Source organism: Acomys minous, assembly GCF_964271855.1.
Source record: "Acomys minous genome assembly, chromosome: 11".
NCBI classification, from domain to species: Eukaryota; Metazoa; Chordata; class Mammalia; order Rodentia; family Muridae; genus Acomys; species Acomys minous.
In genome coordinates this window covers 77,132,967-77,205,055 of record NC_140492.1, presented here as the reverse complement: position 1 = coordinate 77,205,055, position 72,089 = coordinate 77,132,967, and the positions used below count along the sequence as shown (strand labels likewise).

General features: G+C 44.0%; 1 protein-coding gene and 2 long non-coding RNA genes across 3 annotated transcripts; 1 reads left to right on the top strand and 2 right to left on the bottom strand.

Annotated features, from left to right (window-relative positions):
- Positions 1-11,085: 11,085 nt before the first annotated feature.
- LOC311608025 lies at positions 11,086-12,551 on the bottom strand. Its single transcript, XR_014782829.1, has 3 exons — positions 12,224-12,551; positions 11,643-11,687; positions 11,086-11,514 (listed from the first exon to the last, which is right to left on the bottom strand). It is a non-coding gene; the product is annotated as an uncharacterized lncRNA (long non-coding RNA).
- A 19,376-nt stretch (positions 12,552-31,927) lies between these two features.
- Positions 31,928-35,732, bottom strand: LOC311608314. The gene is made up of 3 exons (XR_014782907.1): positions 35,463-35,732; positions 32,989-33,084; positions 31,928-32,215 (listed from the first exon to the last, which is right to left on the bottom strand). It is a non-coding gene; the product is annotated as an uncharacterized lncRNA (long non-coding RNA).
- Positions 35,733-37,892: 2,160 nt separating this feature from the next.
- LOC311608313 (protein arginine N-methyltransferase 9-like) lies at positions 37,893-69,191 on the top strand. The gene is given in 13 exon segments (XM_084800714.1): positions 37,893-38,181; positions 41,270-41,329; positions 41,333-41,418; positions 44,121-44,357; positions 45,616-45,783; positions 48,797-48,899; positions 50,547-50,653; positions 52,741-52,933; positions 53,996-54,178; positions 57,352-58,070; positions 62,998-63,151; positions 67,064-67,186; positions 67,459-69,191. Coding segments are annotated over 13 exon segments (2,541 nt in total). The 5' UTR covers positions 37,893-37,989; the 3' UTR covers positions 67,675-69,191.
- Positions 69,192-72,089: the final 2,898 nt, after the last annotated feature.

The window sequence follows — 72,089 nt, the reverse complement described above, 5'->3', positions numbered from 1 at the left end:
AAGTGGTGAGAGGACAGGGACAGAGAAGTTGGGCAGTTTCAACCCGCCAGCAGCTCAGCTGGAATGTGACTGCAGTGCTCCAGGCTCTTTTAACCAAGTGGAGTGATACAGTTACATCAACAGCCTAGGTGTCTGCATTCAGGGAATACTGTGATTACTCCAGTGAGAATCCCTCAGAAGTGAGATGGCTCCTGATCACAGTAACATTTGCAGTGTAGGCTTGGCTTTTTCACTCCAGAAAGTAAAAGGAAGGTCTTGGGAAGGTTTCCACACACCCAGCTGGATGTCCCATGGCTGAGCCTGGCCATGGAATCCTCTGTGCCCCACCTCTGTCCTGAGACCCTGGCCCCTGTCCAAAGAAACCTGGCCAACAGGCCCATTGAGTGGGTCTTGAATTTTCTATTACCTAAAGTTTCATAGCCTGAAGTAGCATGACACCTTCAAGAACACTGTCCAAACATGGTAACTTGTCCAGGCCTTCAGGAGGGCCAGGAACAAAACAACTCTCTCTCTCTCTCTCTCTCTCTCTCTCTCTCTCTCTCTCTCTCTCTCTCTCTCTCTCTCAACAACTCTCTCTCTCTCTCTCTCTCTCTCTCTCTCTCTCTCTCTCTGTTTGTCTCTATCTCTCTCTCTTTCTCTGTTTGTCTGTCTGTCTCTGTCTCTGTCTCTGTCCCTGTCTTTCTCTCTGTGTGTTTCTCTCCCTCTAACTATTCTAGGAACATATTTAATATTTCTATATTTTCTGCATGGGTAGTGGTCTAAGCATTTCATTAAGAAAGAACATAAGGCCCAGAATCATTCAGCCCTTCCTATCCCTGCTATAGACTTCTGTTGTCTTTTCCTGCCTGGTGTTCCTCTTAGACAGTAGTTTTCTCCCTCCCTCCCTCCATCCCTCCCTCTCTCTCTCTCTCTCTCTCTCTCTCTCTCTCTCTCTCTCTCTCTCTCTCTCTCTCTCTCTTATGAGTTCAAGTAGCATTGATTGCTCCTTTCCCAGTTCAACCTCTCCTCGGGAACATACATGAGACTCTGAGCTGAACAGTCAGCATTCTGTCTAAGACCCCTGCATTAATATGGCATAGCATCCTTCCTTCCTCCATGCCTCACATGAGAATTGTGTGTCATTAGCTGGAGGAAAGCCTTGTCCTCTTGTCCAAGGGAAGAGACGATTCTATGATATCTGTGGTGGTTTGAAAAGGTATGACCCTATAAATTCATGTGTTTGAATGTTTGGCCCATAAGGAGAGGCACTACTGGGAGATATGGCCTTGCTAGAGTTGGTGTGGCCTTATTGGAGGATGTGTGTTACTGTGGGCACCAGCTTTGAGGTCTCCTATGCTCAAACTATACCCAGTAGATCACACAATCTCAGATCTCTCTTCAGCACCACTTTGGCCTGCTCCCTGCCATGTCTCCCTCCATAATGATACTGGACCAAACTTCTAAACTGTAAACCAGTACAATTATATGTTTGCCTTCATATGAGTTGCTGTGTTCATGGCATTTCATCACAGCAATAGAATGGTATAAGTGAGGAGGGAAGACGCCCACCCCCTGCTTGTGGGAGGCACCATGATGCAATGGGCTGGGGTCCGACTGAGTAAAAAGGAGAGGGGGCTCTGAGCATTAGTTCTCAGCTGTAGACACAATGTGACCAACTGCTTCAGTCCATGCTGCCCTGCCCTCTTGCCATGATGGAACATACTAGCAAATTGTGAACCAAAATAAACACTTTCTTTCTTAAGTCACTTTAATACATGACCACTTTCCCATGGTTGCAACAAATCTGAGGGTTACCTTGTACTAGTGAGTGGAGGTTCGGGACACAGGGACACTTCTACTGATCTGCATCACTTTTTATTAGTCCAATTGGGGAAAGAAAGCATCGGCCACTGCAGCTCCCCGTGTGTCAGGTCGCATCACCCTAACTTTGGATCTGGCTCTGGGTTAGCTAACTCCCAGGACTCCTTTGGGTATATAGGATAAACCTGGTGCTTCATAACATTCTGGCACTACAGGAAACCTATGGAATCACCCACAGTTATTTGTTACTTACTTGGTAGTTGGTTTGAATAGGGATGACCCCCATAGACTCATGTGTTTGAACTCTTGGTCCATAGGGAATGGTGCTGTTAGTAGGTGTGGCCTTGTTGGAGTGGGTGTGGCCTTGTTGCAGGAAGTACATCACTGACAGGGTGGGCTTTGAGGTCTCAGATATCCAAGGTACACTCAAAGTTTGGCAGTCTTTTCTTGCTGCCTGCAGATCAAGATGTAGAATTCTCAGCTCCTTCTCCAGCACCATGTTGGTGTGTTTCCTACCATGGCAGTAATGGACTAAACCTCTGAAACTGTAAGACAGCCTCAGTTAAATATTTTCTTTTATAAGAGTTGTAGTTGTGGTGTCTCTTCACAGCAATCGAACACTGACTGAGACCCTTGGCACTCTTGAATTGCTTCACTGCTCCTGAGCCTCCAGTCCCACCATTCTCAGGTCTACAAAGATTAAGAGGAGTTCAATCTCACAAGCCATGCCAGAAAAGACCAGACGGAATCCTTGCAGACATGAGTCTTTTCTCTTTCCTGGATTCAAGCCAAGAAAGTAAAGACAGATTTCCTCTGCTTTGTAATCCCCAACTCTATGTGAGATTTTTGTCATTGAACACTCCCCTTGCTGCACTTTAGGAAGGCACAGGTGCTGGCCTTTTCCACCAGAATTTTTTGTTGTCTAGTCTCCCAACTAACTCCTCCACTTCTCTTTGGATGCTCTTGAAAGGCAGTGGGGAGGCATCAGTCTAGAGCAGCAGAACAGGCCTTCTTCTCTAGGGTCTATTGCAAACACTCTAGGCCCATCTGTTCTCCTGATGCCCTGACTTGAAAGCCTGAAAAACAAAAAGCAAAAAATCTAACACTTGCCAGGAGGTGGTGGCACACACCTTTAGTCTCAGCACTCTCAAGGCAGAGGCAGGCAGATCTCTGTGAGTTCAAGGCCAGCCTGGTCTACAGAGTGAGCTCTAGGGCAGCCTGGACTACACAGAGAAACCCTGTCTCAAACCAAAACAAAAAACAAACAAATAAACAAACAAAAAACCCAAACCAACCAACCAAACAAAAAACCCAAAAACAAAAGTGCTAATATTTGACTCTTTCATGTTCTTTGCTTCAGCTTCTTCCCTTCCCTAAGGCAATAGCGTTGACTCTTTGGAAGAAGGGTCATAAGTTAGAGGAGGCATGGAAACCACATAACCACAGCCAGTCCACATGTGTGTTTCTCTGTCTTCCCTCCCACCTACCCTAGTGCTTGCTAAGACTAGCCACAACCATAACATGTATAGAAGGAATCCGATCACATGGGTCAGGGAAGCGGCAGCTGGATGGTGGGGCCAGCTCCAGTCTGACCTTAGAATTTTTGATCTCTTCAGCACTCCTACTCTTTCCTTGTAAGTGTGTTTTAGGGACTGGTATAACACCAACCCTCATCCACTGGAGTAGGTCATCGTGAAGCAAGTGTCCCTTCTCTCTAGTCTCCTGCTGCTTTGCCTCTTTCCTCTCTACCTGTTGACTTTCCTCATTCTCCTATCTTCTGCTTCCAAAAGGAGTCAAAGGGCAGTATTCCAGAGTTTTTGCAGGAGACACTTGTTAGCCTCATTTTTAGAGGGACTGTTTACAAACACCTATGGCCTCAACATCCTCTGCAGTTAACACCTCCTGTTGATTCAGTAGTGCTCAGGCAAACCAGTTGTTCTGTTATTATAGACTAATTTGTTCTTAAAAATATATTTCCTTCACTGAGAACTGTTTAAATACTATAAAAATTTAAATGGGAGTTGGAGAGATGGCTCAGCTGTTAAGAGCATTTGTTTCTAGCATCCACACCCACATGATGTTTCACAACCACCTGCAACTCCAGTTCCAGAGGTTCTGATGCCCTCTTCTGGTCTTTGTGAGTATTGCATGCACATGCACACATAAAACAAAAATAATTATTTAAAAATAAACAAATATAAATATAGTACTTAATATATGGCCTCAAAGTCCAGGTCTTAACACAGCATATACAACCTGTGATGATAGGAGAGAGGTCTGGGCATGAAAGGGTGTTAGAAAAGCATAGAAGAGGACTCAATTTTAACAGTTTTAACATGAAAACCTCTGAGGCCTATGAATTTATCTTGGAGCAGAGGAGGGTAGGGCTGAGTGGGAGAAGAAGACATAATGTTGGGGTGTCTTCTAGCGGGGAGTCTTTACTAATGTTAGGTCACCAGGGAATGAAGCTGAAATGGCAGCCATGGGATGGAGAGAGATGCTCGCCAAGGAGTCCTGCCTCCCTAGCTGAGAGTGCAGGGGCACTGAGCCAGGATTCGCTCTGCCCTTCTAATGCCCCCTCTTCAGGGCTGGGTAAGCCTCAAGAAAACACTCCACAGGAAAACCAGAGCCTTTTCTATAATGTAAACAGCTCCTGAAGCAGTAAGCTCCTCTAGACAGCACCCATTACATCTTTATGAGAGAGCGGGAACAACTGAAGCCAGAATGTGTGTTTAAAAACTGGATATTTAGTTTGTTATGTATAAAAATGGTGATTAAAGTCATTGGTTCAAATCAAACTGATAAGAACATTTATGATCTATATTTTTGTAGCACGTGTAGCATTTTGGTTATGTTTAAACTATTTGGGAGATGGCAGTATGGTAGGGCTCTGAATGCTGGCATCTGATACAGTGATATACACCCATAATATGAGGACTAGAGAGGCAGAAGCTGGAGATTGAAGAGTTATGGACTACACTTAACTACATGAGACCTTGTCTCAAAAATACAAAACAAGGGCTGGAGAGATGGCTCAGCAGTTAAGAGCACTCGCTGCTCTTTCAGAGGCCCCAGGTTTGAGTCTCAGCCTCAAAATGGTGGCTCACAAACATCTGTAACTCAAGTTCCTTTTCCTGGCTCCAAAGGCACCAAGTACACATGTGGTACACAGATATACATGCCAGTAAAACATCTACATGCATAAAATAAGTATATTAAACAAACCAAACCCCTACAAAGTAAATAATTAAAAACGTGCTATATGTTGAGTTCGGGCATAACTTAGTGACAGAATACTTGCTGGATTAGTGGGTGAGGAATCACTTTGTCTTCAGGCATCATTTCCTCCCCTGGACCAGTGGAATGTCTGTCTCAGAGCAAAATACAGGGAGCTTGGTGCATATAGCCCACTGTCACCATTTACTGCAGTAGTGACAAGCATGGTTATCCCAGAGTCTCCAACCTGAACTGAATCACAGTTAAGTCACAGCCTCCATAGCCCATAGTCCACTAGAACAATAAATGCCTCTAGGATTTGGCCAGTGTGATATTCTTTTTCTTAAACAGAAGTGATATGAGAGGGAGAGAGAGGAAGAGAGAGAGAGAGAGAGAGAGAGAGAGAGAGAGAGAGAGAGAGACAGAGAGAGAGAGAGAGAGACAGAGACAGAGAGAGAGAGAGAGACAGACAGAGAGACAGAGAGAGACAGAGAGACAGAGAGAGACAGAGAGACAGAGAGACAGAGAGACAGAGACAGAGAGAGAGACAGAGAGACAGAGACAGAGAGACAGAGATAGAGACAGAGACATAGAGACAGAGAAGAGAGAGACAGACAGACACAGACACAGAGAGACAGAGAAAGAACATATAAAAATATAAGCAACAGGGCTGGGGAGTTGGCTCAATGGGTGAAATGTCTGTCACACAAATGTGAGGACCTGAGTTCAGATCCCCAGACCCCACATAAGAGAAGCCAGGTGGAAGTGGTGGCAATGTCTGTAACTCTAGGGTTGGGGTGGAGTAGCGGGGCAAGAGGGCAGAGACAAGCAGATCCTTGGATCTCATTGGCCAGCAAGTCCAGGCAATCAGTAGGCACTGGGGTCAGTGAGAGACCCTGTCTCAAAAAATAAGGTGAAGAATATTAGAGAAAAATGTCCAGTGTCAATTTCTGGCATCCATAGACATGCACACACATCCTCACGCATACGAGCACTTGAGCAAATATTTATTTAATTTCAAATTACTGCAGTCTTTTATTAAAATCATTTAGTCAGAAAAAGTTATTAAAGCCAAACTGTCATAAGACAAGAGAAATACATTAACTAACTTTTAATTTCAGAGAAGATATTTCAGACACATTTGTGAAACATTTAACAATTATTGAAAAATATAGGGATTTTAAAGCAGAAGGAACAGTGGCTACAGATGAAAAATCATTTCTTCCCAATAAATAATAATAATGATTAAGAATATGGTCATGGTATCCCCTAACCAACTAAATTTGATTGTAAAACTATACTATCCATCCTTCAGTGTCCCTCAGAGACTTGAGAAGGAATAAAACTTAAATTTCTGAGTGAACCAGCAGTGCAGATTAGCAGCTTCCAAAACAAACAAAATGACTGAGACAGTTTACTGCCTAAACAGTCACCCAATACTCTCTATAATGATGGAGCCTCATGTTCAGCTTTCTGGCTCAATATCTCTGCTAGACTTATTCACAGGGCAGGGACTATTGAGGACTTGCTTACCTTGTCTTGCCTGCATCTAAGCTACCCAGTTTTAGGCAGAATTCTGTTTGTGGCAGGTATGAGGTCATTTTGCCCAGTTGCCGGTTCACCACGTTTGAAGCCGCCTCCATAGGGAGGTTCTTTGATGCTCATCATCTTCTTTGAGGTCAGCAGGGTGTTGTCAGGAATTAACTTGTCTTATTGTCAAAGAAATTTAGGATTATAAAAACAACTTTAAATGCCATATTCTGCGTGTCTCTGACACTTTTGAAGATCTTATTCAACTATTTTACCTCATCTATAGATAGAGTCATATCTATCTGTTAGACTTAGGATATATATTCTTATGCTAAAATCTGACAAGTATTTGACATGCCCATATTTTGTATCAATATACTAAATTGTATACCAATGACCATCTTACACCTATCTAAATGGTGAACATCAATAACTTGAATGACAATACATGCTGGGGAGGATGTGGAGGAAAAGGAACACTCCTCCACTGCTGGTGGGAGTGCAAACTTGTTCAACCACTCTGGAAAGGGAAAGGAATATGGTGCTTTCTCAGAAAATTGGAAATAGCTCTACCCCAAGAACCAGCTATACCACTCCTGGCCATATATCTGAAAGATGCCCTGTAAGGAGCCAGCCACGATCGTGCCAGCTGCACCCAATAATGGCGCTGGTCTGTGTGCTGTTACCTGTAAACAATTGCCAGTACGCATGCGTTTGCTAGAGCTATCTCTAGTCGCCCCTCCCGTCAGGGGGATTATGCTAATGGTAATTATGCTTGTGTAAGCTGTTGACCTATCTGCATTCATATGTTAACTAGGCATTCTGCCTGAATCTGTGAGGTGTTAACGCGCCGGTTTAGATGGTATTTAAGCTCAAGCTCTGGGGGAGTTTGGGGTCTTTCGCTTCAGCTTCAAGGATGCTCCCAATAAAACATGACTGAGAAGGATCCTGGTGTCGAGCATTTTTCCTGCTGGCAGGAGGTCGCATCAATGCCCCACTATACAACAAAGACATTTACACAACTGTGTTCATAGCAGCCTTATTCATAATAGCCAGGACCTGGAAACAACTGAGATGCCCCTCAACTGAAGAATGGATAAAGAAACTGTGATACATCAACACAATGGAATACTATTTAGCTATTAAAAACAAGGAAATCTTGAATTTTTCAGGCAAATGGATGGAATTAGAAATGATCATTTTAATTGAGATAACCCAGACCCAAAAAGACACACATGGTATATACTCACTTATATGTGGATTTTAACCCAACATAAACATCCTCAGAGAGACTCTACCCAGCAGGGAATAGGGACAGTTGCAGAGATTCAAAGCTGGACACTGGACAGAATCCCAGGAGTGTAGGGTGGCCCTGTCAGGCCACAGAGGAAGAGATCACATGTAGTACAGGGGACACTAGATAAACTAAGGTCAGATGTTAGAGGAGGAGGCCTCCCCTTTCTAAGGACTAGGGGAGGGAGAGGGGAGATGGGATCGAGAGTTGATGAGGGAGGGGGCTACAATTAGGATGTTGTTGTTTTAAGATTTACTTATTGATTATGTGTTCTGCCTGCATATACACTTACACACAGGAAGAGGGTACCACATCTCATTATGGTTGTGAGCCACCATGTGGTTGCTGGCAATTGAATCTTTGAGAGATCAGCCAATGCTCCTACCCTCTGAGCCATCTCTGTAGCCCCTAGCCAGTGGTCTTAATCTACTGGTTTTAGGGCTAAATGTACAGCAAACAAAAACCTTGGCTGACTGTAGTCCCCCACTGAACTTAGTTTTACATCCTTCCCCTACGCCATTCCATCGGAGCCCAATTCATTTCAGAGCTCCTTTTAGTGTGGGCTCTTAGAACTCAAGGCTGATAGGAAATCTCTTTCGGGGCAGAGATGGGGCTGTTTTTGGACCATCTTTATTTTACAATTTTGCACATAAAGAGTAGGCAGCCACACATATTTTTAAATTTCTTTTTTCTATTCTCTTTATTCCAACACAGCTCACATTCATGTCAAAGCATCATCATTGCTTTAAATCACAAAATGGTGAACAGTACTCACAGGGTCTGTGAGGTCACATAGATGCCTTTCACCAGCACACAAGTCTGGGGGACATGTATGCAGGGCAGAGAAACTCTCCAACAGCATTCAACTTATTTGGAAATTCTCTCTCTCTCTCTCTCTCTCTCTCTCTCTCTCTCTCTCTCTCTCTCTCTCTCTCTCTCTCTCTTCATACCAATTTGAGTGTTTTCTTGCTCCCAACTATGTTATGGTGTTAGTTGTCTGGGATGTTAAGGGCATCATTACCTGGCAAGATTTAATCCCACAGAGAGATGCCTCTAATGAGTGGACCTGTGCATGAGCTGAAGGGAAGCAAGCATTGGTTAATGGGCTTCTCTGCTGATGGTGTTTGTGGCTTAGGGAAGGCAGGTAGGTTCTGGATGAAGTCCTTAGATAAACAAATTAGCTAAACAAGCATCACTTGTCTACACAAGGGCCTCCAAATTATGAGTAAAATCCAATTGTCTTGGGATGGGCTGCTAGAGTTTTGACCACAAAGTCAACGAATCTTCTAGAAAGAAACTTTGCCCGTGTATAACACACACTCTCACTGGAAAGACTTTTGTCCCCAGCATTTCTCAGTTGGGCTTGACGTCACTATTTGTAATACTGAAAGCCTCCCATTAAAAGGTAGGGCATTTAGATTTCTAATTATGTGACCATCACACGGTACCTTAATATGGATGGATTGATGTGCTGTGGCTTCCCAAGGTGCTAATGGGAAGATGGTGAATCACTTTCAAAGGTCCCTTTTTTTTTTCTTTCAGGAGATGAATTAGGGGCTCTTGCTCCAATGCTTATTTCAAATACTCCAATATTTGTTTTAAAACTAGAGTTATTGGAAACATTTCTCTCTCTGGAAAAGCTAATGAAGTGTTTTTATGCTATAGTGGAGCTTAACTGTGTTTGATGGCACAGGGGATGGGGTGAGATGGGGTGGGATGGGGGTGCTCAGTAGCTTAAGCCTGAAAGCAGGGGAAGCAGAGAATGACACTCTGTGAGTCCCTCCTAGTAGCAAGCATGTGTCTGTCTCCTCACTTTTATGGGGCCTCCAAGACCTTAGTAGCCCCCAGACCTTAGCACAACTGACTCCATGATGGCAGTGCCATTCATGCTGTAAAATTCAGCACATAGATAGCACCACCTGCCAAAACAAAAACAAAGACTGAAACCATCAAAGTCCATAGTTCTGGGAAATTCCCTAATTTACTGACCTTGCTTTTTAATTTCCGTTGTTCTGCTTCTGGCTAACTGTTCTTGCTAACTAAGTATGTCAACCTAGATCACAGTTTTGTGCTTAACAGCTCATCCTAAGAAAGGCCCCGGGGTACAGTGAGGCCCTGATCACCCAGTTTAGTCATATGCTGGCTAATAAAGACTTTCTATTGGCTTAAACCCATGCCTGAGTATTCTTCTCTGGTGGATGTCCCACAACAGTCCCTTTATTTTCACTAGTTTTCTCTTACTAACCAGTCTTCTTGTTGAGAGAGACCCCTTCGAAGTCTAGCTTTCTATAAATGGTCATAACCATATTTGCGGGGATCAGCTCCTTTGAGTTATTTTGCATTACAAAAAAAAGATCAGTTTATTTTCTTTATGGTCTCAAAAGACTCAGTCCATACTGTTTTATCCCCCTGGGTGTGGGTGGAGCCTCATAGCAGTGCATAAGCAAGGGCCCTGTCATCTCATGATGGACAGGAAGTAGAGCAAGAGGAAGAAATCTTCAAAAGCACACCTCAGTGACTTACTTCCTTTCTCCAACTAGGCTTCATATCCTAGAGATTCTTCCCTATAGCACCACCAACTGTGGACCAAATGCTCGATACAGAACCCTGCTCAAACATAACACAGTCCCATGTCACTGAGTGCGAGACAGCTCTGCCTGCAAACAAGCAGGAGTCTTTGTTCCTTTTAGTCTCGTTTCCAATGAGACCTTAACCAGGCCTTCAGTTCCATGCCAGTCAGCTTAGTCTAGCCTGTGACACAACCCTCTCCCGAGGAGCACCAATCTTTAAAGTGCTTTCCAGATAATTTGGTCCACAGTTGGATCAGTTTTGGAAAAGAAAATGCAAATGATTAAGTAGCAAACGAATAATAAATGTGAACTTTCATCAGTAATTAAAGAACATCAAATTGAAGTCAAATTTAGATGGTTTTGTGTATGTGTGTGTGTGTTTATGAATTAATTTGGGAAACATTTTTTAATAACTGTAAGGCTGTTCCAATTACAATGCATTAGAGTGCTATGACAACACCATGCTTCTTTTTAAAAAAATAATTAATTTATTTATTAATTCATTCGTATTAAATCTCATTTGTTATCCCATCCCTTCTATCCTCCCATTCCTCCCTGCCTCCCACTTTCACCCTGTTCCCCTCCCCTATGACTGTGACTGTGGGGGACCTCCTCCCCCTGTATATGATCATAGGGTATAAAGTCTCTTCTTGGTAGCCTGCTATACTTCCCCTGAGTGCCACTGGGCCTCCCCATCAAGGGGACGAACACCATACTTCTTAAGCAATGAGTAGATTACACTATTTTACATAGAAAGGGGTCTCAGAGAAGGGGGCTTCTGGGTGGTTAATTCAAAGGCTCAACAGCTTCACTAGAGTTGTGTTCAAGTCGACATGGTTCAAGGTTATTCATGTAGACACAACAATGCCCATTGAAAGAATGGAAACTATTTCTTTTTTGGCTCTTTTCAAGAATTAAGACGAAAACCCCAGAAACCTTACAGATCTTCTAGGCAGCCAGGGCCCTGTGAGATGCTCACCTCACTCATGATTTTTTTTCCCAAAAGAGGCATGGACACTTGATCAAGACAGGTCTTGTCAACAGGAAAAAGAAGGTATAGAGCTCTTGGGTAGGCAGCCTATGGTGTCCACTCCTGCTGCCAAGCTGGAAAACAGTATACAAGTGGTTAGTGTGTGAACTTTAAAAGAATTTGTACAATGAGTTGAGATAATTAAAAGTGTCCAAACTCTTTGTTCCAGCAATCCCATGTCTAATAATGATGTTAAGTATACCTGAAAGTAGATGAATCTGTAGTCTCAAACAGGTGCATTCTTATACTAGAAAGACAGAAGGAAGGGAGAAAAGAAGTCGGGGGGAGAAAAGAAGGGAACTTTAGGCCCAATAATGTGGAAATATTACACAATTCCAGTATACCCATTTGATGGGGCTTTCCTCTTGCATTTAGAAATTATATTTACAAAGAGATTTTAAGAATATGGAAAATAGTAATATTATAATGTTAAATATAAATAGATCTATAAATAAATATAATTAGATGTAAAATTATAGATACATTTTATGATTCTGTGTAAAATACTAGTAGCAATTATCTGCTCCATCTATACAAGGCTAGAAACATGGGCTCTATCTTTCTCTTTTGGAAGTCTGAAGTGTGGTTACTCTTATACTTTGTTGTTCAGCTGACAAATGGCAGGGTAGGTACTTTAATGAAGGTCTCCCTTGCTGTATGAACAACAACCTCATATTTTGTAATGAATCTCTTTCACTTTCTCTTGATTTATTCACTCTGACCTGCATGAATAAACCTTGCTTAAGAAGTTTAAACACACACAGTTCTCTTGGTTTTTCTCACCTCTTCACTTTTGGCTAGCTCTTGACCTCTTTGCCCTCTTGACTCTTCTCTTCTCTTCTCTTCTCTTCTCTTCTCTCTTCTCTTCTCTTCTCTTCCTATCTCCTCTCCCTCCATTTGTCTCTTCTCAAGGACAAGTTCAGTCTGGACTCTTCCAAATCTCTGGCTCATATCTACAATAAAATTCTTCTCCTCAACCATAAAAAAGAAGAAATATAAACGCATGCATATTTGCTGAAGTAGAACTGAATACGGACATGAGAAACTGGGAGCCATGAAGGAGGCAGATAAATAAAGCAGGAGGAGACGGAGAGAGAGAAAGTGGGGTGACTTATTCACCAAGCCTTCTTGAACCCTCTCAGATTCCTTATAGCCAGAATGACTCACTGAGTTTCTTGTTCCAGAATATCAGCCTTCCCACCAAGGATGACCCATACCAATTCACCAACAGTGTCCTTTGGGCTCTAAATGATTCTCCAGATGCTAACTCCTACATCTGTACATTAATCAGAGAGTTCCTGCTGGGGATTGCCCAGGCAGGATTGGGCTGGCCCTTGCAGGATTGGGCTGGGGCATGAGTGCTCCCAGGCACTAAAAGAGAGCTTGACAAGTCTGTCAAAGGGGAGGATGAAGAGTCATTGTTGCTTCTTAGAACAATTCTTCCAAGCTAAAGACACATGTGAAACTATTAAGTAAAAAGTCTTAAATTAAGGACAAAAAGGGCCAGAAAGAGAATTCTTCGTCAATCTGATTTTATTCTTCAAGTCAAAGCCACCTCTGGGGGTGACCAACACTCAAAAGAAATTTGCACAATGTATCAATATACTTCAACATGTCCAAACCCTTTGTCCAAGCAACTCCATGTCTTAATAATGATGTTAAGTGTACCTAAAAGTAGATGAATTTCTATTCTCAAAGAGGTTCATTCTTAAACTAGAAAGAAAGGAAGGAAGGAAGGAAGGAAGGAAGGAAGAAGGAATGGAGAAAGACAGGGAGAGGGAGAACCCTATTAGCGAAAGGCAACATGCTACCGCAGGATTTATCAAATGCAGTGGTTCTCAACCTGTGGGTTATGACCCCTTTGGTTGGGTCATATGTCAAATATCCTGCATATCAGATATTTATATTAAGATTCATAAACTGTAGCAACATTACAGTTAAGAAGTAGCAACAAGGGGCTGGAGAGATGGCTCAGTGGTTAAGGTCACTGACTGCTCTTCCAGAGGTCCTGAGTTCAATTTCTACTAACCACATGGTGGCTCACAACCATCTGTAATGTGATATGGCGCCCTCTTCTGGCCTGCAGGAGTACATGCAGGCAGAGCATTGTATACATAATAATAAATAAATAAATAAATCTTTTTTTTTTAAAGAAAGGGTTAAAAAAAAAGAAATGGCAACAAAAGTGTTGTTATGGTTGGGTCATCACATGAGGAACTGTACCACAGGGTCACAGCATTAGGAAGGCTGAGAACACGGATAGAGCAGACCCTCAGACAGGCCTTTATACTGTGCTCTTGTGCCCATTCCACAGGCTTGTGAGTCCTTGCTGGCACCATGCCAGGGTTATAGAAAAATGGCATCCACAGCCTTCGTGGCTCCTTTCCTTGTACGGGAAATGCAAGAATAAAACAGCTATGCAAGAATAATGACCGTCACAGCTGATTCTGGAAAGCCCAGTAAAATAATAAATCAGCAATATCTTTGGCAGAACTCACTGGAGATGAAAGTCTGCCAAAGAGCAGTTTCTTCTGTACTGAGCAAATCTTGCTACTGCTTCTGCTTTTTGCTCTGTCTTGGTGAATGCTCTTCTGTTTAAAGGCTGGTTTAATCTTGCACTTCATATTTTCAGGTTTATCTTCTATGCCTGATATTTCATGTTTAGCAATATGTTAAGGAGGGGAAGAGAAGAAATTCTTGTGTAACAAATGTACAGCGTGGGCACACTATGTCTTTGCAGATCTCCCCAGGTGGCCTGACCAGGAAACATGCCACTGTAATATTTTACAAGAGAGCCTGTATTCTCAAAGCTCTTCCCAATCATCAACCCAGTGGCTCTGGGCTCCCCAGCCAAGAGCCAAACACAAGTCCTTCCTTCTGTCTTCATGGAAAAGAGATTTATAGGTAGAGAGATGCTCAGTGACAGAGGTGAGAGGCCAGGTTATGGGCTGGTTGAAACAAGAGGAACAAGAAAAACTGAAACAGATGGCCCGGGGAAGAGGCTAAAATGTCTGAGAAATATGTTGAAGGAGTACAGCTTTCATCAGACCCAAAGAAGCAAGTTGGGGACTAGAAACAGAATGGGTGCTCAAGACTAAGGGGACATTAAGGAAGAAGCAGGAGAGCTTAGGAAATGTAGGCACAAATCCAAAAGACTCAGGACAGGTTCTCCCAAGCTTTTGTCATATGCCAGTTACAAAGAGTTACAAAGGTGGGTTCAATTGTTTCATAAGCCTTGTGTCCCGAAAGGACACTTTTAAAAATAGACGTATTATTCAAATGACTTTAGATTCACAACAAAATAGAACAGAAAATACAAAGATTTCCCTACCTTTGACACCAGACCAGAGTAATATATTTTTTTACAGTAGATGATCACGCATTGGTATATTGCTACTACACCAAGTCTATCATCTCTGTTGGGTTTACTCCTGGTGGTATAAATTTACAGCCTATGGCACATACCCACCACTATAATGTGCAAAATCATTCCACTCCTTAAAATTCTTTTGTACTCTCTCTACTCAGTTCTCTTCCTTGACTCCCAGAAGCATGTTTGTGCTTTGACCACAAAATCCTATTGTTGAAATCATACATACATAGCTGTTGTATGATTTTCCCCCATGAGGACACATGAACAAACATGTGTTTTAGCCAGGATGCAGCCCTGATGATAGTTCAAAGAAATTGTTCCATTCAAGTCTATCTTGGTGAAACAATATGCTTATTGGAGCTGATTACTGGAGCATAGGGGTAACTCAGTGAGAAACGTACCTCAGTGGAGTTGCTGACCACGAAAGCTGCTGCATCACAGAGCTCCCTACCCCCACTTGCTGGCAGCTCCATTGAAGAGGCTCCTGTCTCCCAGTAATTGGTAACTAACTGCTTCTGTGTGCAGTTTGTTGTGTGTACACAAGCTTCCAGCTCATCCGGATAAATGCCAAGGAGTGGAGCAGCCAGGTTGTGTGATAATAAGAGGGTGAGCTTTGTAAAATCAAACAAATGCTCTTCCGAGCTTCTTTACCACTTTGCTTTCCCACGAGCCATGAATGGGAGGCCACATGTGTTCAGAAGTCAGAGCATGTGTGTTACTTTGTGCCCTATGCTCTTCTGTGAACATCTACATCTTTTATCAACACAGTTGACTGGGAAGAGATCTTACACCGCAAGTGAAGGCCTCAGCACAGACATTCTGGAGAGATCTGAACCTGGTTTCTCTCAGGCAGAAGCTGCCTTTGATTCTTCCTAAACTGGCCTGAAGTGAGTGGGTGGCAGTGGGCCTCGTTAGCAGATGGCTGTGAAGGGTCTGAGTTAATTATCCTGTCATCTCTTAGCTATATAAATTGTTAGTGACATCTTTGACATTTCCCTATTAGAAAAATATGTTACTATAAATGACTATCACTTCTGATGTATTGTTGGCTGTGAGGGGAATGGAATTGCCAAGTATGGAAAATGAGAGCCAGGCTATTTCTCAAAAGGGACAGGCCAGAGCAAGTCCTGCAGTATCTGTTCCTGTAAGGGAGATTGGAGGCAAAGGGGAATGTTCTGGAGAGAGCACATCTGAAGTCACAGTTCTTCCTAGGCTGTCCAAACGTGTGCTGGAAGACATCCAGGCCATTTACCCTCTGTAAAACTTTGGAAAGAAAAGGGCTGGATCTGGTGTCTTTTTGCAGCAGGAATGGGGACATTTTTGCATCTTTGAGACATAACTCTGATGATAGTTTCATGTTGGCCTCTTACTGGCTCCATAAAGCCACCTTCATTTGTAGCGAAGTGTTTTTTAAGATAATGTTTTGGTTTTGCAACAGTTTCAGCTTTAGGAAAGTCATTAAGATGATTCTGGAAGTTCCCATATACTCCATGCCCAGCTTCCGTCATCATTAACACCACACATTGTTAGTACAGTACATTTACCACAGCCAACGAGCCAATACTGAACACTCTAGTCCATTGCTCTATCCATATTTCCCTAGGTTTTGTCTAATGTGCTTTTTCCCATCGGAATTTCTTCTAAGATAAAATATATCTAATTACTGTGGCTGCAAGGAACATTTTAAATAGGAAAAGAACAGTATGGACTCATTTAGGGATTTTTACTTTATACTTCTCTGGGATTAAACATTTCAGTCACCCATAGAGGATATCACTTCTAAGATTGCCTTAGAAGACAACCCATAACCCTGAAACAATTTGGAGTGATTTCAGATCTTTCCATATTGCACATGATATCCTTCACTCGCAATGAAGGCCCAAGGCATAAATAAATCCAGGAGCAGAAAGCTTGAGAGCATCTCCCTTGCTGTATCAATACAACTTCAGTGCATTGAAGTGATGTCAGCGTAGCCTTCTGGCCCTGTTCATCCTCTGCCCTTCTCAAGCCTTGGGTTTATTTTAACTCATTGTTTTGGCATGAGGCTTTCTGTTTTCCAAATTCAGAAGATATGAAGGGTAGAAGTAAAACACTCCTCACCTGCGAGAAGTATGAAACTCTCCGTATCAGTTTCTCAAGTGTCGAATGAGTCTTCAGACCAAAATCAAATTGGGCTTTGAACACTCAAGGTCAACAAAGAGTATTGGCTAATCTGCAAAACATTGCTTCTGCTTATACATTGTCACAAGAAAAATATGGGCAGTCCCCAGTCTCGGGAGTGTTCATTTAGGAATGTTGATGTAGCTTACTTCAGAATTTATATTGGTTTGCTTTCTGTTGCTATGAGAAACACCATGACTGAAGGAACAAGGAGAGGAAGGTGTTTATTTCATCTTACAGCTTATAGTCGGTCATAAATGGAAATCAGGGCAAGAACTCAAGGCAGAAACCTGGAGGCAGGAACTAAAGCAGAGACCATGAAATAGTGCTGAACACTGGTTTGCTCACCCAAGTCTTGCTCAGTCGGCTTTCTTATACCATGTAGAACCACTTGTCCAGAGCTGTACCCACCCTTAGTGGGATGGGTCCTCACACATCAATCACTCATCATGAAAATGCCCCCACAGACTTGCTAACAGGCCAATTGGGTAGAAATATTTTCTCAACTGAGATTCCCTCTTCCCCAATGTCACCATCTTGTTTCAAACTAAAAATGTTAGGATTCTGCTTCAGTCTGCCTACCTGTGATGTCACTGCTTACCTGCCACGAGGGTATGACCTTGCCCTGGGCCATATAAAAGACACCCTCCATGTGATGCTCTCTCTCTACTTTTCTACCTCTCTCTCTCTCCCATCTTACTTTCTCTCTCTCTCTCTCTCTCTCTCTCTCTCTCTCTCTCTCTCTCTCTCTCTCTCTCTCTGGAGTACTGGAGTACCCCTTCCCCATTTACCTTCTCTCCCCATGCTCCTTTAATAAACTCTGTATAACATCTGTTGCCTGGCACCTTGTATTCTATTCTCTCATCTGTCTTAATCTTTAATTTTTATATATAACATTGGTGCTGAAACAGGGTACGAACTTCATAGGACCTTCCCATCTACTCTCCTACTTTCTGCTCTCTATACAACCAGCTGGGACCCTATTCCACACAAAAATTCTGCTACTTTGCTCTCTCCCGGGACCTGAAAATCAGGTATCTCTCTGCTGCTGTCCACATGGCCTCCCCCGACCAACGCTGGACTTCTTGGTAACATACCTATGGATCTCAAACACCACCCCTGGCCATTTCCTCCACCGGCCCTGGACTTCTAGGGTTACAGTGGGCATCTTTCCTCTGATTGGACACCAAGTCCCCTGGAATGTGCGCCTATCACCTCAGATAGTCTACTTTTATTCCTGGAGAGGCCCAGAGGGATGGTCCCTGCTGGTACCCTCTTGACTCTGTACCCCTGCCGGCCCCTGCCGGCTACTTTTGTTTCGCCAGCCACAATCTAGCTGGTCATGTTGTTCCACCGTGCTGCCACTGCTGCCGCTGTCCCCCACCCCGGCCAGGACAGGACAGAATGGGTCAGTGGGGACCCTGCAGCCGCTGCTTCAGCTGTGCTTCCCGGGTGGCAGAGCCACTACTCAGCCTTCTAAGGTACCTTGCTCCACCGCTTGCAGCCTGTTACCATTTAAAAATTTGCCAGCTGTTTTCCGCTCCGGCCACATGACTAGGCTAGTCGCCACCTTTGTTATGGGCGACCACGTGACTACCTTCTCTAAGGACAACTTGGTGGTTAGCTGCCATCTTTGTTAAGGGCAACCACTACATGATCTGGCCCCACCCAATTCCCATTGCAGGTAAACTGGCAATCCAGTAGATATGCTCAGCTGATCAACCAGCTTTGCTGTTTATTACACCTGCCTTTTGACAAAAAAATCGTGTGATTATTTGACTGTGTTTTAATTTATGTTTTTGATAATTCCTAGACAAGTAAATAAATGCTATTTCTCCTATCACCAGCTAACCTGGATTCAACTCCTGTTTACAATATTAGATTTTCAATCATTGCCTTAAACCATGTTTAGCTTAAAATTCTAAATATGATATTATTGGTCATACAAAATCTGTTCTATTCTCTTTTATGGATTGTGTTTTTGGACTGTACTTGTGTTATTAACATTCCAACTTAACAGAGATAAAATCTAAAGTTTTAGTCTGTCTATTTAGATATTAGATTAGATATTAATTAGATATTAGATTAGATATTAATATATATTAGATATATATTATATGTTGGCCATAGATACTTCCAAGAGAAGGTAAATAAAGAATAAAAACATGCACCCACAGCATGCTTGTGCATGAATGTTCATAGCAGCATTCTCTATAACACCCTAAAGTGAGTCAACCCAAATAACCACCCGTAGTTGAGAAAGTAAGCACAGTGCAAATTAAGCTACCATGAGAAAGAAGGCAGGACAACATGCCCTGCAGAACAATGAACTCTGAACTCATGATGCCAAGAGGGCAGTGACAAAGGCCACATGTGATATCATCCATTCATATGGCATGCCCAGAACAGAAAAACCCCCCAGAGACAGGGAGTGCATTCACAGTTGTGGAGAAGTGTGGACAGGGCCCTGATATAAAGAGCGCCTAGGCTGTGTTAGCATTGGCGGTCTCATCTCCACGCTAGTACAAGCCATAAAGGCGTGGTAGGAGTATGGTCTGGCTTGATTGTGATGTCTCTCTTAGCTTCGTGGAGGAGGAGAGTCCTGTAGGAAAGCCGTTAGAAAAGAAATGGCATAACCGAGCTCTCCAAGGTGACACTGAAGACACAGCTAGGTCTTACAGGGAGTTTCTGGGACTTGAGAATTGTCTGGACATTGGAAGTGAGGAAAGTGTCAAAAAAGAACCCAAGCTCTGGGCTGGAGGAATGGCTCAGTGGTTAAGGGCACTGCCTGCTCTTCCAAAGGTCCTGAGTTCAGTTCCCAGCAACCACATGGTGGCTCACAGCCATCTATAATGTTATCTGATGCCCTCTTCTGCAGATAAAGCACTCATATACAATAAATAAATCTTTAAAAAAAAAAAAACCCAAGTTCCCGGCAAAATTGTCAGGATAGGTGGATGGAAATGTTACTTACTGAAAAAAAAAACAAAACAGTGTGCCAGTGAGAGCAGTGGTACCTGGGGAGGACAGGGCCAGCGTCAGAACATGACTGTGACTCAGAGGCATCTGAGAAGATTGCAGCATGTGAGGACAATGACACGATCTAGAACAGAGTTGCTAGGCTTTGCTGGGTGCCTGGTTAGTTACAGACTCAACCTGCTCAGGTTCCAGCCGGGGTGAGAGAGGTTAACTAGGACGGAGCCCTTACCGCTGTGCTGATTCCAGTACAGACAGCGTATCCCAGGTTGAGGCCCAGAACTGCTGCCACCGTAAAGCCAAATGCAAGTGCTCCTGGACTGCACGCAGGGTTTCAGGCTGGGAGTCGGAACTAGACTCAGATAAACTAGCAGAAAATCCAAATGAAGAATGGTTTTAGCCAAAAGAATTTCTCTGTAAGGCAGCCGGGAAAGGTCCCCCTATCCTTCCCTCTCTAGTCCAAAAGACAACAGCCTTAACAGGATGCCATGATGCCTTGGGAAGTGTTGTTCCACCTTATACGACCTTACAGTGTAACATGGCTACCAAAGAGCCTCCGGAGGGAAAAAGGTGAAAAGACCAAAGGACCTCAGCCCCAGCCACCCCGGGCCAGCTTCTCAGCATTCCTGTACATATCATAAAAAAGGTTTTTCCTTTTTATGTCTCTGGCCAGAACTTAGTCATATAGACAACATATTTTGCTGCAATGGGGAAAAAATGTGGCTTTATCAGTTAGATGGCCACAGAAAGGTAAGGGAAGATAAATATTGAATAAAAACAACAGTCTCTAACACAGGCTGACACTTTTTTTGAGTGAGGTACTTAAGCGACAACCATGCCAAAAAGAAGCGATAGAGCAGGAAGAGATGAAGGTGTGATCACTGGATATCGGTCAATCTACCTGAGGCGGCTTCTCACAAGACGGACAACAGCAATGAAGAAAATGCCCAAGTGGCTTCTGGGTAAATCAGTGGAGCGCAGCACTGAAAACCTCAGGCCCTGAGACAGTGTTGACAGCCGACACTCAGGAGCCATTATGTGGCCAGAGGACAGGTTAACCCCCCCCCAACGTGTGCAGCACTGAATTATTATCAGCATTCAATAAAAAGGTGATGCTTGCACAGGATGTAAATATACTTAACTGCGCTGAACTGCATACCTACAAATCATTAGAGGTGGTACACTTTGTTACATTTATCTTATAAACATAAAGAAAAGTATAGTGAGGGGAGATTGAGGGACCCCCCCACCTCTCCTCCCTACACATAACTACTGTTAGCAATCCTCATTACATCTGTATTTCTTCACCAAATACTAATTAGAGTTTGTGACCTCAGCTTGAGAAAGACTGTGCTGAAAGCATAATGCTGGGCTAAGTGCTATTTCAAGGCACTCTTCCCCAGTCTCTGGACCTCCAGGATTGCAGAGGCAGCACCATGAAACATGCAGCGCTGCTGTTCTTGCTGCCAGAAGTGCCTGACGACCTAGGACTTGAGAGACACTGTGTGAGTTCTCAATGGCAACAGTGAGCCAAGCAAGCATGGCTCCCACCTTCATGGGCCAATAACCTTCAACATACAAAAAAGAGCAGTCAAGCAACCTCGAGTATAAGTGTAAGTGAAAGCCAGATGGTGGTGGCATACGCTTTGATCCCGGAACTCAGGAGGCAGAGGCAGGCAGATCTCCTGAGGTTGACGCCAGCCTGGTCTCCAGAGCAAGTCCCGGGACAATCAGGGCTACACAGAGAAACCCTGTCTCGAATTAAAAATTTTTTTAAAAATAAATAAATAAATAAATAAACAGAGCAAATGTTAAGTGAAACTCCGAGTAGAGCTGAGAGACTGAATATGGTGCTACGGAGGGGACTTTGTGCTATGCAGAGACATCAATGAGTATGTGACAGATCGGTCAGCCTCAGGAGGCCTGTAGGATTGCAGTTAGCGGGCAGAATTGCAGATGTTACGTGGAGACAAACACTCACACGGAGGAGTCAGCTTTGGAAAGGGCCTTGTGGCTGGAGCACTGTAGGCTGAGGAGGGACTCAAGAGCGAGTGGCACAAGGGGGCAGCACAGCCCATGTGCTTTGCATCAGGCTTGTTGCTTTCCAGCAGAAGTGGAGCGTGGGTTTCAAGCTGCCCTGATTGTTTCTAGCAATCTAGAGTGCTTTTTCCACAACTCCCAGACATCACAGCTTCAGAGAGCTTGGGACCCTGAAAACAATGAAGCCAGCACATACTAAGGACATGAAGCAGGCAAAGCACCATAGCACCGCAAAGTCCCTAGCTGGTTGGAAGTACCATCTGGTACACTTGAACCAGGAGGAACAAGCTGCCCCATGGGTAAACAGCACACTGCTGCTTGCTCTACCAGCCTGGTAGCCTGGCAGCCTGGCTAAAAAAGTGACCGCTCCTAAGGAAGCTGACGGGTGGGGTGGAGAAACGAGCTGGGTGAAGGGAAGCCAGACTTTCTCACCCCACCCACACTTAAATTCATATCCTCTGAAAAAAAAAATCTGGTACTCCCGACCTATTCAAATTTGAATATACAAGAACCTGGCCGAAGGAGATGTAGGTCAAGGCGCACACACTAGCACCTTCCCTCCCCAGGCGGAGGCCCCTGTCATTAGAATAGGTACGGCTTCTCCACCCATGCCGGGCTTTGAGAAAGACTAGGAAGGTAGGAGAGGGCACTCGCTAGGCAGGTCATAAAACTGTCTGAACAATAAATCAGCAACCATTCCCCCGATGCCCACAGACACCCCCCCTGCCCCAGGCGAATGCTGCCCTCTTTCCTGTGACACAGGAATGAACTAGCCTAAGAGGTGACCTTGGAGTTTGTTTGTCCAGATATTACTAACAGCAGGGATTTCTAACAATGGGCATATAACTAAGGTTATATGCATATGCTCGTCAGAAAGGAAAAAGAAGGCGTCTGCAAAGAATGCGTTCCCCAGCACCCAAAGTGTCGCTGGTATGACCTAGAGAGGTTTCCGAGCGAGACCTTCAAATGGGCAAATTACCACACCCTGGAAGTCAACCTCCAGCAATTGAAGGCATGTTCTGAGAGCCACTTGGCACTTCCGGGAAACAGAAAGCAGAAAAAGAATAAGCACTTGTACTCTCGGCCTTCGGTCACGCGAAGGAGGATTAACTTCAGATCTGCACTTTGTCCAGTGGAACAGTGTTTTTAGTGTGTATACTTAAGAGGAGAAACACATGAGGGAAGAGGAGGCAGAAAAGGGAGGAAAGACAGAAGGAGGTGGCTGCCACCACCTAACATTTGAAAAGCCCTAAACCAACCTGCACCCACCAACACTCACAAGGATCCAATGGAATTCCCACTCCTTGCTCTCAGCGGGGGATGCTGGCATTTGCTGTGCGCTCCACGTCATTTCCACTTCCCAACAGCAACCTGGTTTCCACCCGGTATCTATTTTCTCAGACGCCGTGCCCATGCGGACCCAGGAAAATTCCCGTGCCCGCCTCCAGCTGGAGATCTAAATAGCTCTCTGGAGACTCTTTTGCTGTGAGTCTTCCTCTGAGTTGTGCCACAGCCAGGCTCTGGGCGTGTGACCTAACCTGAGCGAACCAGCCCTGCATTCCCAAGACTTTGATTTCTGAACCTAATACAAGCCTGGCAGAGAGGCAAAGTTTGTGTACTCCAGCCAAGCGTGTTGAAAAAGAAAGCCCTAGCCAGGCGGTGGTGGCAAACGCCTTCAATCCCAGCACTCGGGAGGCAGAGACAGGTGGATCACTGTGAGTTCGAGGCTAGCGTGGTCTACAAAGCGAGTCCAGGATAGTCAAGGCTACACAGAGACACCCTGTCTCAAAAAACCAAAAAAAAAAAAAAAAGAAAGAAAGAAAGAAAGAAAAGATGGGCTGGAGTGGTTGGGAGCACTGACTGTTCTTCCAGAGGACCCTGGTTCAATTCCCAGCACCCACATGGCAGCTCACAACTGTCTGTAACTCCAAAATCTGACACCTGTAGACATACAATGCACATAAAATAAAAATAAATTAATTTAAAAAAAAGAAGAAAGAAAAGAAAAGACAAGAAAAAGAAAGACCTGCTTCTTCCCGGGCTGCCTCCTCCAGGCAGGCTCCGCTCTATAAGCTTTCTTAGCCCCTCACAAACTGAATAAAAAAGGTCTTTCTGCTTTAGTGACCAGAATCTATGTCTTTGTTTGTTTTTTGTTTTGTGACAGAGATCCACCTGTCACTGCCTCCTGAGTGCTGAGATTAAAGGCGTGCACCCCATGCCTGGCCTCAAAATCTGTGGTTTTTACCTTGCAACTGAAGTATATCAATAGATATACTTTAGGGAAATAGTATACTTCAGGGAAAACTTAAGGCATTTTCAATTGGTTATCTTGCTATAAACATAGCAAAACGGAGCGATATTCTATCTGTATTGTGAGAGGAGCCCCTCGGGACCTATGGGTATGACACAGAAACCAGGACCCAGCTGTCACTCACCATGATCACTCACTCTAAGCAGCCAGATCGTCCTTCCCTTCTGCCTAGAGTTCGGCTGCTTTATTCCTAGTATTCTTTTTTGTTTTTTAACATATATTTTATTAATTTATTCATATTACATCTCAATGGTTATCCCATCCCTTGTATTCTCCCATTTCTCCCTCCTTCTCATTTTCCCCTCATTCCCCTCCCCTATGACTGTGACTGAGGGGGTCCTCCTCCCCCTGTATATGCTCATAGGGTATCAAGTCTCTTCTTGGTAGCCTGCTATCCTTCTTCTGAGTGCCACCAGGTCTCCCCATCCAGGGGGACATTCCTAGTATTTTTTTATCATTCCCCTGTAGAGTTTTCATTTTTAAACGAAATGTCACCATAATGGTCATAACCAAAAGATTTGGGGGCTGAAGAGATGGCTTAGCAGTTAAAAAACACTGGCTGCTCTTCCAGAGGAACAAAGTTTGAGCCTCAGGGCCCACGTGGTGGCTCACAGCCTCCTGTAACTCCTGACCCAGGGCATCCAACTCCCTCTTCTGAACCCCAAGGGGCACTGCATACATGTGTTGGTGTAACAGACATATATGTAGGCAAACACTCATACATATAAACATAAATAAAATAAGCTTGGATGAGTTGGCTAGGCCCCTAGTCTGAGTTTCCAACTTGTCCAGTAGCATTTGAGACAGGTGGACAGTGAACAGAGTTTGTGGACAGGGATGACCGGAAACATAACCAAGAATGAGTGACTCACCTCTGTATGTCCACGCTTCCAAGAACCAATGAGAACACCGCACGCTTCCAAGAACAGCATGAAGGCCACACACAGTGTCACATGCCTCCAATCCCAGCACTCCAGGGGTAGATGTAGGGTCAGGATTTTAATGCCAACCTCACCTATATAGCAAGGTCAGGCCAGCCTGAGCTACAGGAAACCCCGTCTCAAAGATTCCAAAACAAGGGGCTGGAGAGATGGGCCAGCAATTATGAGCAATTGCTGCTCTCACACAGGACCTAAGTTGATTGCCAGCACCCACATCAGGTGGTTCACCAGTGTTTTTTGTTGTTATTGTTGTTGTTTTGGTTTTTTTTTCCCCTGAGACAGGGTTTCTCTGTGTAGACCAGGCTGGCCTCGAACTCACAGCAATCCACCTGCCTCTGCCTCCCGAGTGTTGGGATTAAAGGTGTGTGCCACCATGCCCAGCTGGTTTGCGAGTGTTGAGGCCTGCTCTTTGTTACACAGCTGAAGCCATTTTCTACCCATCTTTGTTCATAAGGTGAAGTTAAGTTCAACATTTTTCAACTCTGCTTCCTAGAAAGAGTTATTCATAACTGATACTAACAGACCTGCCAGAGGGTCAAAGCTAACCTTGTATTTTACTGTGACTTAATGGTGTCATAGTTTATGCTCTGTGATCTCCACACGTGGCTACACTCCACTTATACTCTCTGTTATCTCTGTACTTGGCTGTACTCTTTAAAAAAAAAAAGATTTATTTATTCATGCATTTTATGTATGAGTACTCTGTCTGTCTTCATGAACACCAGAAAAGTTGATCAGATCCTATTGCAGATGGTTATGAGCCACCATGTGCTTGCTGGGAATTGAACTCAGGACCTCTGGAAGAGCAATCAAGTGCTCTTAACCGATGAGCCATCTCTCTAGCCCTAACCTGCTCTTCACATAGCAGTTCCAGGCCAGTCAGGGCCCTTGTCTCAATGATGATGATAATGATAATGACGATGATGACAATAAAATAAATCACTTAAAATTCAAAACAAACAAAAATTGGAAATAGTCTAAATGTGTAACAGTAGGAAACTAAAAAATTATGTTATAGCTAGATTGCTTTGTTTGTTTGTTTGATTGGTTGGTTTTTCAAGACAGGGTTTCTCTATATAGCCCTGGCTGTTCTAGGCTCACTTTGTAGACCAGGCTGGCCTTGAACTCACAGTGATCCCCCTGCCTCTGCCTCCAAGTGCTGGGATTAAAGGTGTGCGCCACCACACCTGCTTGACACCTGCTTGACGATCATTCTTACACATCATACTTTGCAAATAGGAAGAAGATTCCTCATGTGCTGTCAGGGGTTTAGGTCCTTTAGTCTTTGCCAGGTCAGGAGGCTGGGCTGAGCCGTATTTTGGAGTTTCCCAGGAGCTTCTTATCAGTTCTAACATGCTTGCAAGAGCAAGATAGAAAGGGCTTGTCACAGCCAGGCAGTGGTGGCGCACACCTTTAATCCCAGCAGTTGGGAGGCAGAGGGAGGAGGATCTGTGAGTTCGAGGCCAGCCTTGTCTACAAAGTGAGTTTGAGGACAGCCAAGGCTAACACAGAGAAAGCCTGTCTCAAAACCCCCACCAGCCCAGAAGAAGAAGGAGGAGGAGGAGAGAGAAGAAGCTAGAATGGGGGGTATGCTTGTCCCCCTAGTTACTTCGGGGGCTGGAGCAAGAGGATTGCTTGAGGCTAAGAAACTTGGGAAGACACCTATCTCAACCTCTCTTAAAAAGCAATCAGAGTGGAGGAAATCTTCTTTGGTTTTTGTTGTTATTGTTTTTATGTATGTATGTATGTATGTATGTATGTATCTATCTATCTATCTATCTATCTATCTATCTATCTATCTATCTATCCATTTACTTATTTTTGGGTTTTTCGAGACAGGGTTTCTCTGTGCAGCCCTGGTTTTCCTGGCCTTGAACTCACAGCAATCTGCCTGCCTCTGCCTGCCCCTGCCTGCCCCTGCCTGCCCCTGCCTGCCCCTGCCTCCCAAGCGCTGGGATTAAAGGCGTTTGCAGCCAATGCCCTACTGTCTTCTTTGTTCCTGAAAGCACAGACATTTCCTGAACTACCAGCTCATGTTTTCTAAAGAAGTTAAACAAGCAGAATACAAAGCTACCAATGAGGGGAACAAACTGCAAAGCTGCTCAAACCACCTGGCAAACACGGCTGTCGGTCTCGTGTTTTGTTTTTGTTTTGTTTGTGCGTTTGTTTGTTTTTGCCCAAATCTAGTGACCAATGTGAACAGCCAAAGGGTTCAGGAACACAACAAACCAGATCATCCTCATCTGCAGCCCAAGACTGTGTTTCATCCATCCACTTAGATTTGACATAAGGCAAGGAGGTGAAATACCCACACATTGATAACAGGAGCCTGACATTTATAGGACTTCGGTTGCGAAGGTAGAAGTGTGTTAGAATGCAGCCACATTGCCTGTTTGTAAATTCAACAGAATTAACTGAAAAAAGACCAGACACCAGACAGCTCAAGATTCTCCTGTGTGTGCCATGTCCTGGTGCTCTCGAGTTTTTCAGCTGCTTTGGTGTTCTTTCAGAACAAGACCAGGGTGGAACAGAAGAGGAAAGTGGAAATAACCAACCTAAAAAATGAATATCTAAGATTTAGGAGATTAAGACCACCTGGACCACACAGCCACGCCTCCTCCCCCAACCTAATCACTCTCGTAAAAAAAAAAAAAAAAAAAAAGATTCTTACCAGAATTTAGTTGATCTCCAAAGATGTGCATATTTATCACATTAAAAACCTGACTGTTAATGACATCTAAATTCAAACAAACACCTATATGAATAAGAGTACAAATAAAAAGAAAATCATTTGTTACTAAATATTCTGTCAAGGCTAAGGTGGAACTTCTCCCCCACCCCCACCCCCCATTTTTCCAAACAGGGCCTTTTCTCTGTGTGGCCTTGGTTGTCCTGAACTCGCTTTGTAGACCGGGCTGGCCTCGAACTCACAGTGATCCGATCTGCCTGCCTCTGCCTCCCAAGTGCTGGGATTTAAGGTGTGCACCAGGACCTGGAGCTTCTTTCTTTCTTTCTTTCTTTCTTTCTTTCTTTCTTTTTTTTTTTTTTTGTTTTTTTAAAATTATTTATTTATTATTATGTATACAGAGCTCTGCCTGCATGTACACTTGCAGGCCAGAAGAGTATCAGATCACATCATAGATGGTTGTGAGCCACCATGTGGTTGCTGGGAATTGAACTCATGACCTCTGGAAGAGCAGTCAGTGCTCTTAACCGCTGAGCCATCTCTCCAGCCCCTGGAGCTTCTTTCTTAACATACACTACAGAGCTCTCCTTCTCATTGGAGCACACACCCACCCACATAGAGGGGGCAGGGGGAAGGAGGGGAAAGGAGGGGACGGGAGGGAGAGGGAGGGGGAGTCTTTCAGTTCAAGGCCGACCTGGTCTCCAAGAAGTTTCAGGACAGCCAGGTCTATAGAGAGACCATGCCCACAAACAAACAAACAAAACCCAAACAATGGGCACTTGTTTGTCAACACATGGACCTCCAAACTACTCAAATAATTAACTCTGTACATGCCGAACAGCCTACAGAGAGCCGCTGGGCACCTCCTGAAAATGTCATGGGCTCAACCAAGGAGGGACGGCTGCTGGTTTATTGTCACTGTAGGAAACAGTGGATTGGTGGGCACCTCCCTTCGGACTTTGGAGGTCAGCCCCTGTCCCTGCTCCCCAGGGCTGCCTCGGTCTGCTGGTCTCTTCTGGTCTTTGGCCCCTCCCATCTGCTGCCTGTCTTTCCATTACTTTGGTGTCACTTTGTCAGATCCAGGAAACCTTGGAATGAAACGTCCGGCAGGGCAGGAGATTGTCCTAGTCACTTTCCTCAGTTGTCTCCGGTGGAACCTGCTGTCCTTTCAGTTGACTGGACAGTAGGCAGGGGCACCACCCTTTCTTGGGCCCCTAAATTCTAAGCACGTGACCTTGGATTCTCTTCTTCCTCTTTGCAGCAGGTTGGACCTTTATTTCCTTTTTTGATAACCATGAACGCTCTAACTGCCAGCCTGCACAAAACAAGACCCTCTCCATTACCTCTTTCAAAACAAAATAAAAACAAATGCGGTCCTTATTTAAAAAAAAAAAAAAAGCTTTCAGTTGCATCTTTGAGTTTAATTTTTGTTGTTGTTAATTTTCTTTTTCTTTCTTTCTTTTGTTTTTGTTTTTGTTTTTGTTTTGTTTTGTTTTGTTTTCAAGACAGGGTTTCTCTGTGCAGCCCTAGCTCTCCTAGACTCTCTTTGTAGACCAGGCTGATCTCGAACTCACAGTGATGCTCCTGCCTCTGCCTCCTGAGTGCTGGGATTAAATGTGTGTGCCACCACACCTGGCTGTTGTTAATTTTCAAGTCAGGGTTTCTCTGTGTAGCCCTGGCTGTCCTGGAACTTGCTTTGTTGACCAGGCTGGCCTTGAACTCACAAAGATCAGCCTGCCTCTGTCTCCCAAGTGCTGGGATTAAAGGTGTATCCCACCACTGCCAGGCTTAACATATTCATTTGGTAGGTTTTGGTTTTTGAGACAGGGTTTCTCTGTGTAGCCTTGGCTGTCTTGGAATCACTTTGTAGACTGGGCAAACCTCAAACTCACAGAGATAGCCTGCTTCTGCCTCCCAGAGTTCTGGGATTATAGACATGAGCCACCGCACCTGGCTATTCACATTTTTAAACACTTATTTATTCATTTCTTTACTTGTGGGGTAGACTATGTCAATGTACAAGCATGGGGGTCAGAAACAAAGTACAGGAGTTCTTTCTCTCCTTTCACTCTGTGGGTCCCAAGTATTGAAATCCGGTCATCAGCCTTTGTCCACTGAGCCATTTTGCTAGCTCTAAGTGTAACATTTCTCTGAGCAATGCAGTTGTCTGTTCTTGGCTTGCCACCCTCACCCAGAAGCAATAATGCTCTTGATCCCATATGTGATAAGGGAGTTTAACCACAGATTCTCAAACCCTGATCTCTGTAGTAAGTCCTACCACGTATCAGAAAGTGTGCCTCTTAGCAAATATGTACGACACAGCAATGAGCGCCCTCTGGTGGGCACTGAGAGATGTTCGGGTTCTTTTCAGGAGTCATAGTGTCAAGGATTTGGTGCGGGTGGAGTACAGGGATGGTAATTATCCTACAGTTTGCAGAACACTTCTATACAAAGTGCCAATGGTACAAGAGTACCAGAAGCCCCAGACGTGGTGGCACATGCCTTTAATCCCAGCACTCGGGAGGCAGAGGCAGGTGGATCATGTGAGTTCGAGGCCAGCCTGGTCTACAAAGCAAGTCCAGGACAGCCAAGGCTACACAGCAAAATCCTGTCTCAACAAAACACAAAGCACAAAACAAAATGTAGCAGAAGCATTCTCCTTGGCTGGGTCGTTCCTTGTCTCTTGTCCCATCCTTGTCACTATACAGTGCTGTCCCAGGACTTATCCACTTACCTCTAAAAGCTGAATTTCCTAATTGCATTGTATACCCAGCACAGATGGCTCGTGAGAGGAGCAACAGCAGTGATGGGACAAACCAAACACGTCATTCTCAGAGAGCTCACATTCCATGTCTGCAGTTCTCAAAATGTGGTCCTCCAATCTCCCCAAGTCCCTAGAAAGTATCCCAGAGGCCTCTGCCTCCTTGGGTGTTGGGATTAAAGGTGTGCACCACCACTCTAGGCTACTGGAGCCTTATTTTCAACTTTGCATTTCAGATCATTTGAAGAGCACTTAAATACCAGTGTCTGGGAATCTATCCCAGAGGTGCTGTTTAATGGACTTGGGGTTGTGTCTTCTTAGCATGTTTGTTTGTTCAGATTTATTTATTTATTATGTTTACAATGTTCTGCCTGCATGTGTGCCTGCCCACCAGAAGATACCAGATTTTTTTTTTCCAGAGTGCTGGGATTAAAGGCCTACGCCACCACACCTGGCTAGATCTCACTATAGATAGGTGGTGCTGGGAATTGAACTCAGGACCTTCGGAAGAGCCGCCAGTGCTCTTAACCTCTGAGCCATCTCTCCAGCCCTTCTAGGCATGTTTTTAAGCTTCCAGGGTGAGTTTAAGGGAGATGCTAGTCTAGCACACTCTTCATTACAAGGAGATTAAGGACGTAGAAGCCAGCCGGTTGTGGTGGCACACGCCTTTAATCCCAGCACTCGGGAGGCAGAGGCAGGGGGATTGCTGTGAGTTCGAGGCCAGCCTGATCTAGAAAGTGAGTCTAGGACAGCCAGGGCTACACAGAGAAACCCTGCCATAAGGAAACCAAAACAACAACAATAACAACAAAATGATGATAATGCAGCTCCACTGGTAGAGTACACATAGAACCCTGCCTTTGACTCCCCTGTGCTGGTTAGAAGCCTATGGAGGTACTCAGCACTCGGGAGGTAGATGCAGAGGGACCCGAAGCTCAAGATCACAGTACATTTTAAGTCAGCCAGGAACACATGAGATCCCGTCTCAAAATAAGCAGGCATACTGACACAATGAATTTAGTTATTTATTTTTGTTTTTTCTAGACAGGGTTTCTCTGTGTAGCCTTGGGTGTCTTGGACTCACCAGGCTGGCCCTGAACTCACAGTGATCCACCTGCCTCTGCCTCCTGAGTGCTGGGATTACAGGTGTGTGCCACTTTGCTCTGCTGCCCATGCCTCATGTATTAGTTCATTTTTTATTGCTTTTATAAAACACCATGAGCAAGGGGATTTGGAGAAGAAAGTTTATTTGGGTTTACTGTTTCAGAGGAGTAAAGTCCATGATGATGAGGGACTGGAGAGATGGCTCAGCGGTTGAGAGCACTGGCTGCTCTTCCAGAGGATCTGGGTTCAATAGCCAGCACCCACATGGCAGCTCACACATGTATGTGACTCCAGTTCCAGGGGACATGACATCCTCACACAGACATGCATGCAGTCAAACACCAATGAACATTAAAAAAAAAAAAAGTCTGTGGTGATGAAACGGAGGCAGCTGGCAACAGGCATGGTGACTTGCATAGGAAGCTAAGCAGGAAACAGAGAGAACAATCTTGAATTAACGTAAATTTTAAGCTCTCAGCGCTCACCTCCTGTAGTGTACTCTTGGAGCAAGGCCACACTTCCTAAGCCTCTGCAAACAGCGCCACCAACTGGAGATGCGGCATTTAACTGTCCAGGATTACAGGGGACATCTCCTCCAAGCTACTACACCCCAGGAGACAAATAAGAAAATAGAGAAACTCTTTATCAGAACAAAGCTGGTTAGCTTCTAGTCCAGTTCTGATGACAGCTCTCTTTCCCATTTGAAACGTCTGTCTGTACATACGTACGTCTGTCCCGCCTTCCCTATCCACATTCCAACGTTGACTTTGAACTTTTCAGTTGGGAGCAGGAGAAATGGCTCAGCGGTTAAAAGGACTGACTGCTCTTCAAGAGGACCTGAGTTCAATTCCTAGCACCCACGTGGTGCCTCATAACCATCTATAATGTATTTATTTATTTTGGTTTTTTGAGACAGGGTTTCTCTGTGTAGCCTTGGCTGTCCTGGACTCACTTTGTAGACCAGGCTGGCCTCAAACTCACAGCAATCCACCTGCCTCTGCTTCCTGAGTGCTGGGATCAAAGGCGTGTACCACCACTGCCCCACACAACCATCTACAATGTGATCTGATGCCCTCTTCTGGCATGCAGGTGTACATGCAGGCAGAGCACTGTATACATAATAAATAAATAAATTAATTAATAAATAAATATTTTGTAAAAAAGAACTATTCAGCTGGCTTAATTTCTTTGTTTACCTTGTGTGGTTCATTGAAAAACTGACCAGAATATGGTGAAAGACAACCACATTAATCCAGCCTTAGTGTCAGCAGTGGAGGCTTTTGTTCTAGACCCTAAAAGAGTGAAAAAGAACATACAATCAAAGAGTTCTTAGAAGCAGTGAAAGGCATATATACATAATATGTATATATTATATAAACAATGTTGTGTTATATATGATGATATATAATGTGTAATATTGTATTATATACAACAACTAATAATGCATATAATATATACATTTTATATTATAATACATACATATGGTATATATTATAACATAATATACATATACACATGCACATATACATACACATTACACATATGGTATGTATATATTGGTGTCACTGGGGATTGAACCTGGGGACTTATGTATACTAAGGAAGCACTCATAATTGAACTTCAAATCTGCAGCAGAATAGTACAACTACATTAAAAGTTACCTTGCAGCCAGGTGTAGTGGCGTACGCCTTTAATCCCAGCACAGACAGAGACAGGTGTATCTCAGTGAATTTGAGGCCAGCCTGGTCTACAAAGTGAGTTCTAGGACAGCCAAGGCTACCCAGAGAAAACGTCTAAAACAAAAACAAAACAAGACAGAACGGAATAAACGCACAATAGAGTAGTCAAATTTATTTTTTTATTTGGGTTTCTTTTCTTTTTTCTTTTTTTTGGGGGGGGTTTCTTTTCTTTTGAGACAGGGTTTCTCTGTGTAGCCTTGGTTGTCCTGGAACTTTCTCTGCAGACCAGGCTGGCCTGGATCCCAGAGGCCTGTTTTCCTTCACATCCTGAGCACACCACCATGTTCAGTTCCATTGTGGTTTCTTAGATAACCAGGCATTCATTCTACCTTGTTAGTCCTATTTTGGCAAAAGACCTCAGATAGCATCTGCAAACTGTATTATATAAAGATGCACAAATGATCTGTGGTACACTTATTTTACTTATATCTTACTGTAGTGAGAACTGGTAGCCCATGTTATCTGAGTAATTTAGAAGCAACAGGAAGGCTATCATTTTCCTTTTTGTTGACAGCTTTATTTGAAAGGTGATGAGAAAAAAGACCAAACCTGGCCAGCGGTGGTGGTGCTTGTCTTTAATCCTAGCACTCAGGAGGCAGAGGCAGGCAGATCTCTGTGAGTTTGAGGCAGAGGCAGACAGATTGCTGTGAGTTTGAGGCCAGCCTGGTCTACAAAATGAGTCCAGGAAAGCCAAGGCTACACAGAGAAACGCTGTCTCGAAAAACCAGTGCCCCCCAAAAGAACCAAACCTGGCTTCTTTAATTTTTTTCTGTCCTTCTGTACTGTCTGCCTACTCTCTTCTCCGTCTCCGTCTCCTTCTCTGTCTCTGTCTCTGTGTCTCTGTCTCTGTCTCTCTCTCTCTCTGTTTTGTTTTGGATTTTTATTTGTTTTGTTTTTGAGATAGGGTTTCTCTGTGTAGCCTTGGCTGTCCAAGACTTGCTTTGTAGACCAGGCTGACCTGAAACTCAGAGATCCACTTGCCTCTGCCTCCTGAGTGCTGGGATTAAAGATGTGTACCACCACTGCCCAGCTCCATGTTTCTCTTTTAAAAGATTTAGTTTTGTTACTTTTAGCTATGTGGATGTCTGTTCATGGAGACAGAGCCCCAGATCTCCTGTCTTCTTTAGGGTTTTATTGCTGTGTAGAGACACCATGCCCACGGAAACTCTTACAAGGAAAACATTTAATTGAGGCTGGCATACAGTTTAGTTGATTATCCTCATGGTGGGAAGCGTGGCAGCAGCAGGCAGACATGGTGCTGGAGGAGGGCTGAGAGTTCTGCATCTGGATTCTCGGACACTGCCACCCTGAGCACAGCTTCAGCATAGGAGACCTCAAAGCCCACAGTGACACACTTCCTCCAACAAGGCCACACCTCCTAGTAGTGCCAAGCATCAAACACATGAGTCAATGGAGCCATTCCTAGTTAAACCAGCACATCCCTAAAGCCAGACTCAGAGGAGTTTGTAAACCATCCGATATGGATTTTGGAAACTGACCTTGTCCACTGAAAGAGGAGTACACTCTCTAAGCCACTGAGCTGTCTCTTTCCAGTCCTGCTCCTCCCACTCTTAGCCAACACTCATGATAAAAAAAAAAAAGTAACCAGTGTACTTTGTGGGACATATTGAATAAATTCTACGGCTGAGAAAAAGTGGCAGTGGAACATTTCCTGCAGAAAATTAAATTGTTCTTTCCTTGTTTCTGTCATGGAAACGTGTCCTCTCTGAGTATCATTCATGTACTGTAGTTGTTTTAGGTACTTGGATCATGCCATTGGAACCCAGCAGATACAAAAACAAATGTAAGAAACCTTGCCCATGGAAGGGGAGAGCATGCCCACAAGACAAGATAGTTTGCAAAGTCAAGCAATTCAGGTAAGCAGAGACTCATGTGCTAATAGAATGACGGATCTTCCCTGTATCACTTACTTGTCTTGTTGTCATGGAAACACCTGACCATAAGCACCTTATGGGAGCAGGGGTTCGTTTCTGCATACGGTTTTAGGGAACATGATCCTTTATAGCCAGGGAGGCAGGGTGGCAAGAACAAGAGGCAGTTGATCTCCATGAATTGCCAAGAAGAAGGGCAAGTGGGGCTAGCCTGTGAAACCCCAAGGCCGGACCTCAGTGGCCCAGTTGCTCTCCGGAAGCTTCGCCATCTTCCCAAACAGCACCACTGGCTAGGGACCAAATGTTCAAACAAACAGCGCTCGCTGTCTCAGTTTCTTTTCCGGTTGCCATGATAAAAGACTCTGCCAAGGGGCTGGAGAGATGGCTCAGTGGTCAAGAGCGCCGCCTGCTCTTCCAGAGGTCCTGAGTTCAGCAACCACATGGTGGCTCACAACCATCTATAATGTAATCTGATACCCTCTTTGGCAGATAAAAAGCACTCATATGCAATAAATAAAATAAATAAATCTTAAAAAAACAAAACAAAACAAAGACTCTGCCAAAAGCAATGTAAGGGAGAAAGACTGCAGGGAAGCCGGGCGGCAGCAGCATGCAGTAGCTGGTCCTTCCATTGTCCCGGTCAGGAGGCAGGGACTGATGAACACACACTGTGGCTCATTTCCTTTCTCCAGTTACACAGTCCAGGGGCTCAGCTGGAGAACGGCGTTACCCACCGCAGCTGGAGATAACCACCCGCAGACATGACCAAAGGCCAGTCAGTCTCCCAGGTGATTCTGGATTGTTAAGTTGAAAATTAACACTGGCAGCATGGCCCCAGATGTCCCTGGGAAGCAGGACTGAGATGCCCCCCCCTCCTCCTCAGCTTCAGTCTGTCACCTCTGGCTTTTCCATCATGCAAATAATTTCATAAATATTTGGTTGAATGTTTACAGGTGTAATAACTTTTTGAAAATTTCAGATAATTTCAAAATGATTCTAGATAATGGTAACAATGAATTGCATTAACTAGGTATAAGTAAAAATGTTTTTATAACTATCTCATTGCATAGTTAGAACAACCTCATGACTTATGACAGGAAGAGAACATTATTGGTGTTATGCCCAAAATTTGAGACTCCCCAAACAGACCACCCAAGAGCTGAGTCCAAATGTAGTGGCAAAGAAGTCTTTAATGCAGGTTCGAATCCCCGGGCCACCCACCAATGCACTGACACAGCAGATGCAGGGAAGCAGCCTCAACTCTCAGTTGAGAGGGGTTTTTATAGGTTTTAGACACAGAAATGGGTTTTACAGTACATGATTGGATGGCACTTGGGCAGAAAAGCTGCAAGCAGGGAGTTACAAGCCTTGGCATTTCATGGTTGGGTAATAGGTGTAGGGGCAAGTTGGCCTATAGAAAAGATTGGTTGAAGTAGTCACAGGGGCATTAGGAACTTTGGCCTGGCTTCTCCTAATTGGTTGTTGCTATGTGCCAGACCACTTGCTGGTCAGTTTGACCAGCAGAGAGTATATTTGGACTTTCCCAAGGTGAGCTGATTGTGTTGCTAGGGAACATTTTTCTGTCTAAGACTACTTTGTGGTTTTTCTGGAATCTGGATTCAGCCCTTGGCTAGGTTTAACACAAAATGGAGTTTCGTTTTAAAAATGGAGTTTGTCTGATGCTTTCATTTGGGTCTGTCTCAATGTCTTATGGAAGAATTGCTAGATAAAGAGGAAAAGCATGGGCTGGAACAATAAAACCCTTACCCCAAGTCTACTGGTCTTTATGTTCTACTCAGTCCCATTAGGTGTAGAGGCTTTCTCTGTGTTTTTCCATCTTATTAGAGAAATGCTGTATAGTTAAATCCTACATTGCTTAGTTCAGAAAGCACCACATAAGGAGGATATGAATAGCTTGGAAAGCACACAAGCAAAACTAAAGAGCAGGAGAAACACTTGACTAATGTAAAAGGGATTAGGAAATTCGGATTCCGCTGTACCCATCCCAGTGACTTGTGCAACCTTGAAGTAGTTCTCAGAGAGATCGCGTTTATGGAGCGTGATCCAAAGTTCCGCCTCATTGGCTCTTGTGAGAATACTTGACGCTAAGAGACTACACCATGGCCAAATTTAAGGAGTTTTTTACTTCGTTTTGCACAAGTAAGAGTGGTGCGCTGAGATCCAGAGGCCTGGAGCATCGCGCACGCCTGACGCGAGCAGAGTCTTGAGACTCGCAGCGGCACACTGTACAAGGTGGGAAACCTGGCCGGCCAAAGCAACGTGACAGCGGAGCAGAAGGGGCTTACATCCCACGTACTCCTCGGCGTTAGCAGTGCCGGCGCTTTCCCCGAGAGCGCGCGAGGCTCGCCGGGTGACGTCATCACAGCGCGCCGCCGCCCGGTGCGCGCGCAGCTCCGTCCGCTGCTGAGAAGGCGGAGCTCCCCACTCTGTGGAGGTGGTCTCCTCCAACCTCTATGTGTTCTCTTGCTTCCTTGGGTCCTGGGCTTGGAGACTCTTTTCCGGACAAGGGCGTCTTCCTCGTGGGCTTCCGAGCGGAGACTCAGCCATGCCGAACTCGAGGCCCAGGTCCCGCCGGGGAGCAGGGGGTGGTGGCGCAGGTGCGGCCGGCCGGGACCGGCTGGTGGCGCGATCCTTGCAGAGCGCTGAGCACTGTTTGGGCGCCCAGGACTTCGGCACTGCTTATGCCCACTACCTCCTAGTGCTCAGCCTGGCACCAGAGCTCAAAGACGACGTGAAGGTGAGGCCTTCCTTCCCGGTGGCTGCCAAACCCTGCGATCTTGACAGCGACAACAGGGTGGTGTGTGTGTGTGTGTGTGTGGTGTGTGTGTGTGTGTGTGTGTGTGTGTGTGTCAGAGAGACAGACAGACAGAGATAGACTGAGGCTCTCTGCAGCCCCTCTCAATACAGCGATGTTTTAGTAACAAAAGTCAAGAGTTGTCACACACCTCTTTCAAAATTTCTGCCTCACTTAAGATTTCAAAGGCCCCTTAAATGCGAACGAGGCAGGGTAATTCTTTCTCTCCTTCAGTATCTAATTTAAATTAGCCCTGCGCTGGAGGTTTTGTGTGCAGAAGGTATACTGTCTTCCTTGGTCCGTCCTCTGCCCACTAGATGTCAGTAGCATTAGGCTTTTGTAACTCGTAGAAATGTCAGGACCTGGTCACAGGGTTGCATATCAGGTATTTCATTACAATTGAAACAGTAGTAAAATTATCATTATGAAGTAGCGATGAATATAATTTGTGGTTGGGGTCCCCACAGCATGAAGAACTGTATTAAAGAGTCACAGCATTAGGAAGGTTGAGAACCACTGCTCTAGACTGTACCCTAAGCCGTGCAGTTAGGATAGTATTGCTCAGAACAGGTGGTATGGAGGGGGCTGGAGGGATGGCTCAGTGGTTAAGAGCACTGACTGCTCTTCCAGAGGTCTTGAGTTCAATTCCCAGCAACCACATGGTGGCTCACAACCATCTAGAATGTGATCTGGTCCCCTCTTCTGGCCTGCAGGGGTACAAGCAGGCAGAGCAATGTATATGTAATAAATAAATAAATAAATAAATAAATAAGTAAGTAAATCTTTAAAAAAACAAAAACAGGTGGTATGGAACAGCAGGAGAGTGTCATGTGACCCAGCCTGCCGTTCTGGGAGGGATTGAAAAGGTCAACAGGTCCATCTGGTGTGATCTTTTGCAGGTGGCACAGCTATCTCCTGCCCCCCCCCCCCAACGTGGCAGTTGTTTGGCTTGGAGGATAGACCTGGACAACAGCTTGCCTTAGAATGGCCCTGGGTGTGAGGCTCTGAGTTCCAGTCCCAACACAGAAAAAATAATTACGTAAAACTTAGCTGTATGGCCAGAGATGTAGCTCAGTTGGTAGAATTGGGCACGAGGGCTAAACCTAGTGTGGCAAGGATAAGCTGTAATCCCAGCATGTGCGAGGTAGAGGCAGGGGGGCTCAGAAGTTCAGCTACACAATGAGTTTGAGGTTAGCCTGGGTTGTGTGAGCCCTTGTCCTATTTTTTAAAAAACAAACAAACAAACAAACAAACAAACAAACAAACGTAATAACCAGCATTCAGTAGGACTTAGCAACTGGCTTGTTTGTTTGTTTTTTTCCAGACAGGGTTTCACTGTGTAGCCTTGGCTGTCCTAGACTCACTTTGTAGACCAGGCTAGCCTCGAACTCGAAGTGATCCACCTGCCTCTGCCTCCCAAGCGCTGGGATTAAAGGTATGCGTCACCACGCCTGGCTTCTGGTTTCCTTTTATAGGAAACCAAATTCATATTTCTTTGCAAAAGCCTCAAGCTTCTGTTTGCTTTCTTGATATTCTCTCTGCTGCCTACACCCACACTTCAGTCACACTGAGTCACTAAACTTGCGTTTAAAAAAATTTAAATTTAGTACATAGCCAGGCAGTGGTGGCACACAGCTTTAATCCCAGCACTCAGGAGGCAAAGGCAGGCCTCTGAGTTTGAGGCCAACCTGGTCTACAGAGTGAGTTCCAGGACAGCGAGGCTACACAGAGAAACTTTGTTTTGAAAAACCAAAAATAAATCAATAAATTTAATATGTAAGCATATTTGCATGTATATGTATGTGTGTATGTATATGTGTGTGTATATATGTGTGTACATGTGTGTGTGTATGTATATATACACACATTCCACATGTGTGCGTGTATCTAAGACCAAAAGAGGGCATTCGATTTCTTCCTTTTTTTTTTTTTTTTTTTTTTGGTTTTTTGAGACAGAGTTTCTCTGTGTAGCCTTGGCTGTCCTGGACTCACTTTGTAGACCAGGCTGGCCTCGAACTCACAGTGATCCGCCTGCCTCTGCCTCCCAAGTGCTGGGATTAAAGGCGTGCGCCACTACCGCCCGGCTCGATTTCCTGGGACTAGAATTATAGGCAGTTGTAAGCAGCTGAGTGCTGGGAACTGAACCTGGGTCCTCTGCAAGGGCAGCAAGCACTGCTCTTACCTGCTGAGCCATCTCCTCAGCCCCTTAGCTGTTGTATTATTTACTCATTTTTGTTGTTACCGGAGTCGAAACTGAGGGCCATAGGCATACCAGGAAAGTGCTCAGCTACTGACCAGTGTTCCTAGCTCCCCAATCTACTAACCTATGGAAGAACTGTTGAGCTGTTCGTGTAAGACCTAGGTATCTAGACTATCTAACATGTAATAAAAGAATCTCCTTCGTTATCCTTATCTTTCTAATAAACTGTTATTCAGTTCCAGGTGTTGAATCTTGTGTGTAAAGTTCATTGACTTGAAGCTGGAATGTGTGAGCCTGCCTTCTTTTCATAGTTCAGTGTCGTGGCAAACCGTTAGAGGGAAATGAGACGGGCTAGGTTGGCAGTGAGGAGGAAGTTGGTGCATTGTACCAAGTGACTGTAACGGTCAGGTTAAGCTGTAACAGTATGGATTGTCAGGAGGTGTTGATTTAAAGATAGTGCAGTTAGGATATGTTTTTTTTTTTGACAAAACTTGGGGGACGAAACACATACATACTCACTCTAGATAGGGACCCCATGACAGACCAAAATATGGATCCCACCAAAGTCCAACTTGGTGAACCAGTGAATTTTATTGGGGTTACTTACAGGAACAACAGTGACTTAAAGACAGCTGTATCACCATCACTCACACGTGTGAGCCTGTGGGGCTGTCCTTACTCAAACCACCACATTTGGCAAACTGTACTTACTAAAAATTAGCAATTTCAGGTCATCGTTCCATTTATAGTTCCATTTGTTGGAATCTTCAGCTAGAGTTATGAATTCTTTCTTGTTTACTAATTTGTAATTTTTTTTTCTTGTTTGTGAAGGAAACTTTTCAGTATACACTTTTCAAGTGGGCTGAAGAGCTTGATGCACTCAGTAGAGTATAAGACTTACTTGGCTGCTATGAGCAGGCCTTGGAGCTGTTTCCTGATGATGAAGTGATTTGCAATAGCATGGGAGAGCATCTCTTCAGGTTTGTAGTGACCTCACTACAATGAGGCTTGTTTTTTTTTTTTTTACCAGTCCAAGGCGAGTGTAAATTATGCAGTAATTTACTTTGTTTGGTTTTGAGATGGAGGCTTACCACGAGCTCAGTCTGGTCTTTAACCTGTGGGCTTAGGTGATATTTCAGCTGGAGATTACATCTCTGCCCGACTCTGCCTGTGCATACAGTCCTTTGAATAGGGAAATGTAATATAAGCAACGTGAGTGAGACTCAAAAAAGAATATAGGAATGATATGTGAATATGGTATGTAATCTGGCAATTTAAAAATCAGGTTTATTTGGGTACATGTGGGTACATGTGTACGGATACCTGTGTTGTGGGTTCATGTGCCAAGATGTGCCTGTGGATGTCAGAGAGAGTTGGTTTTCTCCTTCCATGAGCTAGGTCTTGGGGATTGAACTGAGGTTTTCAGGCTTAGTGACAAGAACCCTTGCCTACTGAGCCGTCTTGCTGGTCCATGGCAATTTTATAGTATATTATATGAGTCACACCCCTAGCGCTGAGGACGTATTCAAGGGAGAGTTTTCCTTACTGGGCTCAGATCTAGTCCTTGTTTGAAAAGGCATAGCTGTGGTTCACAGGATGCCAGAAAGCTGGTGAATCTCTTCTTTGGAAAATGCTAGAATTTTTCCTTTTGGGGTGCCAGAGAAAGCTTAATGGGGAAGTATAAACTTTGGAGCATACTGTTAAGGAGCTCTCCACTAGGCTAGAGTTCTAGAGTAGCTGCCCATCACTGCATGCTCTGGTGCCATGCGCTGGAACACTGTTGCCTTCCATGAACACAGGGCGTGTGATTCTGGAGAAACCCTGACTATAGTGGCACTAGAAGGCAAAACTTCCCTCCTGCAGTGTCTTCTTAGCAACTGTGGGAAACTGTTAGAAGGCCGTGTAAGTTTTTTGCACAGCAGACAAAATGGGCGAGGTTGGTAGTAAGTCATTAACAGATTGTCTTAGTTTGATTGGAACGCAAAACCAGCAAAAGGAAAGAGAACACTGGCAACGTTGGAGAGAATCCAAGAGCAGTCCTCAAGGTCCTCTCTGACGTCACAGTGCACATTTCCACCTTTACTCTGAGTCATATGTTTATAATCTGGAAAGCTCCTCTGAGGCCTAGTACACGGTGTTTTTATTGGAGGCGGTATACTCAGGTACCACCTCCATATGATGCATACCCAAATTCTAGACTCTAGAATAAAAGTCCTGTCCAGCGCAATCACATTGCTTATACAAACACTGAGGCGCGTGGAAGCACTCATCGTCAGTTAAGGCAGGCAAAACCCTTCCCAGTGTGAGTACCCACATGTCAGCAGGCGTCTCAAGGGATCCCAGTCAGGCTTGCCACGTGAGCTCTTATGCACACCATCACAAGCCATAAGCATTGCCAAGGAATTACAGGAACCACAGCCAAAGGCCAGCATTGCTTTTGAGTTAGAAAGTAACTCAAAGCAATGGGGAAAGTAATGGGGAAAGAGCATTGTTCTGCCAGATTGGCAAGTTGTACTTTCAACTTTAAGGAATTTAATAAATGAATCTCATTTTATATATTCCTTCTAGCTGTTCTCATGCGTTGTTGTTTTCTCTCAAATCATTAATGTTATTAGTAATGAACCACAAAGTGTAAGTGACCACAGAATTTCTCTTAAATGTATCTGGAGTCTATTGGCTGTTGATAATCAACCTAGTAGTTTGTCTCCTACTCCCAAGGGCCCTTACTTGACTCAGGACGGGGCAGGGCCATGGCTCTGGGGAAGGAGTGTGTACAGTGTAGAGTTGTGACAAGGTAAAGGAACTGAGCAGCCATCGTCCTCCTTACACACTTTGGTCTAGCATGGTGAGGCTTGTTTACATTAACACCATGTATTTTCTACTATCATGTGTCCTGGGCAGTTCCAGCATATAAACAAGATATCTCTGCCTTCAGGGTAACAAAGAAATAACATATACTGACCTTAATGTTTTCATTTTAAACTAAAACACGAGCACTTACAATTTAACATCGCACTGCCCTTTTGTTAGATGGTTCATTTGTCGTAACCACGTTCAGAATGAATCGTCTGATTAAGTTTCTTTAGAATGGATGGTGCCTAAAGTGAGAGGGAGAAGAATTCCATTTGTTCTGCTGTATTGACTGTGTGGCCCGTAAATTGCTGGTTTATGACAACAGCTGTGTATGGAACTTGATATTTGTAGAAATTTATGTCTCTGGTCAGGGAGTGGGTAAGTAGGCTGAGCAAAGTCCAGACCAGTTTGGAAGCTGCTGAGTCTGGTGGTGTGTGAGATGCACTCTGGTCGTGGGCAGTGCAGTCAGCCTACGATTAACTCTTAAACCGTGACAGGGAGTTCTTCATCACTTCTGAGAAGCAGCGCTCAGATGACTTGTAGTATTTCTTCTTTGTCTTATTTTTTTAATCTGCTCATATTCAGCTCAGTACAAGTCAATGCCTTGGACGCCTCCACTCCACCTAGGGGTGCCCTAGGACATCTGAGATGCACAGGCAGAAACTCAGAAAAGAAGTCAGGAGAGTGCCGTGCTCATGACCTGCAGAGGAGGTGGAGTGCTGTGGGCTCGGGGGCAGCGGTGAGGATGCTCAGGCTGGGTTAGTGCACCAACAGGGGCGCCGCCGTTGGTCACACGGAGGTGAACGTACTCTGTCTCTTCCTCATCTAGAATGGGCTTTCGAGATGAGGCAGCTGGGTATTTTCATAGAGCGGTGAAGCTAAACCCTGATTTCAGTGACGCCAAGGAGAACTTCTATCGCGTTGCAAACTGGTTGGTGGAACGTTGGCACTTCGTCATGCTTAACGACACCAGGAGGAATAGGATTTACAATGCAGCGATCCAGAAGGCGGTGGGCTCGGGGTCCACAAGTGTTTTGGATATTGGCACAGGAACTGGAATACTGAGGTTTGTTGTAATTATTACTTTTATTATATTTACATGAATTAAACAGGTTTGTTAGATACCAAAATTCTGACATTGAGCTGGGCATGGTGGCGCACGCCTTTAATCCCAGTACTCGGGAGGCAGAGGCAGGTGGATCGCTGTGAGTTTGAGGCCAGCCAAGGCTACACAGAGAGACCCTGTCTCGAAAAACAAACAAACAAACAAATTCTAACATTGGTTTGTAAAAATAGTAATTGTTTCTCATAATATTGTTAGTGTTATTGATAGAACTGTTAATTTTATACTTTTTTTCTATGATTTTACTAATCAAAAGTTCAAACCAAAAAAAAAAAAGTTCAAGAAAACTAAGAGCAACTTGGGATTACTGAAATTCTGCATAATAAATTTTAGATTTTGTTTTGTTTTTTTCAAGACAAGGTTTCTCCATATAGCCTTGGCTGTCCTGGACTCACTTTGTAGACCAGGCTGCCTTTGAATGAACTCACAGCGATCCACCTGCCTCTGCCTCCCGAGTGCTGGGATTAAAGGTGTGCTCCACCATGCTTGGCAAGTGATTTGTTTTGTTTTGGTTTTGGTTTTTCGAGACAGGGTTTCTCTGTGTAGCCTTGGCTGTCCTGGACTCACTATGTAGACCAGGCTGGCCTTGAACTCACAGAGATCTGCCTGCCTCTGCCTCCTATAGTGCTGGCATTAAAGGCATGCAGCACTACGCCTGGCAAATGATTTGTCTTTAAACAAGTATATTAGTTCATTCTTTTTATTTATTGCTATTGTTATTATTATTATTTTGAGACAGAGTTTCTCAGTGTAGTCCTTGGAGCTTGCTGTATAGGCTAGGCTGGCCTGGGTATCACAGAGATATTCTCCCAAGATATGCTTCTGCCTCCCAAGTGCTGGGATTAAAGGCACATAACCACCATACTTGGCCTTATCTTACCTTTTAATTAGATTATTATTATTACTTTCTGTGTACGTGTACATATATCACCTGCAAGCCTGCTTGCTCACCACAGTATGCGAAGTCAGAAGTTAACTAGTTTTCAGGAATCAGTTTTCTCCTCCCACTGTGGGCTGCAGGGATTGGACTGTGAGCGTCAGACTTGCATAGCAAATGCTTACCCATTGAGCCAACTCGCTAGCCTCAAGCTTTTTTAATGCAGAACAAATGATGGTTATATTAAAGAATGGAAAAATGTTTGAAGCATCATAATTTTATTAAAATTGGAAAAAGATATAATGGATTTTTCTTCTTTTACAGCATGTTTGCTAAAAAAGCTGGTGCACACTCAGTATATGCCTGTGAGTTATCCAAGACCATGTATGAACTTGCGTGTGATGTAGTGGCTGCAAACAAAATGGAGACTGGGATAAAGCTCCTACACATGAAGTCACTCGATATAGAAATTCCAAAACACATTCCTGAAAGGTATGTTTATAATTCACCAAAACCATTAATATACCTTTCCAGTTTCTTGGGTTAACAACAGCACTAACAATATCCTTGTTTTGTGGAGATGTGGCTATCACCTAGCTTAAGAAAATGCAGGTCTTTATAGTCACATGTGCTTTTTAAACAATAATAAAGAACTCAAGAAAAATTGATAGTAACAAACCGTTCTTTAGCATGTCACTGTGAGATAGGGTTCTCTGTGTAGCCCTGGCTGTTCCAGAGCTCATTCTGTAGACCAGGCTGGCCAGGAACTCAGAGATCCTCTTGCCTCTGCCTCCCAAGTACTGGGTGGGACTAAAGGTATGCGCCAACATACCTGGCTAAACTCAGACGTCTTTGTCCATAAAAGTAGACTGACTTCCTGTAGGTCAACAGTGTTAAATAACTGTGCTTACAATGTGAGCCGTTCACCCTCAGCAGACAACATGTTTTCATTGGCGTCCTTGATTAAAATGAACATTTGGAAGTGCCAGTTGACAGAGTGCTTTGTCCTGTGTCCTGAAAACAATGAAAGCACCTTTATAGAAGCCATGTTTGTATCTGCAGTCTCACTGTGGGCAGGAGAGCAGTGGGTTCTCAGAACTAGAAGGCATTTAGAAAGTGTCTGCCTATCTTTTCAAGCACTGTCCCCTTTTTAAAATTAAAGATTTATTTATTATGTATACAGTATTCTGCCCAAATGTATGCCTGCACACCAGAAGTAGGCACCAGATCTCATTATAGATGGCTGTGGGCCGCCATGTGGTTGCTGGGAATTGAACTCAGGACCTTTGGAAGAGCAGACAATGCTCTTAACCTCTGAGCCATCTCTCCAACCCCACTTTCCCTTTCCTAATGTAATACTTGTATAGCTGCCGATGCCGTCTGTCTTCTGTCTCACTTAAGTGTAGTTCATACGTGAAGAACTTTTTTGGTGTTCTGTTATTATTTGAACTCTGATTTTTAGATCTTCCAGTTTTAATAATGAGTGCATGGTATTTACCCTTCAGTGGTCTTTGTTGGTGAGGAGGTTTATCAGATCCTTATGCAGGTGTGTACTCATTTTATAAAAAAACAAAGTTGCCTTAGTTTACATGTTATAATAACAAAATATTAAAGGTCACAGAATTTAAACTACAGGTACATCATTTTCAGGCAGGCATTCTCCTGGCTGCAGTTGGCTACCTGCTCTTTGTGTCCTCATGTGACCTTGCCTCTGTTGGATTAGGACTTCATGTTGGTGACCTTATTGAACTAATGGCCTCCTAAGAGCTCTGTCTCCAAATACAGTGCTGTTAGGGTTAGGGCTTCAGCATATGATTTGGAGTAGCACGAATCAGAGGTTACTTTTTATTTTTTGGGTTTTTCAAGACAGGGTCTTTCTGTGTATCCTTGGCCGTCCTGGACTCACTTTGTAGACCATGCTGGCCTCGAACTCACAGCGATCCGTCTGCCTCTGCCTCCCGAGTGCTGGGATTAAAGGCGTGCACCACCACGCCCGGCTCAGAGGTTGCTTTAACTTGTAATTTTCTCATAGACTGCTCTTGAAGCAAGCTGAAATAAGTGTTTCAACTTAGACTATTATTCATTCACTTTGACCATAAGCAGATTTCTGGACTAAGTTGTGAGACTAGACAATTTGAAATATTCTAAGGGCGTGTGGCCATAAATGCTGAATGTTTTCTGTGCGTAGATATAATTGGGTCAGGGCACTATGACACGCAAGTCATCCTACCCTTCAGATACTTACAAGTCTGGAGAGGGGCATAAGGAATATTTATGAAATTTTGGTATATCTTTAGACTACAGTGCTGACAGTGAAAGTGAAAGGAATTCAGAGAAGGAGCAAAGGGAGTGTCTTTGAGTTGTCTAGGCAGGATGAATGAATAAAAGCAGTGCCATGGAGGAGGGGTTTGCAAAGACCTGACAGGTGGTAAGAGAGACGCGGGTACGTGCAGTGTCACAGAAGGTACTAAGAGAACTTTTGAGAGCGAAGCTTCTGATCAGATTCAAAACTGGCCTGGCAGCGTGGCCAGTGGGTAAAGACGTTTGCCAAGCCTGATGACCTGAGTTCAGTCCCTGCAACCACAAGGTAGAGGGAGAGTAGTGTCTGACACCCACATGTGCACTGTGGCATGCCTGTACGCACACAAATAGTGCACACACATATTCATACACAAAACAAACAATTTGTTCTTAAAGACACCTGAAAAGGAAATTCATGCCAGGTGGTGGCTAGATCCAGGACTAACAGAGAGGCCCTGTCTGGAAAAAAATGAACAAAACAACAAAAAGAAATAAGGATCATTGATGGTGGAGAATCTGTGGCTGTATTCCTTCCCTGGTTGGGTTCTGCTTTTTTTTTAAAAGAAGAAACTTTTAAAAATTAAAAAATGTTACGTACATTGGTGCTCTGCCTGCTTGCGTATAGGCATATATGTGAGGGTGTCAGATCCCCTAGAGCTGGAGTTACAGACAGTTGTGAGCTGGTATGTGGGTGCTGGGATATGAGCCCGGGTCCTTTGGAAGAGCAGCCAGTGCTCTAACTACTGAGCCATTTCTCCAGTCCCTGGTTTTTGCTTTTTAATGCAGGGTTTCATGTAGCCCAGGCTAGCTTCAAACCCACTATGTAGTCAAAGATGACTTTTAACTTCTGCCTGGTCAGTGTGCTTTCAGGTCCCAGGTTCTGGGTCTAGAGATAGAAACCACCATTCCAGGCTGGGAGAGAAACATTTTATAGAGTGAGAGTTAGATACTCAGTGTTTAATGTGGGCACGACTTACCCTTAAGGACTTAGGCAGTGAACAGAGCCTGGGAAAGTAACCCTTCTGTACCCAGAGCAAGGAAAAAGAGTTCATGATCAAGAGAGGTGGAAAAGATACTGAAATGTATTAGAACATTTTACATAGAGATTTTCTATAACATATTTGCCCTTTTGTCTGAGCTTTGACAGTTTATATCAACAGCATGTCAGTTTACTTACATGTATCTTTAAAACATCGTTCTATAGAGTGTCCCTAGTTGTAACAGAAACTGTCGATGCAGGTGTATTTGGAGAAGGAATTGTGGAGAGTTTAATTCATGCGTGGGAGAATTTACTTCTTCAGCCAAAGGTAAGCAGCCTGCAAGCACTTAAACTCGAGCGTGTAGTCATTATTCCAAGGGGCTCACTGAGTCCCGAGAGTGTGTGCAAGGTGTGAAAGATAAGAGAAAGCACTTGACAGCAGTGTAACACGATGTGCACTGCACACACCAGTCCAGTTCATAAGGGAAAGCACTTGACAGCAGTGTAACACGATGTGCACTGCACACACCAGTCCAGTTCACAAGGGAAAGCACTTGACAGCAGTGTAACACGATGTGCACTGCACACACCAGTCCAGTTCACAAGGGAAAGCACTTGACAGCAGTGTAACACGATGTGCACTGCACACACCAGTCCAGTTCACAAGGGAAAGCACTTGACAGCAGTGTAACATGACGTGCACTGTACACACCAGTCCAGTTCACAAGGGAAAGCACTTGACAGTACTGCACACACCACTACAGGAAGGAGGGACTCCGGATGAGCTTACATGTGGAAGTGCTGACTAAATTCTTGACTATAGTTGTAGAAGAGAGATGTGCTTTGAATCTCCCAGCAGTCAATGCGTGGAATTTTGGCAAATCTCTAGGAAAAGGGTAGTAATGTTAGTTCAGTGGAGTTTTCAGGTACTCACTGAACTCAGGCTCCTAGACAGCACACTGACCTCTCCTGTAGCCGTGTGTATATTGTAGTTAATTTACTGTATGTGTTAATGCACTGTGGTAAAATCCAGTGATTACAGAAGATGATATGTATGGAACATAGAAGAGTCGTTTATTTTTCAAGTTGACTTTTTTCCAGTTCTAGAGATGACCTTGGTGCCTTACACATGGCCAGTGCACTACTGCGGAGCTACATTTCATGCCTGGTTTTATTTTCTTTCTGTTTTTAAAGATTTAATTATTTTGGGGGCTGGAGAGATGGCTCAGTGATTAAGAGCACTGTCTGCTCTTCCAAAGGACCTGAGTTCAATCCCTAGCACACACATGGCAGCTCACAGCTGTCTCTAACTCCAGCTCCAGGGGATCTGATACCTACATACCAATGCACATAAAATAAAACTAAAAAAACAAAACAAAACAAAATAACAACAACAACAAAAAACATTTAATTATCTTTACTTTTGTTTTATGTGTTTGAGAGTTCTGCCTGCATGCATGTGTGTGGTTGCCTGTTGGGGATGTGTGTGTGAGACTCACATGTGTGCAGGGCTTGTGGAAGTCGGAAGAAGGCATCTCACCCTGTGGGACTGGAGTTAGAGAGGGTTATGAGCTGCTTGTGGGTGCTGGGAGTCGAACCTGGGTCCTTTGCAAGAGTAGCCAGTCCTCTTAACCTCTGATCCATCTCTTCAGTACTTTCCTTTTTGTTTTGTTTTTTGTTTTTTATTAAATCATATTTTAAATTGACATAGCTTTATACTCCTTTCTTTTCTTTTTGTGCTTGTATTCTAAACATTAAATTACATTTATATTTATTTGGTTGGTTGGTGTTTTTTGTTTTTCATGACAGGGTTTCTCTGTGTAGCCTTGGTTGTCTAGACACACACACACACACACAGACGCACACACACCAGTGAAAATACTTTTTAAAGGAAAAACTCCTTAGCCTGTATATAAACACACTTACGCACATACTTATTTGTACATGTAGTGATGTGACTTTATAATATTTTCAGACCAAAGGAGAAAATGGAAATTGTGGAAAGTATGGGAAAGTTATACCAGCAAGTGCTGTTATATTTGGGATGGCAGTAGAGTGTGCAGAAATACGAAGACATCACAGGTAAGTAAGTGGTTAGAGAGACACTAAGCCAGGCGGTGGTGACACATTGGGTGGGGAGGCGGGGCAGAGGCAGCCAGATCTCTTGAGTTTGAGGCATGGTTTACAGAGCAGGTTCCAGGGCTACACAGAAAAACTCTGTCTCGAAAATCCCTCCCACCCCGACACCCCCAAAATAAGAACACTATTTCACAGCTTAGTGCATGCTTGTAATGCTTAGTCTTATTTATTTTAAGTAGAATTCTAGGATCAAAGCCAGCTTTATTTTCATACAACTTGTGTGAGAAGTTGTGCAGAAAAAATTTAAGTTCAGATTGATTTTAATTGAAGTTCAAGTAAGGATTTCCAATGTGGGGCTGGAGAGAGGGCTCAGAGATTAAGAGCACTGGCTGCTCTTCCAAAGGTCCTGAGTTCAATTCCCAGTAACCACATGGTGGCTCATGACCACCTGTAATGAGATGTGATGCCCCTCTTCTGGTGTCCAGAACACTCTGTACAAAATAAATTAAAAAAAAAAAAAAAGGATTTCCAATGTGAAGATAAATTTTAGTATTGCTTTTTTGTTGTTGTTGTTGTTTGTTTGTTTGTTTTTCTTTTTGTTTTTTGAGACAGGGTTTCTCTGTGTTAACCTTGGCTGTCCTGGACTTGCTTTGTAGACCAGGCTGGCCTCAAACTCACAGTGATCTGCCTGTCTCTACCTCTGGAGTGCTGGGATTAAAGGCGTGCGCCACCACGCCCAACTTAGTATTGTTTTTCTTGTTAACTTCATTAATGCAGTGATTGGGCAGATGCAATTTTAAATCATTCAGAGAACTCTCCTTCCTGTATAGAGACAACATAAAAATAGTGTTTGCAAGTATTGATGAATAAAAGAAAAAAATAAAATGAACTAACCACCAGTAAATACCTACTTCTTGTCTTTGCTGTGAATTGTTCATTTATCTTTTTGTTTCATGTGACCGGGTGATAGTAAAAGTGTTTAGATGCTGGTAGGCGCAGGGTAGGCTCAGGCTACCCGCCAGACACATGGGCCTCAGGTGCCTAGTTGGTGAATGAGACCGCACTGGTTGGCTCTCAGCTCTACGTATATAAATGTCTCTGTGGTATTTTAATTGGTTAAAGAATACCAATAAATACAGTCGTGTGGGACAGGATTCTCTCCAACCCTTGCTGTTGACTGTCCTGTTTTCACCTCACTGCTTTATGATCGCTCACATTCATATTTTACTTGGCTATCCCTGTGGCGAAGCAGCTAAGTGTCTTCTCTGTCTTGTTTGTCTTCTGTTAACTTGCTGGAATCCAAAAGTACATTTTGAATATGAATCATTTGTTGACTATATGTTCTAAATATTTTCTTTGTATACCTTTTTTAAAAAAAGATTTATTTATTTATCAAGTATACCATGTTCTGCCTGCATGCCAGAAGAGGGCACCAGATCTTACTATAGATGGCTGGGAGCCACCATGTGGTTGCTGGGAATTGAACTCAGGACCTTTGGAAGAGCAGGCAGTGCTCTTAACCACTGAGCCATCTCTCCAGCCGCTTTGTGTACTTTTCAAATGTTTATTTCTGCATGTGTGTTTGTGTAAATGTGTGCCATGTGTATGTGGTATCTGTGGAGTCCCTAGGAGGGTGTTGCATCCCCTGCAGCTGGAGTTGTATGTGGTTGTGAGATGGCTGACGTGTGTTGGAACAACTGAACTCAAGGCCTCTGCAACAACAGCAAGCATGCTTAACCACAGAGTTGTTAATTTTTTTTTTTTTTTGAGACAGGGTTTCTTTGGGTAGCCCTGGCTGTACTGTATTTGCTTTAGAGACCAGGCTGGCCCTGAACTCAGAGATCTGCCTGCCTCTGCCTCCCTGAGTGCTGGGATAACAGTCATGTGCCACTGCACCTGGCTCAAAGTTGTTAATTTGAATATAGACTTATTTTAATTTTTTTCTTCATGTGATTATGGATATAATTAAGAAATCTATGGCCATGGGATTTTATTTCATCTTTATGTTTATATTTTCTTGAGTATTAGATGATATTTGATAATTTACAAAATCTGTGTTATACCTTACCTTTTCTTTGAACTCTTACTAGGGTGGGTGCTAAGGACATTGCTGGTATCCATTTGCCAACAAATGTGAAATTTCAGAGCCCAGCCTATTCTTCGGTAGATACTGAAGAAATAGTTGAACCATACACCACTGAGAAGATGAGTCGGATTCCTGGAGGATATCTGCCTTTGACAGACTGCTTCCAGATTATAAAAGTTGATTTCAACAGTCTTCAGGTAAAACAAGAAGTTTAATTTTAACCACCCCATCCCGTCTCTCCCCCCATCCCCCAATACTCACCGGTAAGAGTTTCTCTGTGTATCTTTGAACTCGCTCTGTAGACCAGGCTGGCCTCCAACTCCAAAATCCACCTGCCTCTGCCTCCTGAGTGCTGGGGTTAAAGGTGTGCACCACCATGCCTGGCTTTCTTTTTTAATGTACATGAGGCTCTACTTATGAAGAATGATAAGCAGCAAGTTAGAATTTCTTTGAAAGTATTCTTTTTCCATATCAGGGGAAAGCTCCCTGGGTTTGTTGGGAGTGAATGCTGCCCTGTGTGCTGTTGTGAGCACTCCCTGTGATGGCAGAAGGAAGGTGATGCGTGCGCTCTTAGCGTCAGATGCTTCGCCTTTCACTGGCCTTCTCTTGGTGTGGTCTGTAGCTGTTTTAAGTTCACTTTTTTGTGGATGCCGGGTAGACAAAGTGTTCCAGGAGTAATGGGAGTGCGGCTGTTAAGTACTTTATCACAGCTGGTTTTTACTTTAATAGTTTTCATTTGAAATTTTCCTTAATCCACATACACCGTATAAAAGCTTTTAGTTTAAAAAAATAATGTCTGCCTGTTTAACACTTTTAAGGAGTTACAGAACAGACAGAAGACGCCCCAGTGTCACCTTTTAAAACGTTGCCTCCTTCCCCTGCATCCCTTGTTTGAAGTGTGTCATTCCGGGCTTGCTTTTCTTTCTGTAAGCATGCATGTACACATGCATAGTTTCCAGAATAAAACAACGATGTTGCTTTGCTGCATGCATTTGTCATCTACCACTGTGTCACTGGTGGTTTTTTTCTTATCAGTAGCGTGTGGATGTGTCTCCTGTCTGTTTAGTACACATGGTATTCTGTGATTCCCTAACTGTGCAGGAAAGGACTGTGAGCTGCAGAGAGGAGCTGTGTGACACCGAGCGGGTGGCACAGTCAGTGTATAAAGCCTTCTCATTCTTTTTTATTATTTAAATTGTTTTGGCTCCTTACTAGTTTCCTAACCTCGGTTTTCTCATCCTTTTTACATTTCTTTTCAGGAGTTGAAAAGTCTTGCAACTAGAAAGCCGCAGCCTCTTGCTGTCCCCGCTGTTAAGGAAGGCGTGCTGGATGCCATTGTGGTTTGGTTTGTTCTCCAGCTTGATGACGAGCACAGTCTGTGCACAGGCCCCGCTGAGGAGACATGCTGGGAGCAAGCTGTTTACCCAGTGCAGGCCCTTGAGGTGAGCGTTGTCTCCTCAGGAAACATCTGCTCTTCCAGAGGACCAGGCTCAATTCTCTGCACACACACTGCAGCTCAGCACAGCTATACCCATAGCCCCAGGGGTCCAATGGCATCTCCTAAAGTGCAAATGTATGCCGACAAAACATCGGTACATTTAAAAATGCATAAATAAATAAATCTCTAAAACATTTAAATCAAACTTCAACACCAAATCAAAGTTAGTTGCTTTTATCAAGTAAATGTTAGTGGCCAAAAAGAAAAAGCAATTACTTTGGAGATGAAGTTTTTAGCAAAAGAAGTATTACTTAAATATTTCAGAATTACAATTTTCTTTGTTCAAAAGTAAATTTAAATAGCGAACGTATAGTTTGGAAGAGAGATTAAAGCCAGCTGTGGTGTTGCGTGCAGCTAAGCACAGCACTGTCAAGGCATCAGGAGGTAGGCTAATCTCTGGGAATTCAAAGACAGCCTGGTTTATATAGCAAAAGCTAGACAGACCAGGCCTACATATTTGAGACCCAGTCTCAAAAAATAATAAGAGAGATAAAATCATTCCTCTGGAAAGTGAGAGAGAGGACTTAAAAGTTCCTGGGGGTGAGATTGAGAGTACACATATGATAAAGATGTGGTGTTTGTGTGTATGAATTGTCACAAGTGTACATTAAAGTATTTATTAGAAACAAAAACTGCCTACAGTGTCACATACCTTTAATCCCAGCACTCTGGAAGCAGTTTGGGGGCCAACCAAGGTTACATAGTGAATTAAATTACTCCATGCTTCTCAGTTACAACTCTCATTACTCATTTGATAGTTTCAATTATTAGTTATCAGTAGACAAAAGAAATGCTGCTTTAAAAAAAAAGTAAAAATGATGGGCTAGAGAGATACCTCAGTGGTTAAGAGCACTGGCTGCTCTTCCAAAGATCTTGAATTCAATTCTCAGCAACCACATGGTGGCTCAACCCTTTATACTGGCATCTGATGCCCTCTTCTGGCATCGAGTAAACATGCATACACATAGACACTCATATACATTAAATAAATAAATAAATCTTTTTAAACAATGTAAAAATGAAACACTTCACTTGCTCAGAAGCAATGCTAATCCTCTCACTATTGTTCTAATTTTATTTTATTTTATTTTTTTAAAATATTTTTTGTTTATTTATTATGTATACTGTGCACATCAGATCACATTACAGATGGTTGTGAGCCACCATGTGGTTGCTGGGAATTGAACTCAGGACCTCTGGAAGAACAGTCAGTGCTCATAACCGCTGAGCCATCTCTCCAGCCCTATTGTTCTAATTTTAGTACAACTCCTTCTGAAGTGAGCACTGCTGCTTTTTTTAAAAAGGGGTTAGAAAAGTATTAAATGCATGAGTACTTAGCCATAGGGACCCTGATGACGCTGTAGAGCCCAGGTCATAAGAACGTGTGTAGCAGGGCTGGAGAGATGGCGCAGTGGGTAGATGCGCTTGCTTGCTGCCACTGTGTGCATTTAAAATGGTCTCCCTGAGAACGCTTCAGAGACATTAAATCAGTATAAGAAAACAAAAATGATGAACAAAGATTTTCAAACGTGGCTTGCTGAGAGTGAAGCTTTTTTCCCTGTGTATCTTCTCATTCCTACAAGACTGTAAGGGTACACTGCATCAGCCTGTTCTCAGGCATGGCCCAGTAAGAGCTCTGAGACCTTACAGCAAGGCCAGCAGAGTCAGTCACAACAGGGCCAGAGCTTCAGGTCAGCGTACAGGCCTTGGCAGATCAGATCAGGGACTACACAGACATCTATTTCCTTTGTGTGTGCCTGTCTTGTGTGATGTGTGAGATGTTTCTTGGAGGAACGTACATCCCGTGGCATGCGTGTGGTCGGGGGACAACTATCCCTTATTTTCTTTACTTGGTTTCTAGGGACTGAGCTCAGTTAGGGTTATGAAGCAAACTTTGTGGCCTCAAGCGATCTGCCTGCCTCAGCTTCCCACTGTTTGGTAGTACAGCCATGTACCACCACACTTAGGTATAGATTGTATTTTTATCTGGTCCTAGAACCAATAGGAATATGACAGTTACACACAGGGAGTCTGGAGAGGAGCACAGTATAGTCCTTGGCTGCAGGGCATACTCTTCCCTGAACCTGTGATGTCCCTAAACAAGCAGGTTTCCAGATGCTTAAGGAATATTAGATACTATTGTGTTGTGCTTTTGTTCTTTTGGAAATTACCTTCAGAGAAAAGAGTGTCTGTTTAAGCTACAATGAGGCTTGCTCCCTGAATTTCATCTGCCTTTGCATCTAGACAAAGCCTCTTTTTATCCCCACATCTTCCTTAGTTTGGCAGCATATCTACTGATTGTAATAAAAACAAAGTCAACATGAAGTTTTGTGGTATGTCTGTAATTCCAACACTTGCGGGGTAGAGGAAGGAGAATCAGCAGTTCAGGCCAGCTTTAGCCACTTGCAAGTGCAGCCCAGTTGCAGCAAGAGACCTCAGCGTTCTGGAGATGCCAGTACCGTGGGAATAACTGCCAAGACCAGCAGCAGCTGTGGAGTGGACCGGGACTCAGCTTAAATTGACTAGGGATCAGTTGTGCCGGCTAGTTTTGTGTCAGCTTGACAGAAGCTAAAGTCATCTGAAAGGAAACTTCTTAATTAGAAACTGCCTCCATAAGATGGGGCTGTGGGCCAGCCCGTAGAGCATTTTCATAATTAGTAATTGATGGGGGAGGGCCCAGCCTACTGTGGGTGGTGCCATCCCTTGGGCTGGTGGTTCTGGGTTCTGCAAGAAAGTAGTTAAGCTGGCTGGTGGTGGTGCACGGTTGGGAGGCAGAGACAGGCGGGTCTACAGAGCTAGTTCAGGATAGCCAGGCCTACACAAGGAAACCCAGTCTCCAAGGTTGCTTGAGGAAAGCCAGGAGGAGCCAGCCAGTAAGCAGCACCCGTCCATAGCTCCTGCTTCAGGTTCCTGCCTTCACTTCCTTTAATGATGGACTATGATGTGAAAGTGTAAACCAAATAAACCCTTTCCTCCCCAGCTTGCTTTTGACTAAGACAATCAGTTATGTATATTTATATATATTTATATATATATTTATATATATTTATATATATATTTATATATTTATATATATATATTTTTTTCTTTTTCTCTCAATCCTTTTCTACTAATAAAGACTACTGGATAAAGCCTGGGGACAGTGTGACAATGGAAGCATCTTGTCAAGATTGTTACCTAAGAATCCAGAGTATCAGCATCTTGCGTCTGGAGCATGAAATGGAAGTTATGAAGAGTTTTACCAAGAGTAAAGACCTGTTCTCTCTAGGAAATGAGGCGGAGCTCTGCAGCGCCCTGGCTAACCTTCAGACCAGTAGACCAGACGCTCTGGAGCAGGCCTGTGTGTTAGAGCCCACAGAGATTGCTTTGCTTAACAACATCCCATATCACGAGGGCTTCAAGACGGCGATGAGGAAGGTGTTGTCTTCACTGGCTCCAGAACAGCCGTGCCAGCCCATGGATACTCACTGTCAGGATATTGAGATGAACTCTGGGAGTGGACAGAGTGACAGTGTGCCGAGCACCTCTGACCCCTTCTACGTGTTGGACGTGTCTGAAGGCTTCTCTCTTTTGCCCATCCTTGCTGGAACACTCGGTCAGGTTAAGCCCTACAGTTCTGTGGAGAAAGACCAGCATTGTCTCGCTTTGGACCTCATATCTGAAGCCAATCACTTCCCTAAGGACACACTTGAGTTTTGGCTGAGACACATAGAGGATGAAGCTGCTGTGTTGCAAAGGCCCAAATCAGACAAATTGTGGAGCATAATTATATTAGATGTCATTGAGCCGTCTGGACTCATTCAGCAGGAAATAATGGAAAAAGCGGCAATATCCAGGTAAAACAAAAAACATAAACTTCACCAGGGTTTGTTGTTGTTGCTGTTTTGTTTTTAAATTTTGTGCACAATAGGGGTGAGCTGATATCTTACTATCTAACCGTACCTGACAGCAGAGTTTATTCTGATGATGGCATCTAGGCAGGTTTGGGGTAGAGGCTGGAGGTTGCCAGGATAGCCTGGTTGACAACTTAGACCTTTCCTCTACTAAAACTCAGTTAATCACCAATAAGTAAATGAATCTTCACAAAAGCTGTGAATGAGAAGTTCACAAGCTTTCCAGAGCGGGCGAGCACGTCAAACCGTGGGAGAAATGTGCCTCAAGACTGCGAGGAGCTCTGAGTGTCCTCTCAGAAAGAGCTTTTCTTCCTCTGATCCACCGTTTGCCACAGTATTCCTGGTGACAGCTCTACAGGGATTTACCCCACACAGCAGCTAGTTCTTAAATTCAGTGTGGTTCTGCAAGGTACAGGCCGAACCTAGAGGGCGTCACGGACGTCAGAAGTCAGGTGCACAGTGTAGGGTGTCGTCTCTACTTCTAAACCACCAGTACAAGTTGAAGGTTCCCTTCAGTTTGTAAAACCCCTTCAGATTTGGTTGGGTTTGTATAGCAGCTCACAGGACCTAGGAAAGTGCCTGGCGTAGATGAACCTATAGAGGGTGCCGACGAGGAGCCGAAGGAGTGCTGCGTGGGAGTGTGCAGAGTGTCGGTGTCTGCCCGGACACGCTGAGCTGCACAGGAGCCCTCAACTCTGTCCCTTTGGAGTGGCATGGCTTCATTCTGTATGGGCAGCACTGGGTGTTAGTGATAATTTAACCTGGCGTTGAGACCAGGCAGGGGAAGAGGACAAAGGCCCAACCCCCTAGTCACTTGTTCTTTCTGGAGAACAAACCTGAGCCTCTGGTAGTCCCTAGCCCCTGGAATGGCCTCGATTTACAGAAGATATTCTTAGCATTTCCTTGACTCTGAGAAGCCTCCTCTTTTAAGAGTTTTGTGCTAAAACCAACAAAACAGCAGAAAGCCAAGATACAGATCAAACACAATGTTAGTATAAGTCATGATCGCCCTGTGTGTCTTCTGTTTGGCCGTTTCTGAGTGAGTGAGTTTGTCTTTAAAAATTTTTTTTAGATTTATGTATTTTATTTTATTTATTTATTTATTTATTTTAAAGGTTTATTTATTTATTATGTATACAATTCGCACCAGATCACATTATAGATGGTTGTGAGCCACCATGTGGTTGCTGGGAATTGAACTCATGACCTTTGGAAGAGCAGTCAGTGCTCTTAACCGCTGAGCCATCTCTCTAGCCCCCGATTTATGTATTTTAAATGTCTTGGGTTTGTATGTGGACCACATGTATGCCTAGTGCTTGGAGAGATCAGAAGAGGACATGGGGTCCCCTGGAGCTGGAGTTACAGATGGTTGTGAACCACCATGTGGGTGCTGGGAATTGAATTCGGGTCCTCTGCAAGAGCAGCAAATGCTCCTAACAGCTGAGCTCTGTCTCCAGCATCCCATTTCTGCGTGCTGGCCTTTGTAGTGAGCCAGTACATAGAGGTAATGTGTTTTCCTTAGTTCTGTGAGCCACCTTAGCAGATTATCAGAAGCTTCCCTCAGAGAGGGAGTTGTGCGAATACCGCATGTGTATTAGTGACGGTTGCACTGTTCCAGACACCTGGGCTTTAGTGGCGGCATCTGAAGTGGGCCACTCACACAGCACTGAAGTCTTTAACTGTGTGACATGGGTACATCGTGTTAGAAGTGACTGGAATCATAAGGTACTCTGCTGATTTGGAGAACTAATTAGTTGGCTGTGTTTGGGAGAAATCCTCTTTCCAGTTTGGTGTGAGAAGTTTTAATAAATAAGGGAAAGCGCTTCTTAAGGTAAAAGTCAAGTTCGGAGGTGGTGAGCTGCTCTGCTATCCACACACTACAAAGAGAAACCTAGTATGATGTCAGTGCCTGCTAAATGGCCCGTTTCATAACAGTCAAAACCCAAGTTAGAGTGCACTGTTTGTTTTTTTTTTAATTAATTAATTTATGTATTATACAGTATTCTGCCTGCTTGTGTGCCTGCAGGCCAGAAGAGGGCACCAGATCTCATTATAGATGGTTGTGAGCCACCATGTGGTTGCTGGGAATTGAACTCAGGATCTTTGGAAGAAGAGCCAGTGCTCTTAACCTCTGAGCCATCTCTCCAGCCCAGAGTGCATTGTTACCATTCTTAGAACTTTTTTTGACCTTCCAAATTTGGAAAATTAAAAAAAAAAAGGCAAATTGGCAGAAATTTAACAAGTAAATTAACAAGGGCAATTTCATAATAGCTCACAAGCTAATAGGAAGGGCTTTGTTGAGAGCCATGCCTCTTTAAGAGGTGAGTAACTGAGGTTGACTACAGACTCTCCCTCGAACTCAAACAAGTTGTCCAGAAGAGTGTAGGATGAGCATAGGGCCAGCAGGTCCCAGATGCCTCCTAGATGTAGAGTGTCAGACTGCTAAGGGTAAGTCATGACCCTGAACCAGGCTACATCCTCACTACTCAACGATTAAGCCTGGAGTCAGCCCTGTGTACGTGGTTCCACCTGGGAATGGGTGCTTCCATCACTTGCCCTTGCTATTCTGTTTCTCATAGCACGTGCTGAGTGTCTTCCTCATTTGCACCTTCCTCTGCTGTGAAGGCTCTGTAGATAAACACAAAGTGTGCTCATCTGGTTAATCTAGCTCTTGAGCTTGCCTTGAGCGCTGCGCCCCTGCCCCTCCGTGAGTGCCAGCTCTGCAGGCAGGCTGCTGCTGTACCTGTGTGCTGCACACTAAGCTCTGTACCTCCATTTGGACTGCAAGGACTTTATCCACTCACTTGTCTTCACGGCCCCTAAGTCTTAACAATCTGTTTAGGGAAGTTACATAGGAAAAATTTAAACACGCATATAATCTTTCAGATATGTACAGACTGGTCAGATGGCTAGTCTGCAGTTTTTAAAAAGTAGATCCTTATGTCTTTAACTTGGGTATAAAATTTAACGTGAGAGATGCTCGAGATGGTACATTGCCCACCTTTCTGTAGTCCCTGCTCTGGAAGTTTAATTAAAAGATATTCCAAAAAACTCAGTAAGAACAAGGTTTGATGTTTGAAAATGTGACAGATAAGGAATGGTTTCACTTGGTCTTAGAAACCTTACTCTTCTGTTTCTTGTAGAGCGATTTAAATTGTAAACATGACTGCTCTGGCAAGAGATCACATCCAAAGACTTTGTAGGTCTGTGTGATCTGGCTGGAATAAAGACATGCCTTTAATCCCTGGAGACAGAGGCAAGCATATCTCTGTGTTCAAGGCCAGCCTGGTATAGAGCAAGTTTTGGCTAGAGAAAAACTTAGGTCCAGGCATGGTGGAATGCGCCTTTAATCCCAGAACTCAAGAGAGAGAGGCATGCAGATCTGAGTTCTAGTCAGTGCTGTTCAGGTCGTTCGGTTGCGTCAGTCAATTGAGAAGCAGTGCAGTGGAGTTTGTGGCAGTTCAGTTTGTGGAATTCAGTGGTGGTTTTTACCGGGAGAGTTTTACAGAGAGAGGTTGAAGACACAGGTGAAGACAGAATGAGCCAGAGAATGAGAAGAAGCCAGAAGATTAGAAAAAGATTGCTAGAGTTAGTTTGAGGCCAAGCAGAGCAATTCAGTGAGAAACAGAGAAGCTAGGTTGAATCAGTCAGCTGTGAGAGGAGTTTGAGCCAGAACAGCTGAGTTGAGCCAGCCAGCCAGAGTTCAGAAAGAACTAGAAAGGGTGAGCTTATTCAGCACTAAGTCTCAGAGGATGAAACATTCTAGACCTAGATAGGATTGTGTGGAGGTGAGACGCTTCCAGCTCTAGGCCGTGGTTAGCAGACAGAGGCAGTAAGCCTGAGACAACAATTATAACTAGGAGAATAAACGTTATATAACAATTTCTGCTTCCTTTTATGGCTCAGGTATGAAAAACAATACCCATGGTAGTTTTAGTGCCCTTAACTAAAGCCTCCGAATTCTTGGTACAGGAACACTTGGTACCCACATGCAGGGAATGCCAGCGTCCCACCAGGCACTTAATTTCTGCTCATAATTCTCTTTCCAGGTACAGCCTACTTAAGATACTTTCTAATAACCATATGCAGAGTTGTTAATACCATTTTGTGGGACTCAGGGGAGAATGAAGATGAATGTGCAGTTGCATGGGAAAGGGTTTTGTTAACCTTTGTCTTGCTTTGCTTCCTAGAATATTTCAGTTTGCGTGTATATTTGCATTTGGAAGGTTTAATCCTTCACAGTGAATCATTTCAGACTTCCCAGAGAAGTTACAGAATAGTTCAGAGAACTGACCAAATGCTCTGTACCCTCATATACTAAACCATTCATAGTGGTGATGGTGTGAGACTATCCTGTTAGCCGTCCAACTTTCACCTTGCCTGAACTGCTTAGGACCATCAGTGTTGCAGCTCCTTACACATAATGATCACTGGTGGAGGAAGCTTGTCTACACATGAGGTTTGTTACTATTTCATATGCATCTTACACAGTCTTAAAGTAGCTGTACAGGATTTTTAGTGCATTCATATTTTTATGGAAACCTATTCATGAAGTCATATATAGAATTTTCCATATATTGTATAACTGTTCAAAAAGTACTGGATTTTGGAATATTTGGATCTTTATGTAGGGAGGGTTCACTCACTGTTAATGATTGCAGCCTATAACTAAAAATTTACCTTAGTCTGGCTCCTGAGTTAACAGTCCAAATTTGACTTCTTGGGCAACTATTTCATGTGATTTAAAATTTGAGCTATTAGCCAATAATGACTACATATCATTTACACTTCACTAATTCATGATGCTTGCTTATTTATAGCTATAAAACAGGGAATTAAAAGGCTTTTAAAGACATTTGCCCTTCTTCAGGTGTTTACTGCAGTCTGGAGGCAAGATCTTCCCCCAGTACGTGCTGATGTTTGGGATGCTGCTGGAGTCCCAGACACTGGTAGAAGAGAGTGCTGTCCAAGGAACAGAACACACTCTTGGGTTAAACATAGCACCTTTTATTAACCAGTTTCAGGTAAGTGTCAGAGAGCTGGTCAGCCAAGATGTCACTGTCTCCCTCCGTCCTTGAGGTTTTACCTAGTGAGTGGGTTTAACTGAGTTAGAAAGGCAGCCGGTCTCCTGGAGTAAAGGACCACATCACAGATGAAAATCAGCCTGAGGGTTAGAATAACCAAGGACTTTGTCATGAATGCAGACTAAAGTTTATAGACTTTCCTCTGAATCCCTGTTCCAGATTGAAAATAAAACCGGAGCTCTTAGACTTTGAGAAAGGGCTGTATTTGTGTAACAAAGAAGCCCCCAGAAGCCTGTGTCCTAAGCTTGCGTTTCTGTAGTGAGACCTCAGGTGACTAAGGATTGGCCTGGGCAGCTGAAGCCCAGGTCTAGGCCGTCTGTCTGTAGGCAGCAGGGACATGTGGAGCTCAAGACAGGGAGGTGAGTTTCAGGTTAAGAAACAAGGAGTTAGGATTTAGAGAGAGAGTGGAAATGTCCCAGGTGCTAGGAACGACGAGCACACCCGTGAGTTTAACGTGTGTCTAGACAGAGTGCCAGGGAAGCCACGTGTGGCTGAAGATGGGGTGGAGCGGATACTGCCATACAAGCCAAAGCAGAATTCTGAAAAGCGGGATACTGAGTCGCAGTTGAAATGATGCCTGAAGGTATAATTAGTAAGCTCTTAGGATGCTGGTAGGAGTTCTGTGACAGAGCCAACTGAGGAATAAATTGATTAACTGCTTTTGGAGGCGGTTGGCTAACCAGGGTTTTAGTTAGCTGAATATCTCTCTTGTGAAGACTTAATAAAGAGAGCATATTTATCACAAGATAGAGATGCTTAAGCTGTGTCTGTTCATGTTTCCAAAAGGCCACCATCTATCTTTCCAGTGTAATTTTTTTGTTTTGTTTTGTTTTTCGAGACAGGGTGTCTCTGTGTATCCTTGGCTGTCCTAGACTCGCTTTGTAGACCAGGCTGGCCTCGAACTCACAGCGATCCGCCTGCCTCTGCCTCCTGAGTGCTGGGATTAAAGGCGTGCGCCACCACTGCCCAGCTTCTACTGTAACTTTTAAGAGAATGACTTAGTTTGGTTTATGCATGTGTGTTTTGTGTGTGCGTTGCTCACAGAGTCTAGAAGAGGATATCAGGTGTGGAGCTAGAGTGGCAGGTGGTTGTGACCCTGCATGGGTGCTGGGAACTGAGCCCAGGCCTCTGGCAGAGCAGTGAGCACTCTTGGCTGCTGGGTGTCTCTCCATCCCCTGCCTGTCTTGCTCTTTCATTCCCACTTGGTCCTGGCTCCGGCAGTTCTTCAGTGTGAGCAGAGTCTCCCCGGGCCATGCTGCCCGTTCACTGTACTGCCTGTTTCATGGCCACTCTGTCCTTAACAGCGTAGAGCCTTATAGTCTGTCTGTTTTCATATAATTGAAGGATTACCCTCCGTCCCCCGTTGTTCTTGGGTGATCCTGTCCTGGCTAAGCCCCACCCTCTGTGTTTCTATGTAACACCCTACAGATGACCCTTAATGCCGTGCTCTCACTTTAGTTGATGGCTGCTTATCTAAAGAGACCCCGTAACCTTTCTTGGCAGTTTTATATTTTATAGTCTTTTTACTCTTTGCCTTAGGTATTGTCTCCTCTCTTACAGTGGTAAACTACTTGATAAGTGCGTGAACCAATGAAACAAAATCAGAAGTTGTTAAAAGAATATAGTTCATTAAAAATCATTTAACAAATGTTTATTGAGCACCTACTACACGAACTGTTTGTTTGTTGTTTGTTTGTTTGGAGATAGGGTCTGATGTAGCCCAGAGGGCTTCAGTATGTAGCCAGGGAGAACCTTGACCTCCTGATCCCCCTGTTTTCATCTTCCCAGGCCTAGAATTAGAGACATTCCCAAGTTAGGTGTATGTATTAGTTACTAGTTGCTACAACAAAATACCTGAAAAAGGAATCTTAAAGTTTGAGGAACACAGTCCACCATGGCAGAAAATTTCATGGAGCTATGGCGGCAGGTCCAGGCAGTCAGACTACGGTGCCTTTCCCAGTACCAGTTAACCCCAGTGCAGCCTGCATGGCTAGAAGGAAGCCTGAGCCCCCATGGGTGCTGCAAGTCAAGTAAACAGGCAGCCTGAAATCCTTCCCTATGCTACACTCCCTCCAGGGAGAGTGAGTCATGCTTCCTTAAACGACAGGCCTACTGCCCCATGTATGCAGCATGCCACCTTTGATTGGGTCAGGAATATCTCCCTCACAGGAGGCTTGAACCAGAATTGCTGTCTCCATGTACGTTGTTGCCATCTCTGTGTGAAACAGGTATCCCAGTATAAACCAAGGGTGCATGATGGGAGCAGGGTCTCTCTATGGACAGGGAGTAGGAGCATGGCCAGCGTGGTCAGCCTTCAGCAGGTTGGCAGCCAACCCGGACATCAGGTTAACTCTGGCCATTGACATAGACAGCCAGGCAGGGAGGTTCCAAGAGAGAATACACATCCATGCAAAACACTTTTATAGCCAATGAGAAGACCACTTAAAACTGTGTGAGCCCAACAGCGAAGTTTGCGGAAATTAATGCTCTTAACAGAGATGGCAGTGGGCAGCACCGATTGGCCTGCAATGAGTAGGAACCTGTAGTCTCTGACTACGAGGGGGGTTGGTAGACTGATTCAGGTCATCAAGGAACAGCAACAACAACAAAAATGGTGGGAGCCCATGGGCACATCAGTTATTGTCAGCTCCTTGAAAAAGCCGTATGTCCATCGTCTCTGCTTTCGAGTGCAAGATTAAACGGGAGAAGGCCCTTCACCAGACATCTTCTCATCTTCTGAGTCCAAAGAGTCCCTGTCCAGCACCTCTCCTTGTTCGTCTTCAGGCTCAGGGCCTCCACAGGGACTACAGACTTCTTAGTCAACCAGCTGTGCCGTGGCAGAAAGGGGCAAGACCTTCAACTCCAACATCCCCGCTCTACAGTCAGGTTCATAAGGCGGAGTTTTATAGATTGGATGTAGAATGTAAGAGAGGACCAGGAAGGACACTTATCATTTGTTGGTGTGCTCAGCTGTGCTGTGTAGGTGTCAGGAGGGGTTGTTGAGCAGCTGGATAAGGCTCAAAGCTCTAGGCTGAGCATGTGAATTGGGCAGTCAGTATCATATAGACAGCATTTAAAACCACAGGCAGACGGAACGGTAGGGGTGTGCAGAACATGGCTTGAGACCTGAGTTCAGAGAACTTGAAAGGCTATGAGCTCTAGATTGACGGTGACAGGCCAGGCCAGGAGGTTTGGCTGAGAAACAAAAGTGGGAACAGTCTGTAAGGTGTGAGTAGATCTGTAGATCTGTCTGTAAGAGGATTCCTGTCCCAGGCATTGAGAAGTGGCAATGGAGGGTTCTCAGTTACCAGCGTAAACAGGAGCAGATGGCACAGTGAGGAAGAGGGAGTGAATGCCTAGGAAAGCTGGCCCTGTCTGTGGCCAGTCTCACCATGAAGATTGAACCCAGAAGGAGAGCATCTTCTAAGCAGCCCTGTCGTTTTATTTTAAATGAGAGTGTGTGCCACCGTGTCCGGCTGAGTTTGGTGCCTCTGATGAAGCACAGTAGTACTTACTGTTAGACTGTCTGCTTGCTAGCTCACACATTCTAGGTACAAATGGTTTTGGAATTGTTTGGCCACTTAAAAGTTGATGTGTTTTCATCCAAGAGAAAGGCCTGTAGGTAAGAACCCAGTGCACGAGCTAGTTCATTCCTCCTGAAAACCTGGTCACGACCACAGCAAAGTTAGCTCATTCATTCCTCCTGAAAACCTGGCCATGAAGCTTCATGCCTTAGGTTGATGCATAAAGTAAAGGATAAAAAGTTTTGTCATAAGGAGCTAATTATAAGTCGAGTACAGAGGGAACCCTCACTGTGAAAACAATAAAAGCGAATGTTCCCTCTTTCTTCAGGTGCCTATTCGTGTGTGTTTGGATTTATCTTCGTTGCCATGTACCCCTTTAAGCCAGCCAGTGGAGCTCCTTAGATTAGACCTGATGACTCCATATTTGAACACTTCCAGGAGAGAAGTAAAGGTAAGGACAGCTACAGGGGGGTCACTCTTCCCATGCAAAACATGGAACTGAAATGACGGGCACTATACTTACACGGTCTGTCATTTCCTTTGAAGATTTAAATCTGAATTTCTAGACAACATACAAAAATAGGTTAGATAAACATTAGAGTCTACAACTAGTTACTAAATTTGAATGCATGGTTAAATGTATTTCTAGTTCCTGTGTTCAAATTGATTCAAAAGAGAAGACTTACTTTCCTCGATGAAATGTTCAAAATTCACTTTCTGCAGGTCCGTGCTTGTAGGTCTGGACGAGTAACTGCTGTTCCGTTTTGGTTTCATTTGTGCCTTGATGATGATGTCAGGCTGGACACCTCAGGCGAAGCCTCCCACTGGAAGCAAGCTGCGGTGGTTCTGGATAATCCCATCCAAGTGCAAGCGGGGGAGGAACTTGTTCTCAGTGTTGAGCATCACAAAAGCAACGTCAGTATCACAGTGAAGCAGTGAGACTCCAGTCATGAAATGGATGCACAAGCTCCTCGAATGGTCCAGCATGTCTAAGGGTGGCCTTAATAAAGCACTCGGTAAAGGGCTTAAAGTGGAGCGTTATTCTAAAGTGTAGGCTTTGCCCTCTGGAAAAGGATACGTCTTTGGTTTCTTCAGATTAAGAAGCCATTTTGTTGGACTTCATAGGGATTTAAAAGATGTCTGCCTTCTTGCCGTGTCAGTTAAGACTTAGAGATCTTATCTTACAGTGGGGCAACATCTAGGCTTCCAGTGCAGACTGACAGCAGTGGCTGTAAGCCAGGCCTTGCTTCTGTTAGATATTAAAGAGCAAAGGGCTTCGGAAGAAATGTCCGCCATAGGCATTTTTCCCTTCTCTACTTGGGCAAGAAGATTAAACGCTGGTGGCAAACAAACACTTAAAAATGCTAACGCAGAATTTCTCTAAGTTTTGATTTGAGTGCTCTGTTGCAAAGCTCTGTGACTCCATGGGATCCCATCTTTAATTGCTGGTGTTACTTTCTGAGCAGCCTGAGGGCTCCTCAGGGACTCCTCGTCTGTGTCTGCATCTCGAACTGCTTCCCCTGCTTTTGATTTTTGCTGAGTGTTTTGATCCTGTTCCTCTCTATCTCCGCTCTCTTTCTGTCCTGCTTTCCTCTCCCTTCTCTCCTCTCCTCTTTCCTCTCTTTTCTCCTCTCTCTCCTTTCCTTTCTTTCTTTCTTTGTTCCCTCCTTCCTTCATTTTTTCTTTTCTTTGGACAGGGACCTATATACCCCAGGCTAGTCTCCAATTAGCTGTGTATCTGAAGGTGACCTTTCCTTTCTGCATCTCCTATCTATTTCCTAAATGCTGAGGGTACAGGTGTGTTCCACCATACCTGCTTTATGCGCTGCTGGGGACCAAGCTCAGTGCTGTGGGCATGCTGCGCCCCATCTCTTGTTCATCCTCGCAGAGAGCCATCTCAGCGTCACTGAGTCGTCCTATTTCATTAAGTTACTTCTTTCCAACCACTACTTTTGGGTTTGGTTTGTTTTTATTCCTTCAAGACTTAGGGTGTACTGTTATTTATTTGAGGTCCTCTGTTGTTTTTAATACGGGCATGTTTAGCAACAACTTTACTCTTACAAATGCTTTTGTTAGCTGGGCAATGGTGGCACATGCCTTTAATCCCAACACTCGGGAGACAGAGGCAGGCAGATCTCTATGAGCCTGAAGCTGTCTTAGTCTACAGAGTGAATTCCAGGCCCACCAGGGCTACACAGAGAAACCCTGTCTTGAAAAACCAACTGCCCACCAAAAAGAAATGGCTTTTGTTATGTCTCATTGGTATTAGTATGTTCTATCTTCTTTTGCTTTGATTTTACCAATCTTTTGTTGTCTTCTTGATTTCTTCACTGACTGTGTGTTATTAGTGGTATGTTGCTGAATTCCCACAAGTATGGATGCTCTGTAGTCTGCCCTTGCTGTTGATTTTCAGCTTTTAGCATTGTGATCAAAATAAAATAAGTTATTTAAATTTCCCTATGTTTGTCAAGGTTTTCTGTGCTATTATATGACCTATTATGGCCTGTTTTAGAGTCAGTTCTACAGGTTTCTGAGAATGTCTATTCTGAAGTGTTTTGATGGACTGTTCTTGTAGGTTTCTGGGAGGTCTATTGATGTTTGATGTCATTTAGCGCAAGTGTTTATATTTGCCAAGATGGCCTGTCTGTTGGTGAGAATGGATAGTGAAGTCACCTACTATGTGTTGGTGTTAATTTGTGACTTTTTATTTATTTGACTTAAAATGTTTATTTCCATGTGGTTTGTGTGTCAGGGGTATGTATGTGCTAGCGTGCGCTCACATACATACACATGCATGCTGGACCCTGAAGTTGATACTGGTCTTTTTCAATCCCTCACTCTTCACTTACTGAGGTTTGTTCTTTTGCTGAATCCAGAGAGCACCAGTTACGTCTAATCTGTCTAGCCAATGTGTGTTGGGGATCCTGACTCTGCCTCCAGAGTGCTGGGATTACAGGCAAGCAGCACATCTGACTGGCTTGATGTCAGTACTCGGCTTCCGTGCTTCAGTCCTGCTCCCTGCATGGCAAGTGTTTTATCCGCTCTGCCTTCTTTGTATCACCTAATTCTTGACTTTACCCTTTGCAATGTTTGTTTGTGGAGTGGGTGCACATGTCAGCTGGGTGCATAGAAGTCTACAGTTTAATGCCTTATGCCTTACGCCTTTTGACTGTCTGATTCTATCAGGCATCAGAACAATGGCACTTGGCTTGCTTCCAGTCCCGCTTGTTTGGAATGCCTTTTCTTTCCTTTCACCCTATGGTACCATCTGTTTATAGTGGAGGCACATTTCTTGGAGACAAACTGCTCATCTGTGTGTTGATGGGGGAATTGGGAGCCTTACTATTCAGAATTATTGAGAAGACACACTGGTCCTATCACTTTGAACTGGCTGGTGTTTTCCTAATCTTATTTGGCTACAGCTGCAGCATACAGTTTTCCCATAGCCTCTTGGGGGGTCTTTGTTTTCCTCAATACAAAAAAATTCTCCCCAGTGTCTTCCGTTAACATGGCTTAGCAGTCTTGGGGAAGTTGGGTCTCTCCCCTGCCCCTCTTCAGCAGCAGCAGTTTGCTGGGTGTCTTACTTAGGGTTTCTATTGCTGGAGATGCCATGACCATGGCAACTCTTATAAAGAAAACCGTTTAATTGGGGCTGGCTTATAGTTCAGAGGCTTAGTCCGTTATTGACATGGCAGGAAGCACAGTGGCACACAGGCAGGCATGGTGCTGGAGAAGGAGTTGAGAGTCCTATATTTTTATCCAAAGGCAGCAGGAAGAGAGTGAGCCACTGGGCCTGACTTGGGCTTCTGAGACCTCAGCGACCCCCAGCGACACACTTCGTCCTGTCAGATGGCACCTGCCTCCACAAGGCCACATACATCCTTATCCTTTCAAATCATGCCGTTCCCACGAGCCTGTGGGGACATCTTCCTTCATATTAGCACACTGGGAATAGTAGTCTGAGATGGAGAGTATTGTCTTTCAGACACTGAAAACTTTATTCCTAACTTTTCTCTTTTAAACTTTTGTTAAGAAATATGCTAATTTAATGAGCCAGCCTTATAATATGAATTTTTTCTTTTCTTTTTTTCTTCTTTTTTTTTTTTTTTCAGCTGTAGATATATTTCCCTTGGGTATATTTAGTGTTTTTTTTTTTTTTTTTTTTTTTTTTTTTTGAGACAGGGTTTCTCTGTGTAGCCTTGGCTGTCCTGGACTCACTTTGTAGACCAGGCTGGCCTCGAACTCACAGCGATCCGCCTGCCTCTGCCTCCCGAGTGCTGGGATTAAAGGCGTGCGCCACCACGCCCAGCTTATATTTAGTGTTTTGACTATAACATAGGAAGTTTGGTATTCTAATGCCTTTAGTACTTGTATGAACATCTTTCCTTAGATGTGGTGTAGTTTCTTGCTATAATTTTATGAAAAATATTTTCCTGTGCCTTTGACATGAAACTGTTTTTTGAGACAGACCTGGCTATCTTGGACTCGGTTTATAGACCAGGCTTGCCTTTAACTCACAGAGATCCTCCTGCCTCTGCCTCTTGAGAGCTGAGATTAAAGGCGTGCATGCCACCTTGCCTGGCCATGAAAACTACTCAATGTCCATGATTTATAGATTTGGTCTTTTCATAGTTCACCATCCTGAGTGTCTCAGGCATACATACATGCATTCATATACACACACACATATACGTATATATACACACATACATACATTACATATATATACACTTACATACATACATACATTACATACATTACATATACACATACATACATACACACATATACATACATACACACACACACACATATACACACATATATATGTGAGAAGTTTATATATATTTTTTCGAGACAGTTTCTCCTAGGTAGCCTTGGCTGTTCTGGAACTATCATTGGAGGGCAGGCTGACCTTGAACTCAAAGAGATCTGCCTGCTTCTGCCTCCCATATGCTAGGATTAGAGGGCAGGGATTGAAGACATGTGCCAACACTGCCCAGCCTAGGCACGTTAAAAAAAAAGATTTTTTTATTTTTTATATATATATATATGAGTGCTGCTTTTGCATATACACTTTCATGCCAGAAGAGGGCATTAGATCACATTACAGGTGGTTGTGAGCTACCATGTAGTTGCCAGGAATTGAACTTAGGACCTCTGGAAGATCAGATAGTGCTCTTAACCGCTGAGCCATCTCTCCAGTCCCCCACGTACATTTTAAAAATTAATGTATCTTTGTTACTAAATGAATGTCCAGTTCCTCATTGTCCTCAGGACCTGATATTGTTACCACTGCATGGCCCTTTGTATTGCTCTTTCCACAAGTCTCTTTATTTCAGTTACTGACATTT